The sequence below is a fragment of the Micromys minutus genome (genome assembly GCF_963924665.1).
Source record: "Micromys minutus genome assembly, chromosome: 11".
Taxonomy (NCBI): Eukaryota; Metazoa; Chordata; class Mammalia; order Rodentia; family Muridae; genus Micromys; species Micromys minutus.
Genome location: NC_137980.1, coordinates 32,026,598 through 32,098,686, shown reverse-complemented (window position 1 = coordinate 32,098,686; position 72,089 = coordinate 32,026,598). Strand labels below are relative to the sequence as shown.

The following is a 72,089-nucleotide window of genomic DNA, read 5'->3' as shown; positions in this document are numbered from 1 at the left end:
TCATGTAATCCCTGTCAACTAATGAAAACCAGGAGCATTATATAAGCTACACATGGTTAAGTGTGACTGTCAGCTTTGTAATTTTGCTAATTCCACTGAATTGCAGCAGTGCCATTCTTATCGTTGTTTATAAATCCCATTTGCTCACATAGAATCTTATTCAAGTTTCAGAACAGCACAATGAATTAACCTGGATGAGTAGTACCAATCTCTATAAATCGGTGTCTTAGTCAGGGTTTCTGTTCCTGCACAAATATCACGACCAAGAAGCAAGTTGGGCAGCAAAGGATTTATTCAGCTTACACTTCCACATCGCTGTTCATCACCAAAGGAAGTCAGGACTGGAACTCAAGCAGGTTAGGAAGCAGGAGCTGATGCAGAGGCCATGGAGGGATGTCACTTACTGGCTTGCTTCCTCTACCTTGCTCACCCTGCTTTCTTATAGAACCCAGGTCTACCAGCCCAGGGATGGCACCACCCACAATGGGCTGAACCCTCCCCCCTTGATCATTAGTTGAGAAAATGTCTGATAGCTGGATCTCATGAAGGCATTTCCTCAACTGAGGCTCCTTTCTCTGTGATAACTCCAGCTGTGTCAAGTTGACACGAAACCAGCCAGTACAATTGGGGAAGAAGCAACCATGTTTTTCTTGCATAGTTTGCAAACATTAGCTGCTACAAAGTAGCACTGAGCTAAGGCTGTTTGGCTTCACTGCAAATAACTATTATGTTGCTAGTGCTCACAGTTTGTTGCTGTGGACACAAGGAATGGGTGAGTCAAAGCACATGCACGCACAACATCATTTAATTATCACTAATTTGGCACACCTTGATATTCTGAATGTCAAGTAGTCAGGATTGGGTCACAGGATATATAGCTGGGCTTGGAATGAGCAAGCAAAAATAACTATCAGAATATGTAATACAAGAAACATGACACTTAGAAGCCTGTTCCTGGAGAATTTAGTCAAGACTTATGTCTGACTGATTTTTCTTTTGACTACACAGAAAATACAGTTATTTATAAAATAAAAGTTTAATCTTGTTCAATTATATTTTGAGTTGAATATAGGATTGAAAAGTTGGAAAGAAGCCTGATTTCTAGTGTCCTAAAGAAATCAGGCTGGGAAATTAGCATAATAAATTAGCATTGTTCAGAAAGTTCAGGCTGAGAAAAATGATGGGAAGGACTGGAGATGAAAGCAGCGTACTGGCTGGTTGTGTGTCAACTTGACACAAGCTGGACAGAGGAAGGAGCCTCAGTTGAGGAAATGCCTCCATGAGATCTAGCTGTAAGGCATTTTCTCAACTAGTGATCTAGCATGGAATAGCAATGGCAGAAGCACTGGCACCCAGTAGGTCTATCACAGATGATAGGCACTGACATGTAGCTTCCACTTACTTTTTCCTTAGCCTTCTGAAGGAGGGATTCATTCATTGAACTGATTCTGGAGAAAATGAAGCAGTGTGTGCCTGGAAGCTTGAATTCTGTTCTGTTTCGGACATCTGTCTCCTTTTCTTCCATAATATAAAAAGCTGCCCACGGCTCTAGCCATCTTTAGCCCCTTGTACGTGCTTGATAAGTATTTTATTTCTTTGAGCCTGAAAGTTACAAATAGATAACTTAATCATTTTTGATTAAAAATTATCTAGAAAATATTTCCCCCCAAAGTACATAGTGACAAAGACTGAGATCCTGAAGACTGAAGCTGAGGTCCTTGGTGAGTCTTTATGTAACACCCTCTACTGTCACAAGCTTCTTGGGACTGGGGAATAACAGGCTTTTGTCATTGCGGCAGAGCTGAGGCTCTGGTAAATAAGCAGGAAGACATGAGGGTTATAAGGAGGTGGGGATACCCAGACCCATCTGATGACATGATCGGGAGAGCTTTGGGAAATGAAGACAGCACTATTAGAGATACTCAGATACACAGGCCGGAGGATCTCAAACCTCAAGAATTTAAGTCACTTAATGTTGCATAAGAGAAACTAACATTTAAAATTTTGATTTATATTTTTATTATTTATCTCCATTCATACAGTGACAACTTTAACTGTACCTGTCTCTGTCTCTGTCTCTCTCTGTCTCTCTGTCTCTGTCTCTGTCTCTGTCTCTCTCTCTCTCTGTTTCTCTATCTCTCTACCTTCCCCCCCCCTTTTCTCCCTCACTGTTTCTTTCTTTCCTTGTAGGAATTTTGTCCTTACAGGACAGTGAAAACATGAACAATACAGAATCATAATTAAAGAGAGATATCTTTTTTCCCAATACTACTTTTGGGTATTTATACTAATAAAGAAAAAAGTGATCTTTAGCAGATGTGCTTGTCTAACATAGAACATAGTCTGACATTATCTCCTTTCTTCTGCATTCGAAATAACTTTTGATACTATGTTCTCTGCAATGTTCCCCAAGACCCTTCTCATCCTGACTCACTCCTAAGTGCAACCTCAGGCTGGACTGCCGCTGTGAGCCTTACTAACTTCCTGTGTACTATAGGAGCATAGGAGCTGTTTCACAGGTGGGGACAGTAAAGAAAGGTGGCAGCCATTGTACCTAGGTCCTCTGCTCACTCCCATGAGCCACAGCACCATTAGATTTCATTTCCAAAGGGAAATTCCATGCCAAGTTAATAAGAATTTCAAGACGACACTAGCAAAGCATTAAGCAAATCTGAATTTGCACCCGTGCAAGGTCATGAAACTGACTCTCCGTCAGGAGTTCCTGCATCCATCAACAGGTACCCAGCTTCCTGGGCCCCACTGCACATCTCTAATGGTGCCACCTCCTCTCTTTCCCTCTTATTTTTTTCCAGCATCCTTTGATGCTCCTCCTCCACGCCTGACAGTCAACTTCAAGTCCCCAGCCCTTACTTTAAGATCTAGATTGCCTTGCTTTCATTTACCTTTGACATTATTCACCAGTCAAGTAACTTTACCTTTTTAAGATGAATGCTGTCATCTTTTCAAAGCTCTTAATTATTCAATTTATTATTCAATTGTTATTTTAAAATGCAACAACACTATCAGCCTCTTGTGGCTTCGAGATGTCTCACAGGAAACGTTCAGCTCCTATGCATGGGTCCTGGGCTTCTTGCCTCTGAAGCACAGCCGCCGGCAGTGTGGGAGAGTAAAAAGCTTCCCTAAGGATGAGCCTTCCAAGCCTGTCCACCTCACAGCCTTTCTATGGTACAAAGCTGGCATGACCATGGTCATTTCTAGTGTGCCTTTTTAAAATCAGCTTTTTTTTCAGACTGGGTATTTGTGTCCCAGTTTTTGTCACTTGCATTCCATGGTAGGAGAGCAATTTTTGTACATACTTGCTTCTTGACACATTGTCAACGTTCCTTGGAGTTCTCTTAAATCTAGCTTCTTCAAAGTGTCAGTTTTTTTTTTTTTTTTTTTTTCAAATGTGCAGAACTGAGTTCTTTCTTTAGATGTGTTTTGGGATATGATGCTAGGTTTCATCGAATCATCTGTGAAGTACATTCACAGTGAGTTCCATTTCAGAAGAAATATGAAGAATAGTATTTCTTTAATATTTCATAGAAGGCAATGAGCTTTATATATATATTTTTACTTTGTCTTTATAGAAACCACAGCAAATGACCTTAAAATGTATTTTAGTCTTAAACTTAATAATAGGTACACCAAACAGCAGACGAATATACTTATCTTCCCATCCTAAAACTTAAATTATTATCAGAACATTTTGCATATATATTTAAAATTATATATAATATATGTATATATTATATATAGTATACTTCCTCCATCCAAAACCCTCAAATAGGTCTTCATGAGAAATAAATAAAATTGCAGTTTGGGGCAGTTGTGGCACAAGCCTTTAATCCCAGCACACTCGGGAGGCAGAGGCAAGCAGATCTCTGTGAATTCCAAGCTAGCCTCATCTACAAAGTGAATCCATGGTAATCAGGGCTCTGTTACACAGAGAAACCCTGTCTTTAAAAAAATAAAGGAGCTATTTGGGGTTTCCGATAGAAGAGGCTAGGGACATACATGCTATGATCCTAACTGGAGAGCTTTAGAAGCAGTAATCCTTCATTTCAATATGTTTTTAATGTGTCTTAAGCTACTTCACAGGCCTTACAGACCACAGTGAAAGAATAGACTCAGTAAGTTAGTGTCTGTGCTTCTGCTGGGAGAGCGACGTCAGCAAAAGTGGCATTTAACTGGCATAAAATAGGTAAAAACAATTATCTGAACCGTAACACCCATTTTCTTGTTTTCTTTCTTTTCCTTCATTTATCTCTTTTTAAAAGCTCTCTGTCTGTCTCTCTCTCTGTGTGTCTCTGTCTCTCTCTGTTAGGTTTATTTATTTTATGCATATGAGTACACTATTGCTTTCTTCAGACACACCAGAAGAAGGCTTCGGATCACATCACTGATGGTTGTAAACCTACCGTGTGGTTGCTGGGAATAGAACTCAGGTTAAGAGCCAGTGTTCTTAACCACTAAGCCATCTCTCCAGCCCCTATTTCCTTCCTTCCTTCCTTCCTTTCCTTTTATTTATTTGTTTATTTACTTACTTATTTATCATTTGCTTATTTGTGCATGTGTGTGGAAATATGGAGGTCAGAGAAAAACTTGTGGGAAGTTGGATCTCTCTTTTCTTAATTGAATGTGTTCTCTGTGCTGGTTGGTCTTGTGTCAACTTGCCATACTAGAGTTATCTGGAAGGAGGGACTCTTAATTGATAAAATGATTTCATAAGATCCACCTGTAGGGCACTTTCTTAATTAGTGACAGATGGGGGAGAGTTCAGCCCCTGGTGTGTGGTGCCATCCCTGGGCAGATGGTCCTGGGTTCTATAAGAAAGCAGGCTGACCAAGACATGAAGAGCAAGCAAGTAAGCAGTACCCCTCCATGGCCCCTGCATCAGGTTCTTGGCCTACTTGAGTTCATGTCCTGACTTCCTTCAATGATGAGTACAATGTGGAAATGTGAGCCAAATAAACCCGTTTCTCCACAAGTTGCTTAGGTCATGGTGTTTTAATCTTAACTTAGGTACTTGTTGGCATTGTAAACATTATAATGTTCATTCTGATTATTGTGACCGTCACCCTCTAATTTCTCAAACTCACCCCCATGTGTGTTAATCCTGTCTTTACGTTTCTCTTCAAACCTCCTTTTCTTTCCCTTCCCCAACCACTGCAAGCTCTTCTTCCCTTCCCCTCTTTGGCGTTGTGTCCCACTAAGTATCCTGGACTTGTCCTCACCTCCCAGGTACTGAGATTATAGGCAATACACTCAGTTTTCATTATTATTATTGTTTTAAATTTTATTGGATATTTTATGTATTTACATCTTAAATATTATCCCCTTTACCCTCTCTTTCCTTCCCCCTCTCTGCTCCCCATGCTGTATGAAGATGCTCCCACTCTTATTCATTCTCTCCCACCTCATCACCCTGGCATTCTCCTACACTGGGGGAATGAAACTTCTCAGGACCAAAGGCTTCTCCTCCTATTGATGCCAGACAATGCCATCCTCTGCTACATATGCTACTGGAGCCATGGGTCCCTTCATGTGTACTTGCTGGTTGGTGTTTTAGTCACTGCCAGCTCTGGGTTTGGTTAGTTGATATTGTTGTTCTTCCTATGAGGTTAAAAACCCCTTTAACTTCCTCAGTCCTTTCTCTAACTCTCCCATTGGGGCCACCATGCTCAGTTCAATGATTGGCTCAGTTCAATGGTTGGCTGCAAACATCCACCTCTGTATTTGTCAGGCTCTGGCAGAGTCTTTCAGGAGACAGTTATATCAAGCTCTGTAAGCATACACTTTTTGGCATCAGCAATATTGTCTGCATTTGGTGGCTGTATATGGGCTAAGTCACCAGGCAGGGTCATCTCTAGATGACCTTTCCCTCAGTCTCTGCTCCAAACTTTGTATCTGTATTTCCTCTTGTGAATATTTTTTGTTCCAGCTACTAAGCATCCACACTTTGGTCATCCTTCTTCTTGAGCTTCATGTACTCTGTGGATTGTTATCTTGGGTATTCCAAGTTTTGCATACTATGGGCGTCCTATTGTGACTGGGTTACCTCACTAAGTATAATACTTTATAGTTCTATCCATTTGCTAAGTTTTTAATAGCTGAGTAATATTCCACTTTGTAAATGTACCACAATTTCTGTATTCACTCCACTGTTGAAGGACATCTGGGTTCTTTCCAGGTTCTGGCTATTATAAATAAGGCTGCTATAAACATAGTGGAGCATTTGTCCTTGTTGTATGTTAGAGCATCTTTTGGGTATATGCCCGGGAGTGGTATAGTTGTGTTCTCAGGTAGTACTATGTCCAATTTTTTGAGGAACCGCCACACTGATTTCCAGAGTGGTTGTACCAGCTTACAATCCCAACAGTGGAGGAGTGTTCTTTCTCCACATCCTCGACAGCATCTGCTGTCACCTGGGTTTTTGATCTTAGCCATTTTGACTGGTGTAAGGTGGAACCTCAGTGTTGTATTGATTTGCATTTCCCTGATGACTAAGGATGTTGAACATTTCTTTAGGTGTTTCTCAGCCATTCAGTATTCCTCAGATGAGAATTCTTTGTTTAGCTCTGTCCCCCATTTTTAATAGGGTTATTTGATTCTATGAAGTTTTTGTATTCTTGAGTTCTTTGTATACGTTGGATATTACCCTCTATTGGATTTAGGATTGGTAAAGATCTATTTTCTATCTGTTGGTTGCCATTTTGTCCTATTGATAATGTCCTCTGCCTTACAGAAGCTTTGCAATTTTATGAGGTCCCATTTGTTGATTCTTGTTCTTAGAGCATAAGCCATTGGTGTTCTGTTCAGAAAAATTTCCCCTTTGCCTGTGTGTTTTAAGCTCTTCCCACTTTCTCTTCTCTTAATTTCAGTGTATCTTGTTTTATGTGGAGGTCTTTGATCCACTTGGACTTGAGCTTTGTACAAAAAGATAAGAATGGATCGATTTGCATTCTTCTACTTGTGACTGCCAGTTGGACCAGCACCATTTATTGAAAATTCTGTCTTTTTTCCACTGGATTGTTTTAGGTCCTTTGTCAAAGATCAAGTGACCATAAGTGTGTTGGGTTCATTTCCAGATGTTCAATTCTATTCCATTGATCTGTCTGTCTGTCTGTACTGAAACCATACAGTTTTTATCACTATTACTCTCTAATACACCTTCAGTTCAGGGATCGTGATTCCCCCAGAAGTTCTTTTATTGTTGAGGATAGTTTTCACTATCCTGGCTTTTTTGTTATTCCAGATGAATTTGCAAATTGCTCTTTCTAACTCTATAAAAAAATCAAGTTGGAATTTCAATGGGGATTGCATTGAATTGTTAGATTGCTTTCGGCAAGAGATGGCCATTTACTATATTAATCCTGCCAATCCACGAGCATGGGAGATCATCATTCCATCTTCTGTGACCTTTGTCCTCATTATTATTATTATAACAGATTCTCATTAGCCCATGGTGGCCCTAAAGAAGCTAATAGTTAAGGGTGGCTTGAACTCTGTATCTTCTGCTTCTCTAATGCTGAGTTGACAATCATCATCTGCTATGTTCAGCAAATTTTCTTAAGAAACATTTTATGTAATACTTTTTCCAAAAATTTGAATTATAAACAATGACCCTTGAGATTAGAACTGTTGCAAAATATTCTTGCTATTATAATACCACCAGGGAGTTTGAGAACCATTCGGTCTCAATGAAATTAAGTTTCCAACATGCATAGCAACATGGTTACTTGAATCTTAAAGAATCACCATCTCATTCTTACTGTACCAGTATCTTAAATTTCTTAGGAAATATATTCACGTAACGGAACATGTGTGCCTATATTGCCTAAAATATAGGACTTTACAAACCTATTTAAATCTTTCTGAGAGTATTTATACTATCTTGTAGCTGTGTTCTGATGACTAATTTCCATTTTAAATTCAGAGTCCTTCTCCCGCTAACTCTTAATGGCTTTAGCTGAACACACCAGTACTTGGAATACTTCTTCACACTAACATTTCCTGTCTCCGTGGTTTCATCTTACTTCCTTTTCCTTTTGCAGGTGTTCAGTTTCTCTGCTCCGAGGTCCTTTCATCCCCTGCCCCCTCCTACCCTTGGGCTGGTATGTATCCCTGAGAGTCTTCAGGTCTCCACAAGGCGACAAAGCATATATTTCTGACTTATATGTCACAGCATTTTCCTGCTACTAGCTGTGTCTGCTTGGACTGCCCAGAATCCATGCTCCCCTATGTGGATGCCAATTCTTTGTCCTCCTACAATAATTTCTTGTATCTGATGTGGAAATTCTTGACATTAGTATTTCTTAGCCTTCGTAAGGCAGTCAGCCACATGTCCAGCAAACCGATAAAAAGAAGGAACATCCGATATTGAAGTGACTATCTGTGGCTCACTCTGGCAGTCACTACTGGGGCCGAGACTGGAGGTTAGAAACCTCCATTTCTTATGGAAGCATGACCAGGACTCACTTCCTCAATAATACACACTAATGCAGAGGACCACGGCTCACCACTGCTGACATCTACATCAGAAGGGTATTCCCTGCTTTGCTGAAAAACAAATATTTTGTACGTAAGATGCTTAGAAATTCATAGATGGAATTAGTCATTTCCTCTGTTCTCTACCATATTTGCATGGACAGTGCCCTGAAAAAAAATATCTTGTGAAAATCATTCATGGGGAGGTATACAAACATGTATAAGCTAGAAGCTTATAACCTTTGCCTTCAGATAAATGACAGGCTATTAAATGGGATAGCAATTCATCAATCAAATTTATTGCCAGAGAATGGTAATTGAACAAAAGCACATTCACTGTAACAAATACAATACACATATGGTGTATTATATTTAGATTATATGTTCTGCCTGTGGCTTAGGGACATTGAGTGACAAGAGTCTTTTCCTCTCTGAGGGAGATCTTATTGTCTGCATTCTTCAGAACCATCCTGATATACATAGGTTATGAAGGAAGTTCTCAAAGCTCATACCACACTGTTCTCAGTTAGGGTGATTTTGTTCCCTAGAAGACATTTGCCAAAATCTGGAGACAATTTTACTCGTCACAATATGAATTGGCAGGCTACTTGGCCAGGAGCCATGAAGGCTGCTGGGTGTCCCACAATGCACAGCACAGGCCCCCACGACAATGCACCCCTCCTTTCAGATGCCAGCAGTGTTCCTGAATGTGACAAACCTGAGTGTATCAAGACAACATTCTGGTTTACAAGGCTAATCCCAATTAGTCCTGCTGGCTGATCCTATTTCACGTTTAAGAAGTCAAACATTACTTCATTCCTTCTTGTCATGTCTCCTGTCATATCTTCACCATCCTTCTTGTTTCAAGTTGTTCAACATTTAGTGTAAGCTCGATAATCATAGTATTATATCAAATATCTCTAACTTTTAAAGAAATGATTTAAAAATGTGATTCATGTCACTGCTAGAAATATCCACAAACAGCTTCTTGACTTGACTGAAGAAGAGTTTGAACAGTTACACTCTCTCTGTGTGGTGGCTTTTCTGATTTCCATCCAGCCTCCTTCTGAAGCACTGGCTGTATAGTGGGTAGAAATAGCATGCAGGGAGCTGGAGAGGTGGCTCAGTGTTAAGAGCACTGACTGCTCTTCCAGAGGTCCTGAGTTCAAATCCCAGCAACCACATGGTGACTCACAATCATCTGTAATGGGATCTGATGCCCCCTTAAGACAGGAAGATAGAAAGCACAGAACAACTTTCTCAATACTTTGTAAATCTGGAATAAAAAGAACCACGAGAAACAAACTCAGTCATTATGTGTGTGTGTGTGTGTAAATTATATATAATATATGTACATATAACACATGTATAATTTATGTATATTATGTTTATATCTGTTTATTATAGTACATACAATACCTTATGAATGTATATGTAAGTATCATTATAATATAATATGTTACATGTGTGTTCATAATATCACACATACATATATATGCATATGAATTTTTGCCTGTGTGGTTTATAATTTCAATTTCAAACCCTCCAGAAGAAGGTGTTCTTGCCCCTTAACACTGGAGTTTAGAGAAAGTCTGCTCTCCCGAACCAGTTAAAATCCCATTTGTACACAAGCTGTTTAAGCCCGTTCAATTGACTAAGAATGGCCTATTGATGGATTGTGTAGATAACTTTTAAAAAAATAACAGTTTGGACAAGAAAAAGAAAATAGTAATGACACCCAAGTTCAGCATAAGTGTTCCTTGGTGAAAGTGTATAATGCATGTGGAGACCTTTGATCCACTTAAACCTGAGCTCTGTACAAGGAGATAAGAATGGGTTGATTTGCATTCTTCTACATGCTGACTAACAGTTGGACCAGCAACATTTGTTGAAACTACTATTTTTTCCACTGGATTTTTTTTTCTTTTACTTTGTTTATATAGTGAATTACAATCATGGATTTCCATATATTGAACCATTCCTGCAGTCCTGGAATGAAGCTTACTTGATCATGTTAGATAATTATTTTGATGTGTTCTTGGATTCAGTTTGTGAGAATTTGATTGAGTATTTTTGCATCAATAATATAAGGGGAATTGGTCTGAAGTTTTCTTTCTTTGTTGGGTCTTTGTGTGGTTTAGATATAAGTATAATTGTGGCTTCATAGAAAAAAATTGGGTAGTGTTCCTTCTGTTTCTATTTTCTAGAATAGTTTGAAGAATACTGGTATTAGGTCTTCTATGAAGGTGTGATAGAACTCTTCACTAAACCTATCTGGCCTTTTTATTTTTCTTGGGAGACTTGATTACTGCTTCTATATCTTTAGGGGTCATGGATGCTCTTTCTGATTTTGACAGTGGGTTGACCCTCCTGCAAGCCTGTGTGTCAGAACTACTGGAGGACCAGATCTCTTCCAGTAGGGTTTGGGTACAAAGAGCTGTGGCACAGGGTCAACCCAGGGCACAGAAAAAAAGCAAAGGAAGGATCCTGTCCCAAACTGCTTTTCGATTCCTGTTTCCTGACAGCTTCAGGTGGGTTCCTCAGAGCAGCAGTGGTGGTCTTACTTGTGCTCCCAGAAACAGGGAGTCTCATAGTGGGGTCTGGGTAGAAGGCTCTGGCATCAGGTCAACACCGGGGCAAGTAAAAGCTGGAAGAAGATGTATTTCTAAGAGACTGTTGGAGTTATTATTTCACCCCACACCCTACTTTCTCACCCTTCCCACAAGCACAGAGGACATTACTCCTTCTGCCTTTCACACTCGTCCCTCTCTTGGTTAAAAAGTCTCCATGGTACCAAGTCGAACTTACTTACTGAGCCAAGAGATTCTGTTGTATATCCAACTTTATTCTAAAATGTTCCTTTTTTTCTGGCTTTAGCCTTATCTTCAGTCACCCCAGTGCCCACCCCTATGGCATCTCAAGTTACCACTATTTCATGTTTTTTTTTTTTTTTTTTTTTTTAAGTGCTTTGGGTCAGAATCAGGCTAAGTATTCTTTCAGACCATGGCCTCTCACTTCTTAAAGCACCCAGCTTTACAAGTCATGTGGTCACACCACACCACGTGGCCACCCGGTTTCTTGGCGACATCTAAAGATGCTCAGATGACCTGGCTCCTTATGGACACTTAGTCATACATCATCACCTCTTGTGTTGTTTTGTTCTTCTTTTATCAATTTTTTAAAAATATCCCTTTTCTCAGTTTCTTGGTTGTTCCTGTGATGAACTTTTTTTCCCACTCACTATACTGGACTAATTTCTTAACCACACTGACTGGTATTACTCTAAAATCATAGCTATTGCTTGCACTGCTTCCTGGCAATTCAACGGCCTTCAACCATTCACACTCCCAGCACAGTTGGGAGAATTACAGTCGAGGAAACTGATACATCTCTAACGCACTAAACCACTCCCATTTACAACAGCTTACCTCTTTTGCATCTAGCTTGGTTTCTTACCTAGCCAGTTCAATCTTTATGCAGATAGAGTACCATCATCTCCTGCATACAAATGAGCAAAAGCCTTACTTCACTTTTTCAAACCTTTATCAGCACTGTGAGTTCACTCAACTGTGTTCTGAACATTTCATTCCCCTCCACCCTTCCCTTTACTATTCTTTTAACCCTCCCGTCTCTTCTGATCTAACCCATGACTTCTCCTTCCGTCTTTTTTCTTCCTGTTTTATATTTTCATATTGAGACTAGTTTGTGCTGGCAGTTCATCTTTGAATTGGAACCTGTGATGCTGTGTAGCCACACTACCACGGGTCAGTTAAACCATTTAAGAAGACTGACTCTCTCCCAGCATCAGCAGAATGCCAATAGCTCCTCAGATAGGAGTGGCATGTCAAGCCAACTTCTTCCCCTTCTATTCTGGGATTTTTTCTGGCAAGCCCTTTCATGGGTCTTGTGTATGCTTTCACAATTGCTGTGAGTTCATACATACATATCCCCTGTTACATCTGAAAAACATTATTTCCTTGAAATTACCAGCTCTAGCTCTAAAAGTTTTTCATCTCCCTCTTCCACAATGATCTCTAAGCCTTGGAGGGAGGAACTTGATGAGAATATCTCATTAAGTGTGAACACTCCAAAGTTTTATGTTTTCTGTAGGTTGATCAGTTGGGAATCTTGCAACATGTCATTAGGAGTTATTTTAGTACTATGTCCATTTAGTGGAAAAATAATGTTGAGTCCTCTCCTAGTGCCTATGACCCATGAAGTCACACATTCCTGGCTCCTTTAATTGTGACAGGTATCGGTTCCATCTCAAGAAATAGGTAGTCATCTAATTATACTATTATTGGTTGATTCTGAAACATTTGTGCCACTATTGCCCAGGTTGGCCTTTTTATCAGACCAGTAGTTATTGTAGATTTCAGGGTTTACAGCCAGGTTAATTAATTTTTCTCCTCTAGTACCATGCATAGCACCTTCTGTGAAAGCTAGCCGGTAGAGATAAAGCTTCCAACATCAGCTGAGTATTAGCTCCATGTTTTGAGATTCAGTTATATAGTGTCTTCAGCAATAGGATCTTACCATCAGTTCTGGAGGAAATTATCCACAATGACCTGTAATATTTGAGGTCTCTGTGATCTCATCAGCCAACAACTCAAAAGGAGACCACCCATTTTTTGGTACTTGTATTTTTATTTGCTAAAATGGGGGGTATTTCATGATGGTACTTTCCTTTAGTGTGGTGTAACTCAATTACACTATTTTTATACATGCATATGTATATATTTTATGAACTCTATAGTAATAGATTTCCATACGACTTTAATATCAGTTATTCCTCCTCATATTCCCTCCTCTACACTATTTTCCTGTTTTTCATGTTCCTTACTCATCTACTAACAGGTAAGTTTGCTCAGTATCTTTCAACCATTTCCCTTAATTTTCAGGAAAAGAATTACAACTCTCCTCATCATCAGTGATGTCACACATGGTGAGAGTCCCTTCCCCTTGACCTCTTCTACTATCCTCAGGCCCTTGGACTGTGCTCAGCCACACCACTCTCCTCATTTTCTGCCATCACACCATTAATTCCGTTCTCCAGGATATCTTTCTTATATATTTTTAAACATATCTTCACAGTTTGCCTCCTTTATGTTCCATGTCTCTGTCAAAAAGTCCACTTTTTGAAGGCTGAGAAAAAGCTCCCTAGTTATTTAAGAAAAGGTATTGCTCTCGGAGAGGATCTGATTTGGGTTTAAAGAACCTGGAACCTGTGTTTGCCAGCTTACCTCACATCAACCCCCAATTTCAGTTCCAGCTGATCCAATAACTCCTCCTGGCCTCTAAAGACACCACTACTCAGGAATGCACTTGAATAAAGCACACAGACACCACAAACACACATACACACACACACACACAAATGGGGGGGGAGAGAGAGAGCTGCACAAATACACACACACACACACACACACACACACACACACACACACACACGAAAAAATAAGCTGATACCAATCTGCAAGTGGTCTTGCTTTCATAGAGTTGGGAGCTGCTGGGGGGAAAATAACCACTAGGCTTGACAATCCATGAAACCTGCAAGCTACAATGATGACTGACCTGGTACAGTATGTACAGTGATACAACAATGGTATTAACCAAACATCTTCTGGTTGTAACAGAGGTCACACCTTCAGATGGAACCCATAACTGGCATTGTTATTGAGGCCAATCATGTGTGGCTAATGGCTAGATGGGTCCACTGAATTATTCTTCTAGACACACATAGTATTAAACAGACTCCTAATAATATATTTGTGTAGATTAGTGCAGCTCTCAAACCCCATCAGAGGAGGTTCTTATAGTAAATTATGATTGACAGTGAAGCCAACAACTGTCCATTGACTGGTGAATAAGAGATTGCAGAGTGTTTATGTTTAAATGGAACATTTATGTCATACCTCCTAATGCCAAGGCTCAGGACGGGGCAGAGAGATTATTAAGAGCCTGGAGACATGGATGACTAAGGAAAACAGTATTTTCCAGACAGAACAGAGCAGGAGGACGCATGAACTCACAGTGATTGTGACATATTCATAAGATCTGCTCAAGAACAAACCACAGAGAATCCCAACATGGGAGCGAGAGGTGGGCAAGAAGTTTCACCCCCATCTGAAAGGATACTGACAGGTGATAGCTGCTGAGAGAGGAAGCATCAATGTTGGTTAAGGGTGTGATCCTTGAAATTTTGACCATGCTCCAGGGGATGGCCCCACATCCAAGAGCATTTGGGCAGCACAAATGGAACTTGAGAGGTTATTAAGATTGTCAAAAGTCACGGCATAGGTAGGGTAGAGAGGTTGGGGAGATCTGGAAGAAAAAATGGTAACCAACAGATTGGGAAAGAATCTTTGCCAATACTACATCTGATAGAGGGCTAATATCCAATATATACAAAAAACTCAAGGAATCAAATAATCCTATTAAAAATAGGGTACAGAGCTAAACCAAGAATTCTCAACTGAGGAATATCAAATGGCTGAGAAGTACCTAAAGAAATGTTCAACTCCCCGTGGGCCCAATTCTAGTGTGGAACCTGAACATGCACATCTCTGTTGCTTGGCTTGAGCCACCCCAATAGTCTAACTTTGTCCATGTGACTCCCTTATCTGGTGGTTTTCCACTGCCTATTTCCCCCCTCAATCCTGGGGTGTTTCTTTATTCTGAAACCCAACACAAACACAACTCTATAGCCCAACAGCTTTTCGTAGAGGTTTATATATTCAGTTCTCAATCCGCAAACCCACTACCCAACAAGATTTCATCAAATAGACAAACATACAAACTGCCCTTCTATATGAGACATAAGACCTATAAAATCTTTAAATGTTCATAGCTATTTAACACCAAGTAAGCCCACGTGGATCTAGCTTATCCTTCCAGATCTCCATATTGAAGTTTCTGCCTCCTCCCTCGTCTTCTGACCCCTCTGTCCACCTCCCTTACCCCACCCAGTCACTGGCTCTTCTTTATTTTTATAATTAAAATGGGAAGGTTCAGATGAAGTCACCTTCTGAGTATGTGACTAGGCAGACCTTCTTGGGGAAATGGAATTAACATTAAAATACATAAGAACAGCTTCAGAACAATCTATAATACCTAGTCATCAGGGAAATGCAAATTAAAACAACCCTGAGGTTGCACCTCACACCAGTCAGAATGACTAAGATGTCACTCAGGTAACAGCAAATGCTGGCAAGGTTATGGAGAAAAAGGAACACTCCTCCATTGTTGGCGGGGCTGTAAGCTGGTACAACCACTCAAGAAATCAGAAAATTGGACATAGTACTACCTGAGGACCCAGCTATATCACTCCTAGGCATATACCCAAAAAGAAGCTTCAACATCTAACAAGGACACATATTCCACCATGTTCATAGCAGTCTTACTTATAATAGCCAGAAGCTGGTAAGAACCCAGATGTCCTTCAACAAAGGAATGAATACAGAAATTGTGGTACATTTACACAATGGAGTACTACTCATCTATCAAAAACAATGACTTCATGAAATTCCTAGGCAAATGAATAAAACTATAAAATATCATCCTGAGTGAGGTACACAGTCACAAAAGAACACTCACGATGTGTACTCACTGATAAGTAGATACTGCTAGCCCAAAAAGCTAGGAATACCCAAGAAACAATTCACAGAAATTGTGAAGCTCAAAGAAAAGGAAAACCAGAAGGTGGATGTCTCAGTCCTTCTAAGAAGGACCAACAAAACTTACATTGGAGGAAGTAATGGGACACATAGAGGAGCAGGGATTGGAGAAAAGATCATCCAAAGACTGCCTCACCTGGGGATTCATCCCATAAGAAGCCACTAAACTCCTGCACCATTACTGATGCCAAGTAGTGCTTACTGGCAAAAATCTGATATGGATGCCTCCTCAGAGGCTCTGCCAGAGTCATACTGATACAGAAGAGGATGCTTGCAGCTAACCATCAGACTAAATACAAGGACCCCAATGAAGGAGCTAGAGAAAGGACTGAAAGAAATGAAAGGGTTTGCAACCCCATGGGAAGAATAAAATTATTAACTAACCAAACCTACCACAGCTCCCAGGGACTAAAACACCAACCAATGAGTTCCCATGGAGAGACCCATGGCCCCAGGTGCATGTGCAAAGAGGATGCTGTTCTCTGGCATCAGTGGGAGAAGAGGCCTTTGCTCCAGTGAAGGCTCATTTCCCCAGTGTAGGGGAATACCAAGGTGCTGAAGGAAAGAGGGTGGTTGGGAGAGGGATCACCTTCATGGAGGCAATAGTAGGGGGAGGAGGATGAGTTTAGGGGAAGGGGATAACATTTGAAATATAAATACAGAGACTATCCAAGGAAAAAAAAGAAATAAAGAAAAGAAGGCCGATATGATTAAAGTATAATGTATGAAGTTCTCATAGAATTAAAGATTAAAAATATTTTTAAATGTTTCTATTTTATCCTCCCTGTAAACCAGCAACATCCCTCCTTGTCATAGCCCAATGTATCTGTCCTACTATAGGCAATGACTTTATTTTACTTATTTTTCAATACTATTTATATTCATTCATTTTTATGTGCATGTGCCTAGATGGGTTTATGTTCAGATTCTCACAGAAGGTGAAAGGCGGTTTATCCCCTGAAAGGTGGATTTACAGGTGTAAGCCATCTGATATGGGTGCTGGGAGCTGAAACCAGATCCCCTGCAAGGGCAGTGAGCACCATAAGTGGCGGAGCCATTTCTCCAGCACAGATTTTTTTATTTTAATAAATTATTTACTACCTTTCCACAAATCAAATGTTATGGGTATTATTTTGTTTATAGTTACATAGTTGTTATATGTGTTTATATTGTTATGACTTCATTATATCAGTAGATCCCAGAATGATACCTGGTACAAATAAAAACAAATACAAAGCAAATGAATACAATATATTTGCCAATGCTACAAGTTTACGTTTTAAACACATGTTTACAGGTGTTTCATGTGCAAGTGTGTATGCGCATTACTTGCATGCCTGGTACCTGTGGAGTCAGAGAAAGATGTTGGGTTCCTGGAACTAAGGTCAGTTGCAGAGCCTCCATGTGGTTTCTCCAGAAGAGCAGTCGGTACCCTTAACTGCTGAGCCATCTATCCCACACCCACAATTTCACATTTATAACTACCACACGTAACACTCGCTAAGTCTCAGAGACTTAAATACTGAGTGTGACACACTGCGGTACACTTCAATACCTATGACTGCAATTCAGTTCTCTCCTGAGCAGGACTGACTGCCACCCTCTTAGCAGATTACCTTCCTGCATGAGAAAATTTGCGAAGGCAAACATGATAAAATATTGATGGGTTTCTATCACACTGAATGAGAATGTCTTTACTTGGTGATGTCAAGGCTCAGCCACACTTAGCAGCGGTCCAGGGCCATCCGCTGTCGTTTAGAACTTTGATGCAGCAATCTGGCATCGCTAAATATTTACTCGGTTCAGTCATAGGAGGGAAGAATCTCGCAATTATTTATAATCACCATCTTGATGTTGGTGTTTAGCATAGCTACAGAGCTGCTAAAATCAAGTTCAAGTAAGTTGTGCAGCCTCTGATTGCCAGGAAGAGCTCTGGGTCCTTAGAGAAGGAGAAAACATTCAAAGAAAACCAGCAGTTCTTTCAGACTGTTGTTCCTTTCATAGAAAAGCAGCAAAACATAAATGATAAATGAAAATGCACGCCGCCAAGCTTCATTTTTCTTTGTTGTCTCCTGTACGTGTCTGTAGTGTGCCAGCTGCCTTCTGGCACGCATGCTCTGGGTGACTCTCAGGTCTGCTGCAGTTTTGCAGGCTTCCCTGTCACTGTGGTGTGATCCTCCCAAGCCACTTAGGGCTGTGGGCCACCACTTTTATTGTTTGTGTGTTCAGGGGGTACCTGTCCTCCTGCTACAGCAGTCTGCTCTACCCTCCACGTGTGACCATAGCTACGTTTTCTCCCCGAATGGTGGTTCCTGAACTCTGGCTCCCGACAGCTTGCCAAAGACACACTCTGTGCCCTTGACATCCCTACCCTATCACACCTGCTGGTGCCACCTGCTCCTGTACCTTGCCAGCATCTCCCCTACTGCCTTCATTGCTGGCCATGATCTGTCAAGAGGAGGAAGGACCCCTGCTGAACAGTGGCTGCTTCTCAACAGCCACACAACTACAGTGTCATCTGGGAAATACCAAGTCACCTGTCCTTGAGACTGGGAGCATCTTGCACCTTGGCCAAGACCGCTAACCACTCAGTTCTTGGATCTGCAATGTCCATTGTCCTCGGAATACTTTCTCCTCTGCTTTCTAGGAATTGCAGGCCCCCACCAAAATAAATTCTAACCCTCAGTTAAAGGTACTCCAGTAAGTCTTGATTTTGTACTTGATTCTTGACTGCTCCATCAGACTTTGTGGGGAGAAAGAATGAAATGTTCCTTTGATTAAAACTGGCCCCAATGTCACTGACATGAACTACAATCACACAACTCTAAAGCACGGAACTCTAGTATGTTGGTAAATAAGTCTTGAAGGGAACTCTTAGATTCTAAAGTGAATTTTGGTAAGTGATGTGTATAGATAATTAATAGGACATTTGTAAGTAACCACATGTTTCTGAATAACTGACTTATATCATAGTTTTTTTCAAGTGCCAAAGAGAAGAAAGAATTGGAAAAGAGAAGGAGGTGTTGGGGGATTGTATGTGTGATTAATATAATCTTTTAATTACATTAATACAAATTATAGGAAGATGGTTTTAAATTCTCATATTCATAAAATAGTGAGTTAATCTAGATCCAAAGATTAATGAGAATTAAAGCTTATGGATGTGCTGCGAATGATAAAATTATGCAAATATGAGGCTTGATTTTAGAAAGGGTATTTCTAAAGCATCATTTTTCAGGACAGTAAGTTAATCTCATGACAAAAAGGTTTATTCTGCATGTCAGGGCACTCTGATGGGTACAAAGGTTGCAGGAGGCAAAGCATGCTGGGATTTATTTACATTGTCAACACTTCCATGCTTCATGGGGCAAAATGGCCTAAGCACACTTTTAAAGCCCTTCGAATAACTGAACATACTTTTATTAAAATGCAAATGTTCACAATAACCATGTTTTTGTACTACTTAAGGATTTCAAACACCCAGGAGGCCAAAGCAGGATGCTCGCCAGCTCAACTGTGTCTGCTCTGTGTTGTGAGATCCCATTTTTAACTGGTGGTATCCTTTAAGAAGTTATAGAGAGCCCCTCAACTTCTTGAAAATTAATTTGGCAGTATGTAGTAAAACATTGGAAATACCCTATAACACCGTTACAAGAATAAAATCATTGGTATAGTTCCAAGTTCATTAACACATTTAAAATGAGTGATAAAGTGAAATTGGACATGGTTTGAGTTACTATAAGAAAATATTTACTTATTGTTTATCCTAATGTGTAACAAAGAGAAAACATTTCATAGAAGGAATTATTTCCATACATATGAAATCTTTTTCATATGAAGAAAACACCACCATATCCACGTAATGCCTGTTCTTAACACAAATTCATCAACCTGTATTTGAGCATAGATTTTTCTATTAAAACATTAAAAGCACAAGCAAAACCATTCTACATGCTGTAACAATAGTTATCTCTTTAAAATACCCCCTTTGTTTGAAAACTTATTTTCAGTTTTTAAACTATATCATTTAATAATAATTAAAAATATGAAGCGTCTTTTTAAATGTTAAGGTCACTCTACAATGTCTTTGGCTGGACACAAAGTCATAGTTGCTGCTAGCATTTTTTTGTTTGTTTGTGTGTTCGTTTGTTTTGTTTTGTTTTTGTTTGGGAGTCAACACTATTTATGCATAAGATTCTAATTTGTGTGTGTGTGTGTGTGTGTGTGTGTGTGTGTGTGTGTGTGTGTGTTTTAAGACAGGGTTTCACTATATAAACGTGGTTGGTCCACTATATAATCCTGGAACACACTTTGTAGACCAGGCTGGTCTCGAACTCACAGAGATCTACCTGCCTTTACCTCCCAAGTGCTAGGAGCTGAGATACATGAATTATTATCATTTTATAAGTAGTTGTTGGACTCAATAAGCTATGGCAGTAAAGCCTTTGTCACTTTTTGTCTTTGTTTTGTCTGGTTGGTTTCTTGTTCTTGAATTTTACTTGTTTCCTGTGTAGGAGTGTCTGCCATTCCTGGAAGTCTGAGGAGTATGGCTGTAGCTAGTGTATTGTAGGATCAGAGGAGGGCATTCATTCGTCTGGAACTGGAGTTTATAATCCGTGAGCTATCACGTCGGTGTTAGGAACTAGACCTGGGTCCTCTGCAAGGGCGAGATGTGCTGTTGAGTACCAAGATATCTCCAACTGTTTCGATTTTGTTTGTTTTGTTTGGCTTGGCTTTTTGAGGCAGTCTCGGTGTGTAGCACAGACTTGCCTTAGACTCAGATCTCCTTTGTATTAAGACTGTGATGGATCAGTGTCATAATACATTAATAAACTTTTGTGTGTGTATGTGCATATGTTTGTGTGTGCATGTGCACATACATGTATGTGTGCATGTATGTGTATGCATGTGTGTATGTTTGCTTATATGTGTGTATGTATGCATGCTTGTATGTGTGTACGTATGCATGTGTGTATGTATGCTTGTGCGTGTGTATGTGGCACAGGTATGCACTCAGGTTGGTGTGTGCATAAATGCGTATGTGCATGCACCTAAGGAGAAGAGAGGTTGCTTTAGTTGCTTTTTATCTAATTTTTAATTTTTTTTACATTTGTGCTTTCATTCATTAAAGAGAAACAAATAAAACATCCAGGCTCATATAAGCACAAGTTATTTTATAGAAATAGGGTTTCATATTAAATTTTTTTATGAAAATTTCATGATTATCGATATCTAAAACATACTTACAATTACTTTATATGGGGGGGTGAAGCAACTGTTACATTAAAGAAACTAGCAAGTAAAAAGCTTTCAACATTTTTATTATGATCTTCAGCTATGAACTACAATTCTGGTAATAGTTCAAATTAAGTACAAGCTAGTCCACAGTTTAGTCTATAGGAATCTTTAGTAGCTCTAACTGAAGGAAATGGTAACAATTTGAAACATCACATGGAAAATTCCAAACCTTCATACACACTGGAAATTTGGATTGTACAATCAAAGCTTTTGCTCAAAGCACCTTGATAGTTAAGTCTAACATTCAACTGAACTTCAGAGGAACAGTGAGTGTGAATATTTGTTCTTTGAGTAAATGAATAAATACGTAACTCAAGTTTCTTTCATAAATATGCTGAAAGAATGTGGCTGAGCAAAGCCTCCAACGGTAAACAGCCTTACACCAAAGGAGTCTGGGACAGTAAGGCTGCATTATCCAACAAGTCATTCTCCAAATTATACTGCTCAACAAGAAATTAAAACTTCTTAATAAAAGGGGTAAAATGTTATGTAAGTATATAACTCATACTTTTGCAAAATGAAAGACTACCTCTTTTAGTGCATTTTTCTCTTCTCCACCTGATCTGGGGAGCCTGATCCCCTGTATTCTACCTAAGAAATGTCACATAACCCTTGACAAAATTACAGGTTGAACTTCCTGGGATGCCTCTCCATGAGAATGAGGTATCCCCACAACCTTTAAACCTCAGCCAATGAGACTTTACCCTAAGAATAACCCCTTCTTACCCTCCAAAGGTCATGTATACAGCCTTTGATGCCTCAATGACATGTATGATCACAAGATGATTTGCTGAGTATCATCTAAGAAAGCTGTTGTCTGAGAGAGCAGCTGTTTCAAAGACCTGTAACACTGAAATCTTCGGAAAAGACACCCCCTACCAGCATTCACTGCCAGACCAGGATTCCTCAGACACACCAGTCCAGACTCAGCTCCACCCTTTTTCCCCTGGTGTGCAAAGGATCCAGGCTTTACTCCATCCTTCTCCACCTGGTGTGCCCCAGCACCTGGCCACCTCAAGGAAAAAGGTGAAAAACAGAACCACAGCGCTTCTGGGAGAACGCAACTGGGAAAAGTCTTGAAAGATAAAAGCAAGTAGTGAGGGGATTGAGAAAGGCATTATAGCCAAAGAGACAGTCAGTATGAAGTTAAGAAGATGAGACAGATTGCGACCTGGTCCTTGTGAATCTATGCTTAGTTTATTAAGAATGAAGCAGAGAATAAGAGAAATGAGCAAAGGCCAGCTCATGAAAGTGTTTTTAGCCTGGATCTCCGATATGAATTTGTGTATTATGTGCTGAACATCACAGGAAGTCACTGAACAATCTTCAGTAGGAGAATGACACAATCAGATTTGCAATCCGATAACCCCAGTGGCGTTGAGATGAATGTACTGGGGAGGGGCAAGGCTGGGGTGTGAGGGTAGTGACCATTAGTTAGGCCAAGTGGAGAAATGGTGTGCTGTCAGCAATGGGAAAGGGCAGGGCCGAGGCGATTCAGGAAGAGTGAGAAGGTTGTAAGGGTGGTGTTAAGCTTTTGAGAACTCTCCCTTCTCCTGCCCATAGTAATCATATTTTATAATCCAGCAGTTCCCGTTCTGCAGTCAAAATAATGGAAAGTATGACCTTAAAGTGGTCCTGCATCCAAGGTCATCTTGGTACTACTGACAACAGTTCAGGAGCTGAGAAGATTCCAAGGACCACCAGTACCTAATAGGATGAACATAATGTGATATTAACTAAGAGTAAGAAGCAAGGAGGTCACACTACACACTAAAATATGGGAGAACTTTGAGGACTTAGGCTAAGTGCAAGCCAATCACGAGATCCATAAACACTATACCGTTGTATTTAGTAAGATATCTCCAACAGTTGAAGATGCAGAAAGTATGGGTGGGTGTTGAGCACAGGCTGTGTGTGGGAGGAGTGGAAGTCCTTGAGTTGGTATGAAGTTTCGGTTTTCTAAAAAAGTCCCAGAGAAATGTTTTAAAACAATATAAATAAGCTGATTACAACTGACTTGTACACACAAAAACAGAGAAGATTCTGTGCTGGTTAGTGTTGTTTGTTTTTGTCAACTTGACACAGCCTAGAGTCATCCAAGAAGAGAGAACCACAGGTGAGAAAATACCTTCACCAGATTGGCCTGCAGGCAAATCTGTATGGCATTTTTTTGATTAGCGATTGATGTAGGAGAGCGCAGCCCACTATGGGTGGTGACATCCGTAGGCAGGTGGACCTGGTATCTAAAGGAAAGGTAGATAAATATAAACCACGAGGCACAAGTCAGTAAGCAGCACTCCTCCATGATCTCTGCCTCAGTTCCTACCTCCATGTTCCTGCCCTGCTTAGATTCCTCCCCTGGCTTTGTTCAGAAACTGACTGATATTGAGAAACAAACAAAACAGAACAAAAATTCCCTTTCCTCCAAGCCTATGTTTATTATGGTCTTTGTCACAGCAATAGAAAGCAAAGGACAGATGATAACTTTTGTGTTAATGAAAGAATTTTTCTCATAATTAAAAAGTATGCAAAAAGCAAAAATTGTTCATATTAGACATGGGGGATAGGAAGGTGGAAAGTATATGCTAATTTAGTGAGTCTTGGCTTGGGCAGGAGGTAACTGTATAAATAGAGAGGATGGGTATGGGGAAGAACTTTTGAGACATGGAGATTGCTGTAGACACCAGGGCACTTCTCACAATCTCCCTTTTGCCCACAAGCTTTCAGTCCTGCAAGGATACATGGCTCCCGTGCTGCTGGCGAGCCTACCAGCTCAGAAAGTATAGTCACTTTTCTACACCAAGTGTTTCTCATCAAGGAGCACATGGATGTACCCTGCATGGAGGAAAAAATGGGGTTAATAGGTCATGCTCTGACCTCGAGTTCTCCTGTGAGTCAGTTGTTGAGGTAGTTTCTATACAGTGCCCTGAGGTATTCCCAGGGCATCTGAGTCTTAGATGCTGATTCTGGTAGCAAGCTCTATAGTCTCTCTCTCTCTCTCTCTCTCTCTCTCTCTCTCTCTCTCTCTCTCTCTCTCTCTGTCTGTCTCTCTGTCTCTCTCTCTCTCTGTCTCTCTTTATCTCTCCCTTCCTCTCTCCCTCCCTCTCCCCCTCCCTCAGTCCCTCTTTTCCTCCCTCTCTCTTCCCCCCTCTCTCTCACACACACACCACATCATTCACACACACACATTACACACACACACACACACACACACCACATCACTCACACATACACACCACACATCACTTACACACATACCACACATCACTCACACACACATCACTCACACATACTCACACCACACACACACACACACACACACCACACATCACTCACACATACACACCACACACACATCACTCACACATACTCACACACACATACACACACACACCACACATCACTCACACACACTCACACATACACACACACACCACACATCACTCTCACACACAGACACACACACAACACACACTCACTAACTGACACAGACATAGATACAGACAGACACTGGATACTGTGCCTCATCTTTTTCTTCTTTCAGGGAATTAGGGGTGACCAGACACAGCTCTGGATTGTTTTCAGAGACTCTTCTGTCTTTGTGAGCTTTTCATCTTGTGTGAACAGTGGAAGCTTCTCTCCCTTCCTTGTCCTTTTATTCTATTAAAATGCAAAATAGAGGTTTTTGGATAGAAAGTAGATAAACGTAATGAGATACGCTTTGAATCTACTGGATTTTCATCTCTCTCTGTGCTTGCCCCTGTAACAGGTAGGTGGGTTCTGAGCTGGTCCATCGCTGCAGGACCCCATCCTGCCCAGGTGTCACATCCTATTTGATGCATGAAGTCAGAAGCGGGATTGGAATGTGGAGAAAGCCAGGGCCTTTGGCACTTTTCCAAAGGCTAAAAGAAATGAGAGGTGTTTGCAACCTGGAAGAAATATGTTCTTAAAAACATTAAACCAAAATTCTGTTCCCAAAGAATGACAGAAACAGAGGATAAAGGAATGACTAATCTGGCCTTGAGACACAGAGTTCTCCCCTTCAGTGTCAGTGATCACATTCTCTGGTGGCCATCTTGTTGTGAGCACAGGTAGCTCCAATGCCAGGCATCACTGTCCCCTGTTTCCCGTCTCAGGTTTATGTCTAATTTCTCTTGCTTCTTTATAAAACAAAACTTCCCCCTTTTATTAAGTTCAGAGGACTTATTACTTTGACTGCAGCTTAAAGAGGATCATTGGACACTGAACGTCATTTAAAGGACACTAGTTCAAAGATTTTTCTTAAAATAGTACAAATAGTACTCCTGTTTTTTTGTTGTTGTTTGGCTTTTTTTTTTGTCTCAAAACATTTTATAGGGGACAACACCAACCTAAGCACACACTTGTACCAACCCAAATAAGCAAAGGCCACTAGATGAAAGATAATTTTGTAATTATATTTATGTACAGAAACCTTAGTGTACATCTAATCCAGTTTGGTGTCTAGTTCCTTAGCCTTTGCCTTTTCCAACTTGGCAATTCGAGCCTCAGACTAAGGCTCCCAGAACGTTGCCTCCCCAGTGGCAGCAGATCTCATCACATCTGTCATTATAATTGGTCCTAATAGCTTCCACCAGCTTAGCCAGAGCACCCTTGTCTTCTGAGTTAACCTGTGTGAAGGCAACAGTGGTGCATGTCTTCCTGTGGACCAGGCGCCCCAGCCTGGCCTTTCCCTTGATGATGCAGTAGGGCACTTCTGACACAGGGCAGGGAGGAAACCCACCAGCCCAACGGGGACTACATCATGAGCATCACCACCAGCTGAGCTTTCTTGCTCTCCACCAAAGTGGTGACTCTATTGACTCCTGCTCGGAGGACATGTGGTCTTTTAGTTGGGACATCCCCTTTGCCAGCAGCTTTCTTCTCAGCACGGGCCAGTAGCCTTTGCTTCTTCTCTTGCTTTGTCTCTGGCCTGTACTTGCAGGCAAACCTAAGCAGCTGAGCTGCTTGCCTGTCCAGGGCCTGGGTGAACTGATTAATGGCATGAGGTACTTTGAGCCGCTTACAAAGGATGGCTCTTTGTCACTGCAGCCTGATGTAGCATGAGCATTTGACAAAGCGTGTTAGGTCTCTTTTGGGATGGATGTCCTACCCAACGCTGAACTTCTTGGGCCTTTTCTCAAACAGAGAATTGACCACCTTTTTTGGCCTCCTGTTTCTTGACAACAGCAGGAGCAGGGGCCACCTTCTTCCCCTTGGCCTTCTTTCCTTTGGGCATCTTGCTCAGCTGGAGGAGAGAGAAAGAAATAATACTACTTTAAAGCATGAAAAACTAAAATCCCTTAGAGTTGTTGCTGTAGAAGATGTAGAGCATCCCAAACATTCTCTTACATTACTTCACAAGGAAAGAGAGGGTCGTATCTGTCTAGGGACATATAGAAAGCTGCAGAGCAGTGCGCAGCCTCCTCAGGACTGTAGCATATTGTTTCCCTTCAAGGCATTTTGACCGAAGCGGTGGATAATGTTGTTGAAGTCTGAGGTCAGGAGTGATCTCACTTATTCGGTTATGGCATAAGAATGGAAAATTGATAGTACATATCTGAGGTCCCTGGCCACGGCCTTGGCTGTTTCTGGAGATTAAGTGTATAAAGTGTTCATGGTCTTTGAGTCTCCTTGTCTCTAGAAAACTTGACGAATTCACCCACTTTGCACACACACCTCTCTCCTGAGTGCTCCTGCTGTGTGTCCCTTTGCCCCTCCCTGCCAGCCTTCCGTGGCAAAGCTATGTGAAATCAAACTTTGTAAATATCTGGGTGTCCATCTTGCAATATTTCAATCCCATAAGTACTTTTAAAAATTAAAGTATTTGAGAGTTCTATACATGTGAATGATGTACTTAGATACATCACCCCATCCACACCCCTCAAATTTCTCCCCTATTCCTCCTACTTTCCATCCCAATTTCGTTCACTGCCCTTCTAAACCTCCTGAGTCCATCTGGTGCTATACCACGTGCACAAGTGTAGGACCATGTCCCGGAATATGGGGTAGTCTCTGAGAGGCAAGGCAACATCCCTGAATTCCGTCCTCAGGTATCATGCATTACCCAAAGCTCCTGAGTTAGGACTATGACTTCATAAGCCCTCCCAATCCACGCTAAGATCTTGGCGAACTTGCTCAGTGTAGCTCTTGCACATGCAATCAGTCACAGTCATTGAGTTCAGTGTGCATTGGTCTGATCGTGTCCCGTGGCGGAGACTGTTTGCCTGCCGCAGTCCTGCCAGTATCTCCGGGCCCTCTTTTTATAGGGCTTAGAGTTTCATGCCCAATATAAACTACAGAAAGCCATCTGACTCCAAGTGAAGTATTACTTATTGGTTAAGAGGTAAGATCATACTAAATGATAATAATGATGATGATGATGATGATGATGATGATGATAAAAGATTTCACATTGGTTTTATTCTGTCATGATGATAGGTTTCTGTCCTCACCCTGACTCCTGACCCCTACCTTCACCCACTCCCATGACTCTCAAATGCACAAAGATTTTGACTGATTACTGGAGGAAATGTAGTTGAGTTTGAATTTTTTTTAAGTCTGTTTATTTTAGTCCAGTGCTTGAAGAAGACATGAAAGGAAATATTGTTTGGGGAAGACCAGCAGTGCCTACCACACACTCGGCCTGTTTCTTCACTTAGGTGAGTGGGGAGACAGCTTTACGATTTAGAAAAGAATCTGTTTGGACACAACAAAGGGAAATTGTTTAAAGCATAGAAACCTATGAAAATGCAACCTGAGAGGACCTAACCTAGATATGAGGTGAGTCTGGAAATCGTTCTTACAAAGTAGGTTTTAAACGGAAATAGTGAAATGCAGAAGTAAAAGGAAGATGTGTCATTTGTAGAAGGCTCGTTTTAAAACTCCGAAACTGCCTTCCTCTAATCTTTCCCTCACAGTTTGTTTCTCACAGTCTCCATGAGGATCATATCTCAGATGGCTTCTCCTTGAATTGCATATTTATCATTTTTATTCATGATTAGTGTATGTGAGTGACTAATGGAATCAGGGTAAAAGCATTGGTGCCATGGCGCATGCGTGGAGCTCACGGGTGTCTTGGCGCATGCGTAGAGGGCAGAGGTACCAATGTTGTTTCACTCGTCTCACCTCACATGCGTCCTAAAAATTAAACCGAAGTTGCCATGCTTGAAGCATATGAAGTTGACCTGTGTCCTTATCCACCCAGATCTCTCCCCGGCCTTACATATCTAGTGATTATTATATAACCGTGGGTTCATTAGAACCCGGTTAAGTGCGCTTCCGATGACTTTTAACACACGAATTATTAAAAAAATCAAAATGCAAATTAAATGTGCCACTGGCTACTGCCATCCAGTTCTCTCAGCTTGACACTGAAAGCAGCATGGAAGAATAAGCAGAACTGTTTGCTTCCTATAAACCCTAATCTACACACACACACACACACACACACACACACACACACACACAGGAATGGAATAGTCCCTTTTGTTTTTATTTGTGAATTCCTTTATACTTTTAACCCAAGAGCGTTTCTGTAATATGCCTTCAATATGTATATATGTATTCGGGCTAGGGAAGTTCCCAGATGAAAGTATGCTTTGTAACTTGCTGATTTGACAAATGGAGTGTCACTTTAAGGCTTTATTCTGGCACTACATGGCAGGTGCCTTTGTTATCTGGAAGAGATACAGCTACCCTCACGGAGAAAACATGATGTAGGCAACTGAACGTCATCACTCTGGTGACAGGAAGGCTCGGGGAATCACTCATAACCTCTAAGACTGCTATGATTGTTGTTAAATTGGAGGGCTGTCATTTCTTTACGACGTTATCTGGTGCTACTATCTCTGATGTTTATGTGAAAAGAAATCCCTCGCGATTTTTACAACTTCCAGTTGAATTGCATTTTCTTTACAGAATTGAAGCCATCTGACTTAGAAAGGAAAAGCCTGCTTAAGATGTGTTCTACCGCTGCCTGGAAAGGGTGGGCAGTACTGACTCAGAAGCTGCACCATTTTCACATAAACAGTACAGCGAGACAGGCCTGGTTGCTGTTTTACAAAGGAGGAAAACAAGGCTCAGAGAGCTTAGGACACTTGCTCCATGTTGGAAAGCCAAAAATTTGGAATGGGAGACTTATCTTAGAGTTTGTGTGCTTCCTGGTCCTGGCTGGTGGAGGAGACATCATAGGGCAGCTCCTCCAGCTAGGCCTTTAAAAACACATATTAATATTATGTTCTCTGGGGCCTCAAGTCTCTTGACGGTTAGGCACATCTTCTCTCACCGAGGCCAGACCCATCAGTTCTCTGCGGTATCTGTGTCAGGGCCTCATGTCAGCTGGTGTGTGCTGCCTGGTTGGTTCAGCTTAACTGAGACTGCTGGCCTTCCAATGGGTTCGCCCTCTTCCTCAGCTTCTTCCAGCTTTTCCGTGGTTCAACCCCAGAGGTTCCCAGTTTCTGTCCATTGGTTGGGTGTAAATATCTGCATCTGTCTCAGCTGCTTATTGGGCTTCTCAGAGGGCAGCCATGCTGGGCTCCTGTCTGTGAGCACACCATAGCATCATAGTGTCAGGCCTTGGAGCCTCCCCTTGAGCTGGATCACAATTCAGGCCAGCTACTGGACCTCCTTTCCCTCAGCTTCTTCTCCATTTTTTTGTCCCTGTAGTTCTTTTAGACAGGAACTGTGATTATGTATGTGCTGATTTCTCTATGCTGGAGGAAAACATCTTAGGTCAGCTCATGTTAGTACCAAAGTACATGTTCCTTCCCAGCATTTCATGGACCAAAACATTCTGTGATTTCTTTTAAGGAGCTATAAGCAAAGGCCCCTTTAGGCTTTATGTGGTTAGTGGTTTCAGTTGGGATGGCAGTGTATTAAATGTCAGAGAGTTAAAAAGGCAGGATGTAAATATTTTCTCCTTCCTATCAATGGTCAGAAAGGTAATAGAAATTCTTAATAATAATTTCAAGTGACAGTGGCAAACCAGTGCTTACACAAGTCTTTAAACCTGGCATCAACCATTCCTTTAATTCTCTTCTTAGCTCTTTTTGTTTGTAGCAGTTTGGTGCCACCACCATCTTTGCCAAGACTGATTCTTTTCCTCAAAACACATTAAACTTTCATATTTATAACTTGAATATGTTCAATTTTCTTTTCACTAAAAATGTTTATTATATTAAACATGCAGTGGTGTGAAATGTCTGTGCAAACAAACCCCAGGCCGTTTCAAATAGTGTGTTGAAAAGTCCCAAAGCACTTTGCAGATATGTCTGAGTAAAATTACTTAAGCTTTACATTTGTTTCTTGGTTTTTAATCTATGGAGAAACCAAGGTGGAAATGAATGAAAACTTGTTCATCACTAGCAGCTTCTGTGACATGAAGTTACTCAGCTCAATCGTGAGGTTTTCTATTTTTGAACTACCGTGCCACGGGAGTGATTCCTGTAAAATATTCTAACATGGAGGCCTGAGGGAAAATCCCTGTTTTGGAAGAGGAGACAGATGTCTATCCACAGGCCCACACACTGCAAACCACTGCAGCTGCCGGAGGCTTCCGAGTTAGGGGAGATGACGCTCACTTGTGGCTCTTATGTAAGAGCAGCCACAGAAACTGATGCTGCTGAAGACATGGGAAAACACGCATGGGTCTGCGTAGCCAATATCTTCCTTTCTTTGGTGTTGTGGGGGGATGAAGGCAGCTACGACCCTCCCATATTCCCCAGAATTGCCTTTAGCCAATCAACTGCCCCGAAGGCTGCTCATGTTTGGAAAAAGATGCTAGGTCATCCCTTCTACAATAGATCATGATGTTCAACATCATTAATCTTATTTTATTGTCTGCACTTCTCTAAGTCAAATGAGTTAGTTAGGACCTTTTTAGCATTATACATATGCTTTTTGTATATTTGGACACTATTATTTAGACATATTTAATTCAAAAACGATATTTGTGCAGCGATTTCACACTTAGGCCTTCATTTGCTGCTAAAAACCAGAAGACGCCAAGATAAAAATTATTCCCCGATTTCGCAGAGCAGGAGCTTGAAGTTCTGAGTTTGAGAGAGGTGAGTTGGTTACTGTGTGCCCATGTGCTGGGGTGGCTGTAGGATTGGTTCCTATGATCATGTTTTAGTTTTGAAGCACTGTGGCTTTCCATCCCTCTCCGCTCATATTGCTTTGCTTTTGTGTAGGCAACTCAAAGAGCCAGGCACACCTGTCACACTGTCCCTGTCCTCTGTGCTTGATGCTCCAGCGAAATTCCCATAGGGAGTGGGGGTCTCGTGGGTTAAGTGCTGTTAAGCGTGTGTGCATGAGCGCAAGAGTGAATGCTCAAGGTCTCTCTCCTTCTTGCGTTCCCGTTACAGATACCTACCCGATTTACCCAATGTGTAGACTGGAAGAGAACTTCACAAGAGCAGTACCGCTGGGGCAGTTTGCCACCTTCCAAAACAATACCCTGAAACAGAATGCCAGTCCCCACCTCTTCAAGTCTCCTGGGATGTAAGTTGAGGCACCTGAGAATCAAATGTTCTGGCATGACCCAGTCAAGTTTGTTTTTGCACTCCACATACTTATTGGGTACCCACAGTGCTTCGAGTACAATTTGTGTATATTGTCTAACTTTGGACAGAGGAAATATTTTGATCTTCATTGAGTGTACGCACTGAGCAACAGATTGAAATGGGCAGCTCTCACAACACTGAAGTACCATTCAGAGGTCAGGGGTGATGACTGACAGAAAAATTCCAAAGCCTGAGCTTGAACCTCAGCCTTCCAAACGCCATGAAATCAGGGTGTGTCTTTGCTTCTTTGTGCGTCATATGTTATTAGTGACCCAAAAGAAACAAACAAGAAGATGGATCCTGTTCCTGGAAAATTGTGAGCATCGGATGGATTAGTACCTGACCAGAATGCTTGTCTTGCAGCATAGCCTTTGCAACCCTTTGTGAAAATGAACATAAAGACAGCTGCGGGGAGGAACCAGAACACAGCATGGATATCCAGAGGGGGTTTACATGGATATCCAGAGGGGGTTTACATGGATATCCAGAGGGGGTTTACATGGATATCCAGAGGGGGTTTACATGGATATCCAGAGGGGGTTTACATGTATATCCAGAGGGAGTTTTACATAGATACCCAGAGGGGGTTTTACAGACTTGCTTGGATTGGAGAAGAAAACATCTGAGGAAGGACTTTGGGAGGTAATGGAGTTAACCAGTGCATGTACTGGAAAGCTCGGGCTGCAACAGAGGAAGGAGCCCCATGGCCATCTGGAGAGGAGGTAGTTGCTGAGTTGGAAGATCTGAGGGCAAGCCAGTGCGGCCTCAGTGGGGAACCTCATCAGGCTGGGGTTTGAGGGTCACTGATGACACTTATTTTGAATGAAATGAGAAATGAAGGGGAATTTTAAGAAGGAGGGTGCTATAAACTGATGATAAGTTTTAAAAAGATTACTTAGCTATGAGGAGATCCAATTGCAATTGCCCAGAACCCAAAGCAAGGATACCTGAGGTGGCAAACATCCACATGTGGTGTGACAGCTGCTTTATTCTGTCTGGGTGGAAGGGGGGAGGGTAAGGGGGATTTGCACCCAAGTTACATGTTGAAGATAAAAAAAATTCTTGATGATTTGAACAGGGAACATGCAAGAAAAGAAAACCCAGCAATGAACCCAAGAGTAAAATCTTCTAAATGATTCTTCTGTCTTCCTTCCTCCCCATGTGCAGTATTTTTAACCTACCTTACACTTCCCTTTGGTGTTAAGTGCAAAGAGTGTTCTGCTGAGAGTAGGAAGGACCATGGTGCAGGAGAGAATCTTGGTGTTATGAGAGACAATGGGGCAGAGACAGGAAGCACATCCATCTGGAGGAAGAAGACAGGCTGGCATCTCCTCCCAGAGAGCATCACAGAAAACAGCTCCAATGCAAATAGGTGCAGATGGTTCCTTAGGAGCCCCAGCTCTGTGGGCAGTCTTTCTCAGCATGAGGTAGGTTCCAGAAGTTTCCCTGGTGCCAATATGAATTTTTATACATATCAAGCCTAGGGAAGAAAAGGTTAGGACATCTGAGAGTGAAATCTCTTTGGAAAAGAAAAACCAGAGAGCTTTTGATTCTTGCTCCTTCTCTTTCCCTAATGCCTGTTCTGTTTCGTCTTGTTCCTTCTCTGTATGAGGATATAAGCTATTGTCAGTCTCTAAACCTGTCTAGGAAATACCGATTACTTAAAGAATTGATTGTAGTTTTTCCAGTGATGTCTAATACAGCTTATTTGCCTGTCCCTCACAGCACCAGTCCAGTGCCACCAAGTTCCTTACAATGGTCCTTTTCTGGACTTCTATAGGGAATTAGTTACTCTGGGCTTTCCTGTTAATATCATTGCTTCCTTTCCTTTTCCTTCTAAATTATCAGGTGGATAATCACCCACAAACCATTCCTATCTGTTAAACTAGAGCCTCCTTTCCAAAGGAGTTCCTCTGGACTCTGAGCACATTCATTTGCTCTTTAATAAATGTTGCAGCCCCAGGCTGCATTTCTCTGGGGTAGACAGGGGAAGGCCAATATACTCATGGGCATCTTCTGTTAGAAGTCAGTAAGGCTGCCATTTGTTCCTCCCGGGGCCCTTTCTTCTGACAATTGCAAAGGTTTCCAAGGCCCTGTGACAGCACTGAGAGGCTCTCCTAACAGGTGTTCCTCTGAATAACCAGACAACAGGTGTCAGCCTGGAACAGCCTGCCAAAAGCCAGGGTATCTGGAATAGAAAACATAGTTCATTTTTGAAAATGATTAAGATCTATAGGAATGCAAATGATGAACACACACACACACACACACACACACACACACACTCATCATATTCACCCAAATCCTCAGGCTGCTTGGTTAAGGAAATGATAGAGAATACGTTAGCCAGCATCGCAATTTACTTTCAAATGTTGAAAGTCCTTACTTCTTTTTTCGGAGACCCTTCAACAAGTATTCAGCATCACTGAAAAACATTTTCCACGAGGATCCTACCCAGGATTTGCTTTCGATGGTGTATACTCAGGAAAAGTGAGACCCTGAATACAATGAGAGAACAACCATACTTTCCTTTGAGAGTGACTGCATCACCGCACCAAGTTTTACTGTGTATCCTCGGGTCACCTCAGGAAGTGCTTCATTTAAAAGCAATAAAAGTTTTGATTCTTGAGGAGCATGTCCTGTCTGTTCCTTACTTCTTCCCTTCAGAATCTCGAAGAAGCCTCTAAGAATGATTTACAAAAGGTACCTTCCTATTTCCCCTCCACCTTCATTTCTCCTCCCTTATTTCCCCTCTCCCCATTTCCCCTCTCCCTATTTCCCCTCACCCTATTTCCCCTCACCCTCTATGTCCCCTCCCCTCATTTCCCCTACCCTGCATTTTTCCTCCCCTTCCATTTTTCCTTTCCCCATTTCCCCTCCTCCTCCACTTTCCCTCCCCCTCCATTTACCCTTTCCCCATTACCCCTCACCCTCTATATCCCCTCCCCTGCATTTTTTCTCCCCTTCCATTTTTTCCTATCCCCATTTCCCCTCCTCCTCCAATTACCCTCCCCCTCCATTTTTGTTCCCCACTATTTTTTCCCACTCCAATTTCCCTCCCCTTCCATTTCTCCTCCCCCCTCATCCCCCCTCAGTTTCCCCCTCTCCCCATTTTCCCTCCTCCCTTCCTTTTCCTTCACTTCATGAGACTGGGTTTTGCCAAGTTGCCAAGGCCAGTCTCCACCTCCTGGATTCCAGGTGACCCACCTCCTCACTAAGCAGGAACTGCAGGCCATCCTTACTGACTGCTATGCTCAGAACTCCTTCCCCTTCTCCCTTTCCCTCTTTCCCCCCCACCTTCTCCCACTTCCCCTTTTCCTCAGTCTCTCTCTATCTCCCCTCATTTACCCTCCCCCCTTTCCTCTCTTTCTCCCCCTCTCCCTCTCCCTTCTTCACCCCTCCCTCTTTTCTCTTATCTAGGAGCTAGGCTATGAAGGCTGGAAGGCTTTTATTGGTCTAACCCAATCAGCTACAGGAATGGAAAACCAATGTATCAGACCCAGTTAAGAATTACAGTAACATGATTTCCTAGTTTTGTGTCTATGGTCATAATAATCAAACCAATTCACATCGGTTAGGCCTGTGTTCTACTTTAGATTCCTTGGCTTGCAAGTGAGAGGAATGGGTGTATTAGGTAGAGTTTAATTCCAGCTAGTGTGGACTATGTGTTATCAATAATTTCCATACCACTTTAAATAAACAGTTTGTATTTTTAAATTAGCTATTGCCTAGTTGGGAAAGAGTGGCTTGAAGAACCCAGAAGGACTGTCCAATAATCCTCCTTGTAGAGGCTGCAACAGGAGGGTGGCTTTCTTTCATTCTTTTATTTTTTTAGCATCTTTTGACTAACCTAAAATCACCTTTTCAACTTCTAAAAGAAAGTATACAACAACTCTTTATCTGGAATGTTTTACCTAAACCAGGTATGAGGTACATACCTCTAATCCCAGCACTTGAGAGACAGTGTCAGGTATAACTCTATAAGTGAGTTCAAAGTCAGCTTGGTCTACACAGAGAGTTCTAGGTCAGCTAAGGACTACATATCAAGACCCTGTTTCAATAAACAAACAAATTTTCAATATTATGTGTTCATTTTTGTTGGAAGAACAAGAGCTACCATCAAACCAAACTTAAGCAAATATCCACATGCTATTGTTGACATCTTTCAAATTTTGTGTATACTTTCCAGGGAGTTGCATGGTTAGGTCTTCCTCCTTTCTGACCATTTAGGGAAAACAACTTAGCACCTGAGTGTAGAGACCTAGTTTGAGATGGCATCTTCAGAGTCCCTCTCTGAAGGAAGCCCTTGGATGAACTGAACAGACAACATTACAAGGTTGGCTTAGGGCCTGTTGCTCCTTTGTACTCCCCAGCTTTTCCATTTGACAGGTGACAGCTCCACACTCCTCCTCTTGCTACCCTCTGCCCATCTTCCTTAATGCATTCCCATTTGCCATAGCTTGCCTTTCTGGATACAAATAAACCATTCAGAGTGTTAGATGAACCTATCTGAAGAGCAGAGCTGATTTTCTTTTTTCTCCATCTTCACAGATGTGAAAAGTCTATGACTTCTCACCCAGTGTCCCATGGTAACCTGCTGAGACCCAGGGTACCGTACTCACTCCATGTGCACACACTATGTTCTTTGATATGATTAGAAATAGATAGTGCCTGGAACAACAATCTGTCACATTCTGCTATTGTCTGGGGACCTTGCACAGGGTTGCAGAGGGCTCTGTATTGAAGGAGGTCTTGAGGTAAACTGAGAGTTATGATTTGGCATCTATACGTAATATATCCTATGGACATCTCGTCTCTACCACTGACCATCTAATACTTTCAGAGGAGTGATTTCCCCCACTGTTGGATCTTGTGCCCTGACATAATTTGGCAGCACTTTGGGGAATTGTTGAATGAATTTATGCAGAAGCTCAAACATGAACAGTCACTAGGTTAGTTCAAAAGCCTAGAAACTCAGCCATATTAAGACATACCTGACTTCCTTGAGTTCATTCAGGTTGTAGAAGGTCTCTTTCTATCTGATGACACAAATGTTGAAGAGGGCGGGGACCAATTCATCATCACTCCTTTGTAGAGAGACCAGTGGACTCGGAAGACAAGGGAAGAGCCCTAATCCTCTTCTGCACTCCTTGCCTTTCTTCTCCCACAGAAGGCCCTTCCCACCCTTCTCAACCTGTTTAGCCTGCTCCTGTAGCCATAGGCAATTTTACTGCTGTGATGGCTGCCAACTTGGCTGGTGGGAAGCCAGGCCTGGAGGTGATTGACGTTCATGGCAACAACATGGTCTGAGGGCTTTACAGGTCAGCACCTAACTCTTCCCACAAGACAACCTTTTTGCTCTTTGTCTTCGGCTGTTCTAACTGGAGCATTCGAGACTGGATGGCTTAGAGGACAAGTAAGTGAGCTACACAGGCCCAGAGTCTGTGAAGTCTGAAATCAAGGCACCTTGATGGCTAGGCTCGTATTTTCTCACATAGTGGGAGGATAGTGAGGGGGTCGGGTCTTTCCTATCCCTTCTTATAAGAGCAACGGTTCGTGAGAAATCCATCCTCAAGGTCCACTTACTCCTCAGAGTTCCATCACCAAACACCGTTATGCTGGAATTTAGGGTTTCAGTATGAACGTTGAAACAGCACACATGTTAAGTCCACAACAAGCTTCTTGAAAAATAATATGGCATCCTTAAAAACCTGGTGAGCCAAATGTGATGTGTACTGTGATGTGTATTATGTGGACATAGCCTCTCTGAGTGTGGGAGGGAGACGGGAATGGTGGGAGCTACACAACCCTTTAAAACCGGAGTTAAGACAGCGTTTGTAAGAAAACAGAATTCTGAGTGCCTCCTCATATCAAGGAAAGGCCTTACGTTCCAATTTTGTGAGTCACAGACCCTCAAACGTACAAACCTCACCAAGCACTTGCATCTCCAGGAGCAGAGCTTTGGCTCAAGTGAAGCTTTGGGGCAGAGGTCTAAGCAAGGTCCGGCACTAGAGTGTTTCTGGGTGGAAGGGTTTCTAGGATGGCTTGCACCTCCTTGGGTGGTGTGCCCTAAGCCATTATCTGCATCTTTGTCTACATCCTGGTCCTAGCATGGTCCACATTTAGGAGGGATGCCTCAGTAAAGCTAGGCCTTGGCTTATAACCAGTGGAGGGTCATTAACAGTGAACCTGTTCCTTATGTAAAAGGAAGCCTTCACTGGAACCTCTGTTTTCATAGACTTCTGAGGTCTAAGCTGAGGATATGGTATTGCATTTTCCTTACAGATGATTCCCGGGGCTAGAAACTGGATCAACAATGTAGCTGATATTCTCAAATAGGAGAAGCCTAGAAGGATGCAGATGCTATGATCAAGGAAAAAAAAAAAGATTCTGAGATGTTGAGGCTTCAGGTTTAAATCAATAAAACAACATCAAATGAGACTAAAAAACCTGGGCTGCAGCAGGCCACCATGATGAGATGGGACCAAACAGACTGCAGACCCCTAGCCTGGAACCTAGGTGACTGGTGGAAGAAATCAGCTTCCTGAGCTTTTTATTGCCCTGTTAGGTAGCACGGAGTGCATCCACACTGCTCCTCTAGAAGGACTAGTTTTACAATGCAGACAGCTAAAAGCATGGGTTTTCTCCAGCTCCCTGTTCCTCAGCCCTGAGGGAGTAAGAAGTGGGGAAGACACGGTGGTGCTGGCTATGGGCACAGGCTTTTAGGAACTGCGTCCAGGTTTCAGTGGTTCATAAATAGCAACTGTGGGACTATCCCCAGCAGGGGACTTAGGGTGATTGCCTCTTAGAAAACCACCCCGGAGAGAAAGGGATATAGAGCGGCACTCATGTTGGGAACAACCAAGATGTTGAAATGAGAGATTTTCGGCACCAAGGGTGAATTTTCTCTGAGCCCAGCTCTGGCTGAGCCCAGCTAGTCATGTGTGAGGAAGGATGTAAGCACTGCAGGCTTGCACAGCACTGGTGTGTGGAACACTAGCTGAGCTGCAGAGAAAAGCTTGGTCACTGGCAGGTGACAGGCATGCTGTTATAGTCTCATAGTCTCAGTTCCTCCAGCTCAGTTTTTGCAGCCCCCACCCCTTAAACAAATGTAATCCCAGTTTAACAGTCTTTCATAAATACTAAATTAATGGCAATTTCGCTATTTGCTTACCTGCAGCAACAGGGACAGGGTTTTAGATATACATGTAGACATTGTTGCCCTCTGAGAAGGGTGCTAAGTTGCTTTGGCAAATGTAATCATTTCCCTCAGCAGCTGGGGTTTGTCTCTTTTTAGTGAGCTCCACCCAAACCCTAAAAAGCCAGAAAAAGTGAATCTTCCCAGGCCCTGGACCAGGAGAACCAAGACCGAAAGACTAAAGCCTGAGCAGGTGTTAGCCTTTCTAGATCACCCTTAGATAAGGATTTGACATTCAACTTGGTCCTTCCCAGGGACAAGAGTAACACAGAGATTCTGCCTCAGCTGAGAGAGAGCTAAAAGAGTAAAAAGTCAAGAGCCTGCGTTTGGGTTTAGAAAACTCCCAGAGTCTTTTGCTTCCCCCCACCCTGCAGCAAAGGGGATGACATGAGAGAAAAGTTACCCAGCTGTTCCTTCTGTAGACTCCTTAGGATACGGGCCAGTGACCCAAGTTAGTCATAGGTAGTGGATTGTGTGACAATCAGTCTTACTGATATCACCCAGAGATACCAAAAGTGGCCTACACCATGTGAGTCCCAGGGTTTCCTCCTCAGAATGCATACACAGTATCTCAGCATACTAAATCCATCCACCTTGAAAGAAGTGACTCTTCAAATGAACCCTTTGGAAGGAAACTGGTGTTGTTCCCAGCGTTCAGGGATGTCCCAGGAGAGATTCCTGCTGCAAAGCATACCAGGGGCACAATCTCGGCTTTGGATATTCCTTTTATTTCCTTTGGTGATGCCCTTGTGTTGATCAGGTGACTGGCTGTCTGTTGTAAAGCTGCCTTGCTGTTCCATACTCTGTCCCATGTCTACGGAAGATTTGCAATTCTGAAGCCAAATCTCCATCTGTTTTATAGGTTTTCACTATTACGATAGGAAATGTGAAGCAGATACTCAGTAATGAACAAAGTCAGGTCTTCACATCAAGCATGATTGATGCACGTTGACCCATTTGGCCAGTTTCATCGACTTTTCATTTAAATCGTATATCATAGTGTAGTTTAAAGTTTCAAATATGTTTTCAGACAGAAATATTCCAAGAATGCAAGTCAGGTATATTTCTCAGATAAATAACAGCCAGAGCATTACGTACAGGGAAACTGTCCCTTCTCAGGTTTCCTAGGTTGCGGACTCATTGGGGTCGGTCTTCTAGTCAATGGAAGTTGAAGGGAGCTGTTGGCTAATTCCTCCAGGCAAGGGATCATGGGGTCAGAGAGAGCAACTGGGCAGTCCTGGTGTTCAGACTCAATTCATTCTTGCCTGGAGTTCAAGTGTGTGTGTGTGTGTGTGTGTGTGTGTGTGTGTGTGTGTGTGTTCGCGCGCGCGCGCGTGTTTTCGAGGGTGTTCACCTGTTCCAACACAGAGCCGGGTTTTCCTGAAGAAAAAGGTGGACACATCGTGCATCGACAGAGTTTTTTACAAGGCAGCCTAAATCTTGGCATAATGATTCGGGGTGGCTTTCTAACGCAGAAGTAAACACACACCTTACTTAGTTCTTGAATAAATCACTAAAAGTAAGAAACCAGTCTTCTCTCCCTCCTGGGCCACCCCAAAGCCTTCCCAAGTTCTGCTGCCAATCAGTTTTTGGTTCCCTTCGGAAGGTGGTTCCCAGGCTCCAGATGGCAGGGACCAGCAACCTGGAAAGCGGGTGCGGGGTGAAGAGTTGCCTGGGACACATGTGACCACAGAGGAAGAGAAACCATGCCCACGTTGCCGTCCGTCCGTGCCCCTTGCGTGGAGAGCGGCGCGCGCGGAGCCCGGAGCCACTGGCTCGAGCAGGGGGTGGGGTGACGGGTGGCTCCTGAGAACCGCTGGGTTGCTTGGCCCGTGCGTGGTCGCAGCCAGCGTCCCGAGGGCAGCTTCCGAGGGCAAGACACCTCCTCCCACTCCCGGGATCGCGTCTCCCTCCTCCTTCACACCCCCGCCCCCGGGACCGCGGCGCTCCCTCCCCGCACCGGCCACTGAGTACACAAAGCGGCGGGTGAGGGGAAGCTTCGCAGGCGTGCACGGAGCAGTGAGATCACTGGCGTTATAAATATCCCGGTGCCAGCGCCGAGATCCTCTCGGGTGGCCTCTCTCTCCCTCTCTCTCTCTCTCTCTCCCCCTCTCCCTCTCCCTTCCCCGAGGCTATGTCCACCCAGTGCGGCGAGGGAGGCAGCGCCAGAGGCACGCAGCCGCGCGGGGGCTACGGAGCCCGGAGCCAGCCTTGCAAGATGCACTTAGGACCCCCGCGGCCGGAAGAATGAGCCTGTCCTTGCTCTTCCTCATCTTCTGCAGCCACCTGATCCTCAGCGCTCGGGCTCACGGGGAGAAGCGTCTCACTCCCGAAGAGCAACCCGCGCCTCCTCGGAACCCCGGAGACTCCAGCGGCAGCCGGGGCAGAAGTGGCGCGACCTTTTCTTCGTCTTCTGCCTCCTCCCCAGTCGCAGCTTCTCCAGGCAGCCAAGGAAGCGGCTTGGAGCTCGGCAGTTTCCAGTGGAGCCCTTCGGGGCGCCGGACCGGCAGCCTGTACTGCAGAGTGGGCATCGGTTTCCATCTGCAGATCTACCCGGATGGCAAAGTCAATGGCTCCCACGAAGCCAGTGTGTTAAGTAAGTTCCTCACTCTCCCACAAAACCTGTTCTGGGAGGGACGGTCAGTGTTCCTTGGGGCCACGGGACACCTCTAGGAGCCCCAACACCTGGAACTCATCTGGTTCTGGAAATAGTCCAGTAGGGTTTCTGGGCGACGCATCTACTCCTTAAGAGCAGACGCACCCCTCTGTCTTGGGTAGCAGGCACGGCTAGCCCTAGGTGAGCTTACCATGGTGAGACAGGCAGCTCCTTTCTAGAATGCCCTGGCCGAAAAGACCACCATAGCTGAAGGAAAATAAAATAATGAAAGAAGTAACAATCTTTCTCCTGGTCGAGTTTCTTTCTACTTATGAACTAGAACTGTATTTTTCTTTAAGTGTCAAAGTATATCTCTAATTCCCTGTACAGAATTTACGTTAGTTTATGAAAAGAACAAATCTGTGGACTTCCACTCAAATAACCTATATATCCCATATTATGTTTTTATATTAATATGTGTATGTAACTTTGCATACATAGGCATCTTTCACACCGCTACATACATAGTTACATACATACATACATACAGTGCACACACTTATGTCTATGTAGAATGTATGTGTACATGCATATCGGGATAGCAAAGTTCTGCTTGCAGGAAAGCAACAGGATCTGGAAAACTGGGCAGACGGTATGATAACTAAGTGTAGTGCTGGGTTTAATAGCGTTTAGTGGGTTGAGACCCTGACAATGCCTTCGGTTTCCAGGGACAGAAGGAGCAAAGTTCTTAATTTTTTCAACAGAGGAGGTTGAAATAGTTGTAAATAACTTAAAAAATAACTTAAAAAATACAATTCAACTTGAAATTTCTCCGAGTCCTCTCTTTCTCCTTTCCTCTTTGCTTCTACCCCACCCGCGTTCCCTCCACTCCATCTGCCTTTCTGGACCATCACAGGAGCCATTGGCGCTCCCCTAGATTTCCTTCGACTGCTGAGGTTGGCGGTGGTTTGGAGCTGTGTGCACCGGACTGTAGTCTCTCCATAGTCTAGCGTCTAGCGGGGTGTTTTCTCACTAGGTTCAGGTCGCGTTTCCAGCAGGGCTCAGTCCTCCAGATAAAAGTCACAGCAGCGACCACTCAGACTCCCACGGAGAGCGGAAATGGGGCCAGGAGAAAGTGCTGTGCTGTCACCTGGCCCCTCTGATCTTCCCGGTGGCTCTCAGGTACACCTCACTAGATCAGTGTCCCCAGAAACTAGAACACGTCTGTTTACCCAGCTCCAAGAAACCACGGCTTTATTTGTTGGGCTGACAGTCGGCTGGGGCCTGTGGAGAGAGGGTTTGGAAATTCAAATACAGGTGGGATGGCTGGCCTTTTCAATGAGGTGGGGGGATCAGGCCTGAGATCCGGTGGCAATAGAGTCAGGACAGGTGCTGTTCCAAGCCTGCCGGCTGTGTGCTTTGTCTTTGGAGAGCACCCCTTCAGCCAACGAGATGCAGGTGGAGAGGCAGTACACAACAGAAAAGGATCTATCCTATCCTATTGAGTCTCGGGGCTTCCAGTATGTTCCACATCGGATCCCCCACTCTTCACGTTCGAAAGAACGTTGGCCTTTGTGTATGAAAAGAATAGTCTGCTCTGGTAAGGATGAGTTTTCTGATGCTCCAGGAAGATGTTACTTCTGTTTCAATATTTCTTCCTACTCTCCTCATTTTGCAGGATTCAGTTCTGCCCTGGGAGAGCCGTTAGTCTCTATCTCAGCCACCTTCATAGCTATTGTAGAAAAACATGCTCTAGTTTGTTGCTGTGGATGAGCGACAACTACACAAACCTTTGCTTGCTGAGGAGACCCCAGTAGCAGGAATGCAGCAGTAAGTTGGGATGCCCTGTGCCCTGAAAGTTCTGGAGGCAGAACAGTTCCTTCTTCATTACAAAGTCCCACTGAAGCCAGACTTAGTGCCTGTGCTATAGGCCCTGCTAGAAGGGGATTTACAGAAACATGAAGGAAAGCAAGGACAGACAAACAGACTTCATTTATCTAAAGAAGAAACTGGCCAGCTACCCGTTATTCCCAGGGGCTTATTTATTTTAAACTGGAAGGAAGGGTGGCCACAAACCAGCAGAGATGTATTGTAGGCAGGGACTAAAAAACTTTGTAAGTAGCTTTTTCCTAACTCCCAACCTTGAAAGTTTATACAACCATTTAGCCTTTAACTTGCATCTTGCAAAAGACTGGCATTCTTTCACCCACTCGCTCACTCATTCATTCATTCATTCATTCATTCATTCATTCATTCATTCATGTATCCAATGTAGGGCACCTGCCTGAGAATGCATGTTTTGGTTACTTCTCTGCTACATTTTCTTTTCCCTTCTGCATTTTCCCTGTTCCCCCCCCCCCACAGGATTTTCTCAAAGGAAAGCATAATTTAAATCTCACAGTCATAGCTCTTTTGATATTAGGAGTTACCAACACACCTCTATGAAATGATTTTATGTACAGTGGGAAAGGCATGGAATTTGGAAATTTAAAATGGCTCTCTACACTTAGGTAGTCACAGAAGAAAAGGCAGAATCTACTTGTAAATACATACCTTGGACTATATTCCTTGGACTATAAGTGGGTGGAAACATGTGTTTGTCTCTCACAAGAAAGGCCAAAAATACAGTGAAGAAACAACAACCCTCAGAATAAAGGTTTTTTTTTAAAATGAGATGCCACAATAATACTTTTTGTCAAATAAAATGTCAATTTTTACTTGATAATAAATATATTTGACAACCCTGAAGATTTGTTTAATTTGACTATCAAAATCATGCTCTAGCTACAAATACTAAAATATCCCTTTAGGTACTTGAATTAGTAAGGCCCTGGTTTGCCCCATCCAATAGTAGTGCCATGTTTTAAAGACACAATATGGCATCTGCCATCTTGCATACGAACCCTTATAGAAAGGAAATGCGGGAGAAAGACGAAGAATAGACAAGATGAGGGGACATGAGCTCTAACTTTGAAGAGAGATGAACAGCTGCTTTAACTTCAGTGCTCTCAAGTTTAGCTTCCATACAGCATTACCTTGACTTACGTTGGGCCACTGAAACTATGAAATTAGATAGTGAGCAGTTCAGAGGGAGACCCTTAGGTGATACCTATACAAAGCAACCACACAAATCACAAACATTTCATTCACATTTTCTCTAAGAGAGTCCTCGGTTTTACACTCTGTTTTGAAAATCTGATTTGACAATACATTTTGGTGTCATATACTCATCAGATATTTCCCCAGGCTGGATAAACCAGCATTTCCTGTGCAGAGAAATTCAAGGGGGGGGGGGGGAGAGGAATTCTGTTACTAATTTAATCAGCAAAGACTGTGCTAAATTGGATCATTCAAGACTAAGATTTGATAACTTGACAGAGTATATTTGTTGTCGAGGATGAGAGTAGAGAAGCTTCAGTGTCTTCATATTTTCCTTTGGGAACTTTTAAATGCTTTTATTGAGAGTTTTGAACGTGTGTTAATTATGTTGTTCTAGCATTCATTCTACTATTCTAGAACCACATGTCCCCCATAATCAATAGCACCTTCTGATATTAAGAGAGCTAAAGAAAAACAAGGAAGGAAGCTATGCATGTTTTCTCTTACTGAGGTAAACTTATTAATAAAGTGTAATCATCCTTTGAAATAGGTAGATTAAGGACCAACAGTAGAGACACCGGGAAGCTTTGTCTCCTTCAACCTTGATATCAAACTTGGCATTTTACTAAGAAAGCCTTCTTCCTTCCATCTCTGCCTCTCCTCTCTTCTCCTAACCATAAACATAGTGGGAAAGATGACACACTATCTTCAGTAACTGCATATGAATTAATTTATCCTGAGTTCTCTACACCCATCCCCAAACAGGAGAGAGACACAGTAAGTAGTAAGAGCAACTCAAAACACATGAACCTACAAGGAGGTTGTCCCCAACACACTGCAACAGCAAAGACAGTCACTGGCTGCTATGTGAGTCTACTTGGGGTGTCCCCAAGAGAGTAGCAGTCACTGACAGGTCTGTGAGATAGTTGCCTTCCAGCTTAAGGACACTGTCATCTACAGGGTGAACAAGAAACTTGCCTTAAGTTTATACTAAATTTTTTAAAAGTCAGCTTAGAGACATGTTTCTTGGGATGCATTAATTCATGATTTAATATACATGGTTTGCAGTATTTTCTAGAATTCTTTAATAAGTTACTGAGATCTGCGTTATAAAGTAGATAACATAGATAGCCTTTGCTCTTTTGGAGAGAGATATGGGAAGCCCATTGTGAGTCGTGCAATATTGTGCTGGTATTCTAGAAAACCAGACTGTGTGAAATAGATATTGATATTAGTTTAGAAATTATGATTTTAACAATGATTTTAATATCAGGTAAAATTACATTAAAGTTTAAAAGATTAATTACAAAGTGGATAATGTGAAAAACAATTTTATTTACATACATATACATATACACATGCACACATACACACATGCAAACAGATATACATGTTTATTAAGCTTCCAAAAATACTAAAAATTACATGGTCTTTTCATTATAGGGCAATATGTAATTTTTATAATAGAATTTATCATACAAACAATGCAACGTGTAATAAAATAACAGTTTTATAGGCACTATTTCATTATCTCTCCATATTTAAAATTAATTGTAATCAACACATATAGAATAAAATATGCAGCGTATTGAGATACAAGTTTAGTGGACCAAAAGGAGTTCTTAAATGAAGGTCAGAAAGCAGTCATTTAGTTAAACAGGACATATAATTTTTTTTTTGTAAACCTAGTAAATATTTATAAAACAATTTAATTTTAACACCTCAAAAGTTAGTCTAAAAATGTGAAAATTTCATTGATAATGCTGCATATTTTCACTAATATATGAGCAGTTTACATTAGTAAAGCGTAGTATATTCATAAGGAGAACCGAAATTCTTCAAGTTCATTGTCATGGCTTCCTAGTAATTAAGATACAGAATATACTGAGTTAAAAAACAAGCATCAGAAAAATGTTTCTTGGGATGCATAAGTATGTGAGTTAATGTGGCCTTGGCCATCTAGAACCACGTGTTCTAATCTAGAACCAAGCTCCAATCTAGAACCAAGTTCTAATCTAGAGCCACGGGGTCTAATCTAGAACCGTGAGATCTGATCTAGAACCACGAGTACCCTGAAGACGACCACGAAGAGCTCATTGTCCAACCCTATTGCCCTCCTGTGTCTGTCACTCCACAGAGAAAGAGCGCTCACAAGGACCTTTCTGTGCTTCTGATAACATATGGAGTGTTTAATGTTCATCCCCAATCAGATGAATATTTCAACTCTTTACTGATGCTTTCAATGTTATTCTTAAATTCTGGTTCAAATATGGCTTTTTGTCAGTTGTGCTAGTCATATTTTCATAATAATAATAATAATAATAATAATAATAATATACAACACCTCTACAATTTAGTTTCATAAAGTTAAATGACACGTGTGAAGTATATTTTAAATTTTAGGAAGTTAAATACACTATGTATGCATAGCTCTTATTCTCTGTATAAACTGATGTATGTCAATTTAGGAAGTGTTCTGTGTGCTTTGCCAGATTCTGGTAACATGATGATGCTTCTAAAGCCTTGGGTGTGTATCTTAATCGAACAATATTTATATTAGGTTCTACCTAACTTAAATTTTAGAAGTATTTGGAAAGAGATGGTATGCAGGGCACTAGTGTCTATTAGCACTCCTCTTACATGAACGTCATGCTAGGCGGCTTTTGTTTTATTTATTTATTTATTTATTTTTGCTTCTTCTAGTTCTGAAAAGACACAACACTACAGTGGTGCCTGCAGTTTTTTCTGAGACAGTTTTCTTATTCTTGGCCAAGACTGTTCAAAAACGACAGTAACAACATGGTTTCCCGGGTGTTCCCCTTTGTCTTCGAAATTTCTGAGTGTTTAAACAGAAGGGGGTGAGCGAGTGTGCAGTAATATCTGTGAGACCGACAGGTGCTCAGAGCGTGCTGTGCAGTTTAAGTCTTCAGTAAACCAGTTCCTATATTCACTCATCGTCCTGCAGGAGGGACTGCAGTTTCGAGGAAACGGGAGGAAAATGCTACCTCCTCAGAGTTCTCACTACACACCCTAATAGGGTACATACATGCTTGAAACAGTTGTGTCCGAGTGTTGAGCTCTGCTTTCTCCTCCTCACTGTTTTCTTTCCTTTTTCTTTTTTCCTCAGCTCTACGTTATATAATGAATTATATTACTGTATTTCAGCTTTAATGAAATATGCTGTTTATACATCTTAACAATATCAAACGTATAACTGATCAGAATATTGTCTTCACTCATGTTTATGTTTAGAGTCTTTTATGACTTCATTGTTAGAAAGGCAGGCTTTCTAGCTATGTGCAGAATACACAGTGAATCTTATTTAACATCCTCAATGAATTGCAGTGGACAGTATCTTGACTCAGCACACAAGGTACTTGAAAGGACGGTAGGAAAGGAAGGGACAGTGGCGTGCCACACAGACTGTGCGTTCCACAGTTGACATTATTCAAATCATTACATTTTTCTAGGAAATGACTCAAAGTGAAATACTTCTCAAAACGTAATTTATTAAACAATTCACACTAGTAATGTAATTTATATTTTCAGCACCTTAGGTGTAGCTTTTATGGTTTTACAAGGTTGTTTTATGTAAGAAATTATAATTTTCCAGGCTTTTGAATTTTTCATACTGGTGAAGTGGTAACAACTTGGAATATTTTAAAAAATATTTTAAAAGCCTCTTTCAATACCGTTAGGATTTGAAAAGAATCTATTGTCAAATTTACTAAAAGCAACCTGCTATTCGCAAATATAAAATTATTGAGGAAGCAAAATAAAGTTTCTGAGCCTTGGAGTAAGTCGTTCCAAGTGTACACTCAGTGCCAGCCGCTCCTTAGCATACCGAATCTCACCAAAGGTCATTCCGTGCTCTTCTATTTAATCTCAGCGGTAAAGACTGAGAACATGCAGCGTAGACATTGAATTCTTCACAGTTCTGTGTAGAAGAGTCTGTGTTTTATTTTGGGATTTTTTGTCATCCTAGGTATTTTGGAAATATTTGCTGTGTCTCAGGGGATTGTAGGAATACGAGGAGTTTTCAGCAACAAATTTTTAGCGATGTCAAAAAAAGGAAAACTCCATGCAAGTGTAAGTAGAAACCACTTTGTGTTTGTTAAAAAGTGTTCCATAGGTTTTACGTTTGTAACGAAGTGAAGCGATTGTTTTCACAGTGGACAGATAGACAATCTGCTTAAGGAACTTAATTTTTTTCTCTGGTAAAATTATATGTATGTATAACCAATTGTATATGCGTCTGTAAGTAATAATTGGAACATTTCACTGTCTTAAAAACACATAGAACCTTTGAGACTGTAAAGGGCAAATGTACTTGCAAATAGCCTTTGTACACGGATCACCACTGTTAGTTTTCTAGAGAGCCCTGGGTGAGACTTGGTCAGAGCTATGGGCATCTGTGGCATCACATACACCTTACATTTAGGAGGAATGTGTTGGATAGAGGAGTTCTTTTTTATTTACAGGTTATTCATGGTACCAAACTTGGGTCTAAGTAATATCGTATATTTCCATGTAGGAAATCAAAGTCAAAACAAAGGCTGTGAAGCCTCTCACCTTCCAGAAAGGAACAGCACTCCATGAAGCAGGGGGATTCCTGTCTTGTATTCTTGTCATTTCAACTATAACTACTCAATACTAATTACTAACCCTGCATTCAAAAGTTTTCTTCAGAGTACTTACACATTTCATAATCATTTAAAAATTATTTGTCTCTTAGCTTATACTACATCTAGATCCTGTTTATTTGTATGAGTGTATATATATATATCACACTTAAAATGATTTGGTATTTTTTTCTGTGATATGAGATTTTTTTTAACACTAAATAAATTTAAGAGGCAATTGTTGGTTACAGTTAGTTCTTTAATTAATAAGAAATGAATAGCTGAATATTTCTTTTGTCATTTTCAAAGTCCACAGAAAATCTAATGTAAGAATGAAATTAATTTACACTTGCTTCTTAGCCTTTTACTCTTTCAGTATCCAATAAGAATTCCACGCATTTCCATTTGGAAAACTTTACAATTTTCTTTCCTTTGCAACCGAAGGAATTAATAAGTTCTGAAGAATACTCTGGCTACTGTGGGAGATTTTGTGATTTTTGTGAGATGGTACACACAAAGTTCTTAGAGCAGCATTTGGAACTTTGTAAGTGTTCAGTAAACAGCGAGTATCATTAAATGCAATAAGCTAAATAAAATGTGAATGTAGCAACCCACTACAATCTAGGATTAATGAAACGCTGTTATTAGACTCTTTAGTCATTATTTTCAAGAACTATGAAAGCAATTAATTTCATTTCTGGCATGTATTACTCTAGCAAGGACTAACACAGTTTTGAAAAATGAAGGCTATGGCTGAACAACTAAAAGTAACATTTCATTTGTTTCTGTGGGGAAAACCAGATATCTCTCGACTCGTTAAGAATAATGTTTGATTGCTAAAAATTCGCATCCAGGTGGAAAATAATGACTTTTCAATGATCTGCTTTAAGGCTGAGAAATCTTCAAAACCTCAGTGGCATAAGATTCAAAAACAAGTATAGAGATCACCTCTTCTGGGTTTGTCTGAGGGATGGAAAACCGTAACACTGAAAATGTTCTCATCTGTGTACGAGTGTGTACAAAAATAGATGGAACTCGGCCATGGGGGAGGATAATTGCCACAGAAAGCAAAGTATTATAAATGGGTGCCAATTAGAAGGGTCACACCAAGAGGTTAGGATACATGATTCCTCTGTCAAATGCAAGGAACTAATTTCTAGAAATTTGACCCAAATGTCTGAGGATGGCTGGTGGAAATATTGCAGATAATGCAGAAACAGCATCTGTTATTCTTCCTCATCCTGACAGGCCAAAGTTATTTCATGGAATGATGACTTTCAAGCAGCACAAAGCAAGTCTTGCTCCTGTCACTCACTGGGGCTCTTAGATAGAAAAGTCATTCTGACGACTTTGAGCTGAACCGTAGATAAAAAATTAAGCCCCACGGTCGTGTCTAAAACTTCATTCTCTTATCCGAGCTTTTATTACGCCTTTTTCTCTAGATGGAAACCTAATTAAATTATGAAGTGATTTATTTTTTAAAGAAGTCGAGTTTAGAAACAGCATTAATCATAGCAATTATCGGCTTTGTGCCCAGCTGCTTTGTTTCCTGTTTTCGCCGCAGCGTAACACATTAAAGAAACGATCTTCTAACGTTCGGTGTGTTTACCAGACTTGGCTTTGATATTTACAGAATTATATTATCATCCAAACCACAAACCCACACTTAGTAACTCGTAGTTCGTGAGATGCTCTGTATTAATAACCTTGCAGTGGCCTTAGAGAGCACCTTTCAGCTTCTTCATCCGAACTGAAAGTGAGTCAGAAGGGTAAAGGAGCCAGGTAACTCGGGCAAAAACAATCCCCCTGGAGTGGACTGTCCATTTTAACTCAGTTCTGACGAGAGCTTTAAGCTGGACATCAGGCTGCTGTGGTGATTCACAGCTCTGCAGAGGACCTTTCACTCACACGACCTCCTAAGAGTGAAGCAAGGAACGAGGCTTGAGAAGGGTAGTCATTTTCCTCAGGTTACAGAGTTGTTAGATCTCAGGAAAAACTGGGTCCTCTTCAAATTCCCTCTTTAGATATGCGAATGGTTTGCAGGCATAAGTTAGTTTAACACATAGCTTTGTGTTTGGGAGGGAATTACATTGTTTTCATGTACTTATGAGAATTATTGGGTGCCTGATTAAGACAGATTCTTACACCACTTATAAAAATGATGACTTTGGCAGATCATTGAAATTCATAGCATTCTCTTTACTAGCAAAGAAGAAGGGAATCCTAGACTAGATGTGTAAAGTTGTAAATTATTTTCCACCTTCTCACCTTCCCTTGGATTCAAAACATTTATTTTGGCCCTAGCCTTCCCCTCGAACCCTCCAGTGCTTGATTTCAGTCTACAGAGGAGGAGAAGTCTCTGCCATGGATCTTTACACACACATATCTGGGGTGACCTTGTGCTGCTCAGGGAACCACTCTCTCGGCTAACTCTCAAACAGAAAAGAGCATCTCGGTTCCTAAAAATATTCATCAGCTGAATGCTACTTTCTTGTGGGTGTGCTCAAAGATGGCGCACTGCGGCGGCCAGCCCTGAGCAGCATGGGCGAGGTGGACTGGCGCTGACAGAATCATCCTGTTTGTCCATTTCACAATAGAGATGTTATTTGAATCTCAAGTGGACAGGTGGTGTTGCAAGCTCCCACCCCATCCCCCCACCCGTGTGCACCTCTCCCCAAAACCAGTCACAGAATCCAAACGTGCAAGGCTGCCCCGCTGTTTGAAATTCTCAACATATGAAATCCCCCAGCATGCTTTAAAAGAATTTAATTGAAAATATTTTTTTTCATACAATATATTCTGATGTTGGTTTTCCCTCCTGCAACTCCTCACAAGACCATCTCCCACTTCCCACTCACTCACCCAAATCCACACTCTTTCTCTGGGGCAAGAGAGCGAGAAAGGATGCTATGGGCTGAAAGTGTCTGGGTCTTTTGTTAAAAATGTATGAGGCCTTCTGGAAAGCAGGCAAGATTAATTGCTTCTTAGAGAGTCAGGCATCGCTGAGGCTCCCACTCATGTCTTAACCTGCTCTGGATGGAGGCTATGTGTCTTCTGGAGGCTTCCTGCTCTTCATCCTCATGTTCAGGGTCTTAACGAAAGCCTGCCAGAGGACCTCGCTGGCTTTTCCCACACGGTTGAGTGTGAAGCGTGAAGCCCTCTGGGTGTGCAGTTAAGCACGCAGACCACTGGTAGCCTAATACCACTCCACACTCATGCCGCGTTATCAAATATTCTGTGTATTGCTTTTCTAGTTGAAACAAACAGGGAAGTGATAGCTGCTGCCTACAGTGGTGTCTGTGGTGTTTTGCTGAGATATTATGTACCGGGTTCTTGCTGTAGCGCCTAGAAACTATGATCACTCGATACTTAAACAAATCTTCCAGAATGTGCTCTCTGGGAGCTGGTAGATGATCTCCAATGTCTCTTTCTGATTTCAAGGTCAAGTAGCTGTGGTTCTTCAGTTATTTAGATTAGCCCAAATCCTACTTGCCATTAGTCCTTGGGACACCACTGTTTGCACACACGGACATCCAGGTTTTCTGTTTGCCAAGGAGTCAAATTTGAAGGTGAGGTTCCCAAGCTCATACTGGACAGAGTGGGGGGTTTCTGTTCTCATAGTCTTCTAGTCCTTTCAGAGTCCTACAGTTCGTTTTAGAATCTTAGACCCCAAGGAGAAAATTATAAATCTTGGGAAAGTTGGATAACACACGTTTCAGTGTTTCCATGAAGTACAAATGGTAGCTTGCTGTATGTTGGGCAAAAGTGTGTTGGCTTAGCTATCCAGAGAAAGGCGTGTGGTCAAATGGTTATTTTCTTATGTCTCTGGGTTTTAGGGGATCATGTTTGGAAGGAAGGCTAATTGCAGAGTTTACGAAACAGGCTTGGAATGTGTGCTGATCAGCCCCAAGTGAGGGCTGGACCATTCTCCTTTCCTGGGTTCAGAGGGTGCCAGCTGGCTAGCCTAGGAGGGTAGTCTGGACTGGACATCCAGCGCTGAAGGCAGGGAATGAGGAAACAGCCCCCAAGCTTAGCATGTTTACTGAAAAGACAAAGACTCAAGCAACGTGTACAATTATCACTTAGAAAAATAACCTATCACAAGCCCCTCTTCTTGTCACAACCACGGGGTCTAGGTATAGAAGTGACATCAGCACTGGTATGAAAACAGGAAAGGGCCAGTGATTTGTCATCCAGAATGGGTTTGCAATTGGTTCCTGTATCAGACTTTGATTTTTGCCTTCGGTCAGGTTGGTGAGAAGGACTTTGTTGAAGACCTGTGAGTAAAATGAATGGACTTGCTGATTCAAAATCCAAGTTACTTAAAGCAAATAATTGTTTGCCATTTCTCTGATTTTTTTTTTTTGAGGGAGGGTACTTAGCATTTATCAGTCTTTAAAATGAGAGAAGTTCAGAGGAAGTGAGCTACCCAAATGTGAGGAGACAAGTCTAGATTTTCAGAGCTTTGGAAGGAACTGTAGTCTCAGTCAAGAGATGAGAGCTATGCGCCCAACCTGCTATTTGCAAAAGGTGGTCCATACCTTTACTCTTCCAACTTAAGGCCAGATAATAGTATCTTGATGATTGCAGGAGGTAAATAAAGCAGGCTAATCACAGATTGTGGAGTACTGCCATTTTACAGGGCTATTAAAGGCACCAGAAATCAAGCCTCTGTTTTCTACTCCATATACAATCCTTACCTCGCCTCCACCACTGCTATCTATCTGCTGGTGATTCAAATCCAAACTCCCAACCCACACTTACTAAAATAGAATCTCTAGAGATACCGAGATACCGCCAGGGGAACATGCATCTTAAATCTGCTCTATGATTAGGTTTTTTTTTTTCTTTTTTAAGTTGTGCTGATGTCCTTTAAGTTGTTTATTTTAAAGCCATTTTAATATCTGTATAACAGTTTTAGGCCTTCTGAGGTTATGTGGAACAAAAATATAAATCTGCTCTCTGATTGATTGTTAAGACAATTCCTGGTTGGCATTTGCCACTGTATTACTGGAATGGTTATTTATTATACCCAACAATCCCTTGGTTGCTCAGTAGGAATGATAAAATATAGAATGGTAAGATGTTCAGTGTTAAGGAGCTATGGCCCTGCTGGGCTGGCATTTCAGGGCCACCAAGGACCTCCATAGGACTTACATGGGAAAGGGTAAAGGGCGGTTCCTTTAGGCTCACATTGCCCTATATCAGGATGCAGTGATACACAGCAACACTGGTAAAAGAAAAGGAGGAAGCCCAGCATTACAGAACATGGGTAGAGGAACCAGTTAGGAAACTGCTTAAAGCACACTTTGGCTGACACTTGCTTTTATTGCAGTATATAGTAACATCTTAATTATTTGGATTAAGTTAATTCTTGGATTTATAATTTTTTAGGAGAAAGAAGGCAACCAGTGAAAACATGGTAAAATAGATAAATAGACAAAATGCCTTACAAACATGCGTTAGGCGCCGTCTATCCAAATTCATTCCCGTTGACACCTCTGTCGCGCACTGCATCTTCATCTGTGACTGTGCGTTTTGAGCACTGGTATTTTCTTGGCCTTGACCTGGTGCTAGAAGTCTGTGGATTCAGGTTTCCCAATGCAGAGATTAGAGGTGTGCAGCAAGAGTCTTTACAACGCATCCGTAGTTTAGAATGGACTTCACACTGTAAGAACGGGCAGTAGAATCAAGCACTACTAGCTTATTTCCGTATTCACTTCATTGTTTGTGTATAGATTAGCCCCCAAAGGGTTAGATTTCACTGTTTTCAAAAACAACTTGTAATTATGCATTTCCTGTTTCCTTTCCCTCAATCCATACCCCTTCCTTGTAATCATGTGCTTAACCCTCATAGCCACTTGATGTCTCAAGTTTGTTTGTTACCATGCTGACCTTCTTTAACTCCCTCTTCCCTCTTCTGGCCTCCTTCAAAATTTCACAGCCTCTACCCGCTCTTCCCTCTTCCCTTCTCACTTGCATTAATAAAAACACTGGAAGGCTCGAGAGAACACATGGCTTGTCTTTCTGTGTATCACTTACCTAGCTTGATGTAATACTCACCACCGGATGTTTGAAACGCTCACGAGTTCACTGTTCTTTACAGCAGAATAAAAGTCTAGTGTCTATAAGTGCCACATTTTCTTTCCCTAGTCATGCTTCTCTGGGTCATCATCTGGGATGGTTGCATGTTCTTTTTTGTGTGAATAATGCATCAACAAACATGGATGTGTATGTATCTCTACAGTGGAATACAGACTGGTGTCCGAAGATGCCCAGAGTGAAATAGCTGAGTCCTATAGGAGGACCATATAGATTTCCTTGGTGTCCACCCTGGTTTACAGTCTCATCAGTAGTGTAAAAATACTCTTCCTTCCTTCATCCCCACCAACATCTGCTGACATTTGATTTTTCCATCTTGCCATTTTGACCGGGATGAGATGAAAGTAGTTTTAATTCTCAGTTTTCTGATGTGCAGTTCCACAATGGCTAAGTGATGTTGAATGCCTAAAAACAAAACAAACAAACAGAAAACAAGCAAAAACAAAAACACCCAAAACATATTGATCACTTGCAGTTTCTTTTTGGAGAATTGCCTGCCCATGCCCACTCATCAACTGGCAGTTTGATTTCCTTGGTGTTTAAGTTTTACAGTTCTTAGTGTTTTCTAGATGCTACATCTCTGCAGCCTTCCACAGGCTTCCGATAGCTTTCTCAGTGCATAGAAACGCTCCAATTGCAAACGATTCCATCCACTGATTCTTGGAACATTGCTTGTGCTACTGGAGTACTGTTCAGGAAGCACTTGCCAGGAGCTAAAACTTGAAAGACATTCACTATTGCTTTCCTCTGGTAGCTTCAGCGCTTTGGGTGTTCGGTTGAAGTCTTTGAGCCACCTCACGGTATCTGTGCAGCTTGAGAGATGTGCTTCTAAATTAATCCTGTTTCAGGCAGAGGTCAGTTTTGCCAGCATTTTTTGTTGATCCCTTTGTCAAAAATTAGGAAGCCATAGCTGACAGTACAGCATTCAGAAAGAAGAGGTTCTTGCTTTCATTAGCAGCGTATGTGTCCCCTCTGTGAAATGATTGGTTGTTTAAGCAAGCATAATTTAGTTGTGTAAGTTTTACTTGTTTTGACAGAAATAGTAAAGTACAATATATTAGTTTATTTAAATATTTCACCTTAATGTTCATCCCAAGGCCTCTTAACTGTAATTTGGTGTCAAATCAATTAGAACATATCTGGAACAAAGATGGAGGAAATTCTGTATTTTTACTTATCTTACAAAGTTTCACTGAACTCTTGGTCATTCTCTTCTTTTACCCTCCTGAGTACTAAGATTACAAGTGTGTGTCATCTTGTCCAGCAAAGACAGAGATCTGAGGCTTCGCTGCCTTAGTGACAGACAGTGGCTGAATGCCAAAGTTATGGCTGATTTTAGTGGCTCATTTAGCATTTGATATGCCTGTGTATATAATATCTTTAATAAATGACAACACTTATCATATTATTTTCCTAGGGAAATAATGCAAGTCTATCATTTAAAAACCATAAACTTTATTAGAAAATGTCCTATAATTTGAAGGAGAATGTAGCATGAAATCCTCATAGAAACACTAAGTCCTAGATAATTTGTCATCTTCAAAACGGTCCCCCTCAGGACACAGGGAAAGAGGAGGCAGAAAGCATGTAAGAGTTGGAAGGATTGGAGGACATCAAGGAAACAGTGTTTCCCAGATACAACAGGACAGATGTGCACGTGAACTCACAGAGATTGTGGTAGCATGCACTGGACCTGCACAGGCTAAAGCCAGATGGGATCCCAGAAGCGAGAGAATTGGACACAACCTCTCATTACTAACCAAGAAACTATCTCCAAATGATAGCTTGCTTGCCAAGAAGAGTCAGTTTTCTCCAGTGGAGTCTCGCTGGTGTAGAAATCACACTTAAGGGCAGGCCAGAGTGCCCCATAGTAGACGCCAACACAGAATGAATGCAGGGGTACTTTGGTAGTGTTTGTTTGTTTGTTTGTTTAGCTTTTATTTGTTTTTTTATGTAATTTTTTCTCATATTTGTTTGGGCACTTAAAAACTGCTTTTTTTTGCTTGTGTTTTATGGTTTTTGATTTTGTATTTTTTTTTAATAAAAGACAACATTTAATTGAGGCTGGCTTACAGGTTCAGAGGTTTAGTCCATCATCATCTAGGCAGAAGTATGGCAGCATCCAGGCAGGCAGGGTGCAGGCAGAGCTGAGAGTTCTACATCTTTATCCTAAAGAGCCAGGAACACATTGGGCATCCTCAGGCAGCTAGGAAGGTCTCCAAGCCCACCCCCAGAGTAACACACTTCCTCCAACAAGGCCATGCCTTCTAATAGTGCCACTCCCTGGGCCAAGCATATGCAAACCATCACACTCCACTCCCTGGTTCCCATAGGCTTGTTCAAACAAAAGAGTCTGTGGGGGCCATACCTAAACATAGCATAATAAAAAAAATACATTTAGTCCAACTTCCAAAGTCCTCATAGTCTATAGCAATATCAACAATGTTAGAAGTCTAAAGTTCAAAGTTTCTTCTGAGATCCATCCAATCACTTAACTGTAATTCTAAATTAAGACAGGCAACCAGCAGGGCAGACTCTAAACTCTGCCATCTCCCTGTCAGATATCAAAGTGGTCTTCAGATCTTCAACTCCCTTTTTATCTTTGTTGACTGCAACAAACTTTTTTTCTCTGGAGATGGTTCCATTCTCTGTTAGCAGCTTTCCTTGGCAGGTATCCCATGGCTCTGGCATCTTTAACATCTTTGGGTCTCCAAGGCAGCTTCAATGTTACAGCCTCTTGTTTCAGTGTCTGGGATACACACATAATCTTCTGGGCTCCTCCAAAGGGCTGGTTACATTTCTCTAGCTCTGCTCTCTGTTGCACTCTAAGCTCAGGTTGATCCACTACACTGTTGCTGCTATTCTTGGTGATCATCTCATGGTACTTGCATCTCCAGTACACTGGGGTCTTCTATTACAACTAGGCTTCACCAATAGCCTCTCATAGGCTCCCTTCATGGAGTCAAGCCCCAAGTCCTGGATTGTTAACTACAACTGAGGTTATACTTTCACCAATGGCCTTCCATTGCCTCTCACAGTCCCAAACCTCAGCTGTTCTTCATGACACCTTCATGCTTTCAAAATCAGTACCACCTGGGTGACTCTTACACATTACCAAGTACAGCTGCAGCATGAGGTACAACCTTGGCTATCTCTGGAACACAGCTTTTTTGTGCACTTAGAAAACACTTCCCAGAAGATTTCACCTCAGTGGTGCTGATTTTTTCTTAATCACCACTCATTTCTTAGCTCCAGCTGACCAGCATCCTCTGTCCTAGTAGTCTCCTTCTCCTCTTGAATAAAAAGCCAGAGACACATGGCCAAAGCCTCTTAGTTCTGCTGCTTGATTTTGTATTTTTTTATGGGTTTTGTTTGTATGTGTTCCTTGTGCTTTTTCTTTTTTAAAATCCCACTCTCTTTTATTTGCCTGTTTGTTTTCAAAATGAGAGAGAGAGACAGAGAGAAAGTCAGAGAGACAAACAGAGAGAGAGAGAGAGAGAGAGAGAGAGAGAGAGAGAGAGAGAGAGAGAGAGAGAGAGAGAGAGAGAGAAGGCACAAAGTTGGATGAGTGAGAGATGGGGGTTATGGAAGAAAATGAGGAAGGACAAAATAATCAAAATATATTGTTTGTGAATTTTACTTTCAATAAAAAGGTAAAAATAAATCACTCTAGAACATCATTCTCCAACATTTTAAGAGAAGTATTTTATTCACTTTGGTAATGTACATATATCATGCTAGGACCTAGTTTCCTGGTCACTCAGCTCTTGAGATGCTCCATGCTGACCATTGCATTAGAGAGAGTCCTCTTTTGCGAAGGGGAGGTCATTGATGGTGGAGGGGTGGCAACTTTAATCCCAGGACTCTAGAGGCAGAAGCACAGGTAGATCTCTCTGAGTTTAAGGCTCTGGTCTACAGATCAAGTTCCAGGAGAGCCAGGGGCTTCACAAAGAAACTTGTCTGGAATCCTCCATCCCCTTCCCCTCAAAACAAACTTGGGGCATCTGTTACACTTAGGTAAATATGTTAAAAACACTCTAAAGTTAGTTGTGTCCTTGGATTGCAGAGGTAAACTTTGTTTATGGGAGTTACTAATGCATTCGTGTGGTTTTCCTTGAGGGTCCAGACATTCAGATTTCAGTGTGTAATTTTCATTGCAGAGAAAAGTTTGATATTATTAGAAAAAGCAAGGAACAGAACATTTTCTACACAGATGCATGCCACAGAGGGAAAAGCCACAGTTGTTCTCAAACTCAGGAACTCTGCAAATGGGACTCTCTGAAATTGTGAGTCTTGTTAGTCTGGACTAGTACAGGAACTCTCAAGCCATTCAAGGTGTTGGGGATCTTTTATGTTTGATGGGAAGTATAGATCCTTATCGTGGGAAAATGTGTTGGTTCACACAGTAGCCATGTAGGCAGGGCTTCTGCATAGGAGCTGAAGGAGACAAGCTTAGACGTCGGTTCCAGGGCATGGTAGGAAAACCGAGGTTCACCTGCACTGGTCCTCTGTCATGTACCTCCAGACTGCTAATCCTGGTAGACAAGCTCTTTTGGGGTGCACTGGCTTGCTTTGGGGCCCCAAGCCTTGTCCTCTCTACCCTACATCACAAGTGAAAATCACATTTCGGCATTTTTAAGTGCTCGCAGTGTGTGCATACCCACTGAATTCTCACTCATACCTTCTTGCTATCTCACACCCTGTGACACAGGCACACTGGCTGTCAGAGGGCTCCTCTGAGCTCCTGCCTACCACCCCTACTGCTGCCTTCATTGTACTCCCAGCACATTGGGGTCATCCGACCTCTTATCATATGTTGTACCTTGAGGGACTCTTCCCGTCTACCTTTCTGTGCGCCCGGCTTGACTGTGTGGGTGTAGATGGGACACAGGTGACTGATGACTTTTCCTTCCTGCGATTAGCTGTACTCTCTTGAGCCACACATGTGAAGATATATTTTTTTTCTAAAGAACTTTAACACATGCAATATTAATAGAGCCATATGCCACCCCTTTCTCGGCATCAAGAATCACACTGATAACACTGAAAATGTACGCCTGTTTGAAAAGAATTGCTACGACTCTGTTAACTACCTCCCTGGTAGGGGGGCTTGGCCCTCTGCAAACACAAATGCATGTTTGATTGGGCAATCACTTCTTAGAAATATAGTTCTATATTTTTTTATGACTTAGAGGAAAAAATATTAAATTAAATTTTAGGTACAATTTTCAAAGTATTTTAAATAAAGTAACAATATTTATGCATAATAATATGAGTGAGAGTCCATAATGCTTAAATTCAATAGTTTCAAGTATTTATGTTAACAATGATATTACCTAAACATAATGAATAAAAGTTGTGTTGTAGAGGTAACTTAGGAATATAGAACCCACCCCCCCCAATACACACACACACACACACACACACACACACACCACTTTAACTTTAAAAGAAACATATCTTTGTAAAAGAGAAGAGGATCCAGATTCATACAATTATTGGATATTTGAAGACTTTATGTTTATTGTTTGCCAAAATATTGTCACAACTTAAATTTCCTCTTTCCTCTCACCTCTAGACCAAATTTACAGATGACTGCAAGTTCAGGGAGAGATTCCAAGAAAACAGCTATAACACCTACGCATCAGCCATCCACAGAACTGAAAAGACAGGCCGGGAGTGGTACGTGGCCCTGAACAAGAGAGGGAAAGCCAAGAGAGGTTGCAGCCCACGGGTCAAACCCCAACATGTCTCAACCCACTTCCTACCCAGGTTCAAGCAGTCTGAGCAACCTGAACTTTCCTTCACGGTCACTGTTCCAGAAAAGAAAAAGCCACCCAGCCCTGTGAAACCAAAGGTTCCCCTGTCGCCACCTCGCAGAAGTCCCAGTCCAGTGAAATACAGATTGAAGTTCCGCTTCGGATGATGCTCACCCCGGCCATGTGGGAAACCACTCTTTTGCCTCAGGACCTTCTACGGGCGTCATCGGAGCCCTGAAGGAAACTTTGGGACACGGTGTTCATCCGCTGTGCACGAGTGGAAGTCAGCTCATTTGTTAAGTTTTAACTGGAACTAAACTGCTTTCTAACTTTTAAATAGAAACAGAAGAGGGATTCTCTGTAGTGATCCAGGGAGCACATATCTTCGGATCATTAAGGTTATAAAGGCTTCATGATTAGAGGATGTTAAGCATTCTGAATTTTCAGACCCTTCAATAGCCTGGACTATGTATTTTTTTCTGACTTTTACAGATCAACGGGAAAGAACGTACATGATACATTTTTATTTTTGTTTTCCAAAGAATATTTTGACGCAGATAAAGTATTTTATAAACTTTTGTTTTTTTTTAAAGGTACCTCAACAGTGAGCATATTTTCTTACTTTTATTATTTTAATTAACATGACACGGAAGTCGGTTTATCCCTGTTCATGGATTATGAACATTTTGGTAGCTTGTGTGGTAGGGTCTGGATTTCCTTTGTATTCCTCTCTTTATAACATCGTTTACTTTAGCCATACCTCAAGTCATATATGTTTGGTTCTACATTTAAAAACTTTAAAAAATGTGCTTTCAAAGCCCCAGAAGCTCAGCTTGGAGATGTGTATTTGTGTATAAAGTCATGGCATTGTGTAGAATTCAGCCACATTATCGTCTGGGCTCCCAATCAGAAGGAAAATTTGAGGATGGTTTGATGGGTTTAAAGGTTGGGTGTACAGAAAAGGGTAGAGACAAACCCACGCTAGGTGTGCAGTGTCCACGGATTTAACTCTGTCTTTTGTTTCTTCTTCTTTTGTCTGCCCCTGGCCCTCACTCAAGAACAGCTGAAGGAATATATTTTATTCTGCATACACTATGAAACTGAAGTGCTTAAAAATGCTTCTGTGACTCCCTGTTAGACTGACTGTATGGACCCACAGGGAACAACTAATCAGGGTGTGTGTGTCTGTATGTGTGTGTGTCTGTCTGTCTGTGTGTGTCTGTGTGTGTCTGTGTGTAACTGAAGGAGATGAGTCACTAACCAGGTTTTCATGTCAAATCTCATGGTCAAGCATACTTCGGTTATTCAGTCCAATTACGCTTTGAGCTTTCTACCCTGAAGGTAATGACTGTAATGAGTGGGTGTGTCTGCTCTCCTCTAAGAAAACCTGACTACCCTAGAAGTGTCTTCTCTTGTGATGCAGGAGCTTAATTTGGGAATCTGATGAGTTGAAAATGACACTTCATTCTCAACCCAAATTCCAAACATTAAGTGGAAATCACAGATAGTTTAACTTACAAGAGTTAAAAAATTTATTTTCTTGGATAATCATTTTTATGGAGATCTATGAAGTATAAGTATTTACCTTATATTCCTAAATGCTGCAATAAAGAGTCGTAGATGACCATTAGATGTGTATCTTTCATAGAGCAAAAGCTTTCACGGAATGTCTGGTGTATTTGAGGAATACTGACCAACTCTTTAATGAAAATGAAGTATGGCTTCCTTTGGAATACAAACACAGATAAGACACATCAAAACTAAACTTAGTGGCACACATACAAGCTGCATTATTTTATATAAAATATGTTCAGAATTAAAGTCAATATGTTGACTGAATGTCACACTTAACACATGCGGTAATGAATTGCTACAAATTTTAATTAGCATATACTTGAGAATTCTCCTGATTTTAATGAGACAATGGTATTCTGCACAAATGATAAACTCTTATATAACTGTCACATGGCCCTGTCTACACAAGACCATGTTACAAATCCTCTTCTAGTTCTTTTGTCTTGTTAAAAGCTGTGAAGTATTTATCAAGTTATTAGACTACACAAAGAAGCAGATTAGTAATCTTGGTCATAAATAAGGAACAGATGATAGTTAACATATTAATATGTGTCACCTAAATACCACTCTACACTAAGCACAGATTATTTTGCACTTTGAGTTTGATTTAATTAACATATGAAGGTTAAGTCAGGAGAGCAACCAAATATGTATAATATATGTCAGGACTCATTAATTTCAGCATTTGAAGCCATACTAAAATTGAAAATAAATTAAATTACACTAATCTGGTGTTTACTGGCACTATGGAGTTTACAGTTATGTTTAATTAATACACAGTTAAGCAGAAAGCTTCTTAAGGTAATCATATACAGATGACATGCAATTCTATCCTTCTTAAAATAACTTCCTAAGAAAGACAGTGGCGATGTGATATCTGATTATTTTTAAATAACTAGCCTGTGTTATTAGTCAAACAAAGCTGCCTTTCTTAGCCCCTACTCATCCCAAAATGCTAATATTTAGGAAGCTCATTTGTGCCAAGCAGATGAACTCATCAGCTGGATGCTTCAGTCTTGCAAATTGTTTCATGTTTGATTTTTAGTTCACGATATTTGTGGTGTGTCTGAAACACACAGAGATAAAGAGAGGAGTCTAAATAAGCTGATCATCATGAGAGGTCCCCTAATCAACCTCTGCTCCCTTCTAAGGAGACCAATCATACAGAACTGTGAGTATAAAACACCTCTGTTCTTTTGCTGAATCACAGTGGTCCCGCGGCAGGAAGCTGTATAACAATCATAGAAGAAAGATACCGGAGGGAGTCATGTTCAAAGAACACAAAATCTAGGAACAGAAAGCCAAGTACAGATCAGACAGGCACATTTATTATATAAATTTCCCAGAAAGGGCTTTAAAAAAGAAATTTTAAAGTAAAGTATGATGGCTCTCATTTTGTTTTATTATCTAATTTAACTCTACAAAACTGTAGAAATAAAAGTTTCATCTCATGAAAGCAGAGACAATACTACCTGTAACCTTGAGCTCTCTGCCCTATTTGGGAGTCCTGGAGAGAGAAGAAACCAAAGTCAGTGGCGGCTATGTTTAGACCTAATAGTCAAAGGCAGTAGGCCTCAAATCTCCTAATGCTAGTAATGTTGTGGTGACCCCCAATCATGAAATTATTTTGCTGCTACTATATAACTGCAATTTTGCTACTGTTATAAATCCCAACTGTAAATATCTGATATGTAGGATGATCTTAAGTGACCCCCGAAAAACGGTTGTTTGACCCTAAGATTCCTGAGCACGGGTTGAGAACCACTAGTCTAAGAAGTACTAACTAGATCATTCAAGTGTGAGGGTGGGGGAGAGTCAATGAAGTAAGAAATATACATTTTTTAACTTATTCACTTTACATCTTATTCACTATCCCCCTCCTATTCAACCCCTTCCATAATCCTTTCCCAATTCCTTCTCTTCTCCTCTGAGCTGGTGGTGTCACCCTGGCTATTCCCCCTACCCTGGCACATCTAATCTCTGTGATGCATCTAGGTGCATCCTTTCTCACTGAGGCCATACAAGACAGCCCCACTAAAAGAACATATCCCATGTTCAGGCAACAACTTTTGGGATAGCCCCTTCTTCAGTTCTTTGGAACCCATATGAAGAGCAAGCTGCACATCTGCTACATATGTGGGGAGAGGCCTAGGTCCAGCCTGTGTACGTTCTTTGGTTGGTAGTTCAGTTTCTAAGAGCCACAATGTCGAGATTAGTTGATTCTTTTGGTCTTCCTATGGAGTTCCTATCCCCTTAGGGGTCCTGCAATCTAAGAGTCCTCAAGCTCTATCCACTGTTGGCTGTCTGCATCTGAGTCAGCTGCTGGGGGAACCTCTCTGAGGACAGCTATGCAAGCAGAACAGATGGTCTTTACTACTGTCCAAGACTGGCGCTTGCCCATGGGCTGGGTCTTAAGTTGGCTTAGTTGTTGGTTGGCCATTCCCTCTGTCTCTGCTCCATCCCCCATCCTTGCAAGGAAATACACAGATTTTTAAAAGACAGATTCTTAATCTGAAAAAAAATATTACTGGAGATAGAAATCAGTGGGAGAGTGTTGATTAAAATTCAGAGAGCTCTGTGTTTGATCCCTAGACTTAACAACTGGCCAAGATGGAGATTGGATCAATAGACTCAAACCATTGAGGTCATACCAAAAGTCTAGTATTTTATGGAAGATATGGGAAGTGTGAATCTATCCAGAGAGCAATTGTTGGAGCCATATCCTTGGTTGCAATAAATAGTTCTCAGACCCCGTCATCTTTTAATGTTCCTTTTTTGATGATAATTCCATGTTCTGTAAGCCTTCAAGAAGTGTATAAAGAGCTATGAACCACTCTTTCTTGACATTATTCTTCCAAATAAGGGTAGCTCGCCACAAATACCCAATCACCTTTTTCCTTCTTTCCCAACATTCAGGAAGTTTTCTCTAAAGTTCTAACCTGCACAAGACACTCAGCTAGTGAGACATGTTTGATTTGCCCAATTCTTTTTTTTTTAATTATTTTAATTATTTACACTCCAGTTGTTGCTCCTTGAACCCTGTCTCAGTCTCTCCTCCCACAGTTCCTCATCCCATTCTTCCTCCCCAATCAGGCCTCCCTCTTCCTTAAGGTCTCAGGGACTAAGTACATTTTCTCTCACTGAAGTCAGATGAGGCAGACCTCTGCTACATATGTGCCTGGGACCTCGGGCAGGCCCGTGTATGCTTGTGGTTGATGGATCAGTCTCTGGGAGCTCCCTGGGGTCCGGGTTAGTTGAGACTGCAAGTCTTCTCATAAGGTTGCCTTCCCTTTTAGTTTCCTTGGTCCTTCCCCCAATTCGGGTCCCCAACTTCAGTCCAATGTTTTGATGCATGTATCTGCCTCTGTCTCAGTCAGCTGCTGGTAGGGTCTCTCAGAGGACACCCATGCCAGGCTCCCATATGGTAACATCAGTAATAGTGTTAGGCCTGGGTGCCCCCCTCCCCCACGAGATACATCCCAAGTTAGGCCAGTCATTGGGCTGCCCTTCCCTTACTTCTCCATTTTTGTCCCCGTATTTCTTTTAAACAGGAGCAATTCGGGATCAGAAATTTTAACTATGGTTTGGTAATCCAGTCCCTCCACTTGAGGCCCTGTTCCCAATGTTGAGCATTTTGGCTAAGGTCAGCCCCACTGAGTCCCGGAAAGTCTCTCTCCTCCTGGGACTCCCCACCCCCACCCCACCGAGGCCACCTGTTTCTATCCATCCTCCCGGCCCTCTGATTCAACAATGCTTATCCTCTGTGCTTGCTCATCATTTCGGAAGGATCTTATCTGTGCCTATTACACGTGACAATCTGACATTAGGCAAGACTTTCATCAGGAAGCTCTTATGACACGCTCTTAGCTGGCAATAAATTTCAAACATAGTTCTTTGACATATTTTGTAGAGACCACGGAAATGCAACTTATCCACAGAGCTTAATATGCACATATAGGTCTAGGTCCCTGGCACACGTAAGCTGCTTGAAAATTTTAGGATGAAATGAGTTACTGAGTAGGATATATCTGAGGAAGTCTATCCCAGGGAAATGAATTTCATGTTAGGTGCAGGATAGCCCCTTCAATATGAGTGAGACACCCACTCTCCCTGACATTATACTTACACGCAAATTGTGAGACCAAAGTAAAAATGCCAGGTCATTTCTGAGATGGTTTAGATGCCAATTAGTTAGCATATGACTCTTCAATTTCATTGACCATCATAAAAATAGGTCACTAGATAAATCCTGATGTTTTTGCTATTTGTAAACCAAAGGAGCTGTCCAGTCAAACAGTTGTCAGTAGGTATCAGTGGGTAGTGGAGACATTTGCTAATTTATTTCTCGATGTGTTTTTCCCCTTTCTCAGATAAACTCTCTCAGAGAGAACTGAGTTCCCCTGTCCCCCTACAGTGAGATTAGTGAATGCATAATCACACGGTGACAGGTCCTGTTCCAATGTGTTTCTCATTAAATTCTCTGTCATTCCCTCTGTGGGAAACCGGAAAATTTATCAGATTTTCATACAGGGAGGTGAATTTCTGCTGAGGAGGCAACCTGACCGCTTTTACTCTCCAGAGAGCAATTATGGCTGTGCATCCGAGCACAGTCCTGCATTTTATGGCGGCTTTCTGTAGAATATGTGCATTTCACATGCTGACACATGCTATATATTTACATTTTTTTATAAGTTTGATTGTTGTCCTACAGCTACCTCCACAAAGGGCCCCTGAGAATAAGGGTACCTGCATTTCAGATTAATTAATCTATAAAAATATAATACTTCTGCAACAGTCCCTATCCACTCGGAGCCTGTGTAACAATAAGTTTAAATTTTGGAGAAGAAAACAGCTTACAAGTAGCATATTTTCCATTTATTTCAATTCTGATACTTTCTTTCTTTTAATGAAGGATACATTTCAATGAGGTGAAGATGTGATTTTGTTTAGTGAACATAATATAAGCCCTCTACATGACTTGGACAAATGTTCTTTGAACGCTGGAATTCCTGCAAATGATAATTAGGAAGGGAAGTCGTGGTACTTGTATCCTTGAGGATTAAAATAGGGTTGCCTCTGAAAGCTCATTTTTACCTTGGAAATGATGTTGTCTAAAATTCTTAACTTTCACTGTGGAGGGGGAGATAGGGAGATAGGGAGATAGGTAGATAGATAGATAGATAGATAGATAGATAGATAGACAGATAGATAGATAGATGATAGACAGATAAACAGACAGATAGATAGATAGATATATTATAGATAATAGATGATAGATAGATAGATAGATAGATAGATATAGAGATGATAGATAGATGATAGATAATAGATGGATAAATGATAGATAGATAGATAGATAGATAGACAGATAGATGATAGACAGACAGACAGACAGACAGACAGACAGATAGATGAGGGAGCCGAGATAAGCACACACATACATACGATAGCTCGAGGTGCAGCGTGTAGTCCACAAGACCTCTCTCTCCAGTCCTGGTAATTTAATGGTTAATGCTCTAAAATCAACTCAAACAGGACTCTAAGGTCCAAAGGAGCCAATGCAAACTAAATGAATAATGGCCTCATGGTTGCTAATTGTATATGCTATTCACCACTAATAAATTTCATACAAACACTAAATGCCCAGTTCACCTCATTATCTGACATCACAGTGAGGGCTTAGGGATGACATCAAACACAATACGTGTTTGAAAAAAAGTTTACATTCTTGTTTATATTATCATGGTAGTAAATCTTAGACTTAGATGTTATGTCCTGTTCTTAGCATATTAAAATCTTTATTTTTTACCTAAGCAATTTAATCTTAAGATACTGTTTACCATGATAGACCCAAAGCCTACGTTGTAGGTTATGCTACTTTTTCTGGACATAATACATAAATGACCTTTATAATACATACATTCTTCTTAAGAATGTATAACATATTTTCCACATGTATTGATTTACAGGATATTTATTATTGAGGGTATAAGACTGTCCTAGGCTCATTTAATGATAACCAGGCATCATGAAGATATTGAAAATAGTACATAGCTTTTAAAGGGCGACTTCAGCAAACACTTGACAGCGAGAATTTTAAAAAGACAAAACAAAAACCCAGGGTTTCTCAGAAAGTGAAAAATGACCCGTGCTTTCCAGTGTCTCATTATGTTCAAGATGAAGATGTCTGTAGTGCAGAAACAGGTAGAGAATTAAGACATCAGGAAGTGAATCTGGCCTAGAATCTACCATAACTTTCCAGCTGCTTATGTACCTGGTTGCTGCAGGCAAAAAAAAAAAAAAAAAAAAAAAAAAAAAAATGTTAACAATTTGGCACATTTTAAATAAAACATCACCTCCCACTGTTGGTTTTAGGTGAGGGATTATATATCAGACTCCCTTTGAGAACAGCTGCTGCAGTTTGGACTGAAGGGGTTAGTGCAAATGAACCTCCCCCAGGACATGTGAGGGGGTTGGCAGATGCTGCTGAGTCTACCACGGGTGTTAGAAGCACCCTTACCGTGGTGGTTTCCACCAGCGTTCCTCTCACATTGGCTTGCTGTCAATAAATATTTCATGTCTTTTTTCCCCCGGGGGTGTGCTCAGAGGACCACCCTGCAAGTATCTGGCTCTGTGCTCTGTGGTCACAGCTTCATGCCGTGGGCGGTGAGTGGGTGTGGAGCCGGAGGCAGGATGTGCAGGCAGGATCCAATGTGGTTAAAGTTTGGGATCACTTAGTCTGGCTTTAGGGAATCTGGAGCCTACTCTGTGTCAACACTTGTTCAAGGAGGAGAAGTATGTCCACCAGAGGATTAGCATCAAGCATCAGCGTGACTCACGGAAGGGCTAATGGCAGGAGACATTCATAAGAGGTGAGGTTTTGGGTTAAAAAAGAATTAGAGGCCTCCCTAGGTAACATATGACTCTTCCGTTTAGGCAGGTGACTCTCAGTTTTCAAATGACTTCCAAGGCACTCAAAGGAGGAAAGGGTTTATTTTCCCCTCTGTTCCTTAAAATAGGCCATGGGTTCTACATCAGACAAAGTGGGCATATAGCAAAGTCAACAGCACAAGGACTGGCCAAGAGTTTGGTTGCCTAATGAAGAGACCGAAAGACAGAAGAGAACAGGTGATGTTGTGCAACCTAGATTGATTTGAGGGCTTGATATTAGCTACCCATCACCCTAACAGAGTAACCTGCTTATTTGTTCTTCTCCATGTTCTCTGGAATCTACAAGCCTGTGTCTTAGTCAGGGTTTTTATTCACGTACAAAACATCACGACCAAGAAGCAAGTTGGGGAGGACAGGGTTTATTCAGCTCACACTTTTACATTGCTGTTCATCACCAAAGGAAGTCAGGACAGGAACTCACACAGGGCAGGAACTTGGAGGCAGGAGCTGATGCAGAGGCCATGGAGGGATGCTGCTTATTAGATTGCTTCCCTTGGCTTGCTCAGCCTGCTTTCTTATAGAACCTAGGGCTACCAGCCCAGGGATGGCACCACCCACAGTGGGCCTCCCCACCCTTGATCACTGGTTGAAAAAATGCCTTACAGCTGGATCTTATGGAGGTATTTCTTCAAGGGAGACTCCTTTCTCTATAATACCTCCCGCTTGTGTCAAGTTAGCACACCAAACCAGCCAGTCCAGCCTATAAGGCTGGACGGGAAGAAGTATAGTGATAAAGACAAGCTGTGTGGAGGGGCGGGACTCTGTAGGCAATGGTGCTAGTATTAGTCTTCCTTCTGTGCTAGTTGCTACTTCCACCTCACAGCTGGACAGCCCTTTATAGTTCTGGTTCGGTGTCCTTAAGTTTTCCAATACATCCAGCTACCTTAATTAGCTAGGTGGGTAAATTACCCAATGGAGGCAGGAAGTTTCCACAGTGTTGGCCTCCAAACCTTAGATCTTTTGGAGGAGTCGTCTGTAGTCCTGACATATGGCCCCCAGTGGCTGAAAATACCACAGCTCTAAGATGCAGCATTAGGGAACTGACTTGGCCCAGGTGACACACATACCCAAGGGCACCCTGAGGCCAGAGATCCACTGACTCATAGCTACAGTGGCTCATTCTTGGTTTCAGAATTCCCCATTACCATGAATAAAGCCATAGCAGCTTCAAACTAGCCATGAGGCTAGCTAAGGCTCAGCTGCCACCATTTCCCAGGTCTCATTGTCCTTCTGCTTCCCTTTCTACTTCCTGATAAGAAAATACCTTGAAATCCTGAGAATCAACCAATCTTTAAATATGCAATTTAATGTAAACACTAAAGGAGCATAATTCTTATTTGTCACATTTGAGAGATGGACTGGGAGTGCAAGGATCCTTTTCAAGAGGACCCCCCCCCCAGTAAACCCTCAGTGCCACCCTCAGCCTCAGTGTTCCCAGGAAAACAATTCTCTAGGAAGAATTGCTGTGCTTAGTACAAGTGGGGCACCCTGGATGAAGGAAGAAAAAGTGGAGCGGAGTTAGAAGAGGGCCCATGGGGGACCCTGTTTTTATGTTTAGAAGGCAAATTTGACATTCTTATACATATGTTACAGAGTACTCGTAAGCAATCTCAAATTCAAAAGCTGCATTGTCTGTACAATTCTAAAACATTCCTTCCCTGAGGCATGTTTTCTGAGGCATTAACTCTGGCTGTATTGTCAAACATGAGGTTCTGTGTATCCCACACATCATACTAAAGCTTGTGTTTTCCAAAATCACATAAAGTGTGCATTCAACTTAGGGCATATCAATATTTCCGAAAAGTCTATGAGACTAAGTCGATGTCCCTGGTTGTTTTGCTCACCTCTCACACACCAGATCCTTTTCTCTATATAAATACCGCTCTTCTGACTGGGCGTGGCACTGCTCAGCTTTTGCCCCCTTTCTTTTGCCCACACTTAGTTTGTGATTTCCTCCCTGCCTTGCTCCCAAGTTGAAAACCCCCATCCTCAACTCCACTGAGCATGTCTCAAGCAGAAATCTTGTTCCCAAATGACTCAAAGTCCCAGACTACAGTTCACTGAATGGAGTGATGACTTAACTCAGGAATCTGAGTAGGACATCTGAGGTCATCCTTTGTCTTTTTCTTTTGCCCACAAC

At 41.7% G+C, this 72,089-nt stretch overlaps 1 protein-coding gene across 1 annotated transcript; it reads left to right on the top strand.

Moving 5' to 3' along the window:
- Nucleotides 1-41,492: 41,492 nt before the first annotated feature.
- FGF5 (fibroblast growth factor 5) lies at nucleotides 41,493-61,590 on the top strand (the record flags this gene model as incomplete). Its single annotated transcript, XM_080924698.1, has 3 exons — nucleotides 41,493-41,841; nucleotides 48,926-49,029; nucleotides 61,243-61,590. The coding sequence occupies 3 exons, from the start codon at nucleotides 41,493-41,495 to the stop codon at nucleotides 61,588-61,590; spliced, it is 801 nt and encodes a 266-aa protein (XP_080780824.1).
- Between the last annotated feature and the right edge of the window lie 10,499 nt (nucleotides 61,591-72,089).